We start from the raw sequence: 72,089 nt of genomic DNA, 5'->3' as shown, positions 1-72,089 counted from the left end.
CACACCAAGCTTCAAATGCTCTCCAAACCCATAAATAGGCTAAGGAAGTGGAGAACCTTTGTGCTTATAACAAGGTGGCAATCACCACAGAAGAATATCCACGCTTCAACAAGTGAGCCCTCTCAAGGACCATACCGTAAGACAAAACTGAGTCAGATCTTCATGAAGGTCAGGGCCCTGCTGCAAGATTCCTGTGCACTAGAAGACAGAGAGGGGGGGAGTCTACAAGGAGTCTTCGCAGATCTCCATGCCATGGTCTCCTGGGCCAATCCTGTGCCACCAAGAGCACCATCCCCCTGTGGCCTTCGACCCTCCAAACTATTTTGCCCAATCTAAGCCATGGGGGAAAACCACACAGCAGCTTATCCTCTGGCCAGACATGCATGAAACCATTGATACCCAAGGACTTCTGATCTCTCCTGCGACTGAAGAATCTAGGAACCTTTGATTTGTGAGAAGACGCTAGTAGGTCTAGAAACAGGCCCCAGCAATTCATTATCAGCTGAAATGTCTCTTCCGATAATACCCATTCTCCTGGGTCCAGACTCTCCCTGCTGAGAAAGTCTGCTCTTACATTGTCCTTTCCTGCAGTGTGCGAGCCCGAAATCTCCTGAAGATGGATTTTCACCCATTCCATTAGTTGGTCTATCTCCTGCGACACTCGCTGGCTCTTGATTCCTCCCTGCCACAGTGACATTATCCGGTCTGCTCGATCCTGCAGTCTGCCTTTGAACTGCAAACGTGTCAACCAGACCACCTTGGCCTCCAGTCAATTGATGTTCCAGAGAGACTCTTCTGGACTCCAGCGCTCTTACACTGTCAGTTTCTGACAGTGAGCTCCTCAACCATAGAAACTCGCATCTGTCGTGAGTACTAGCCAGTCCGGTGAAATTAAAAAAACTCCCCTTCTGAGATTTTCTGTTCATAGCCACCACTGTAGTTGGGAGGAGACTTCCATCAGCAGATGGAGCAAGACCAAATAATCCTGAGACTACGGATTCCATTGAGACAGCAAGAAATGCTGAAGAGGTTGCATATGTGCCCTTGCCCATGGTATCACTTCCAGAGTTGCCGCCATTAAACCAAGCATTTGTAGATACGACTACATGGTTGGTCGAATAGCGTCCATCAACAAATGTAGCTGCACCTTCTACTTCTAAATACAAACTCCCGGCAGGGAAACCTTGCCCTGCTTCATGTCAAATCAGACTCCAATATATTCCAGCAACTGGAGGCTGAAGACTGCTCTTGGCTAGATTCTTCACCCAACTGAGCTCCTGCAACTTGAAGATCACCTTGCTGGTCACCAAACGGCTATCTTCCAGACACTTGGCACGAATAAGCCAATTGTCCAGATACGGGTGTACTATGATCCCAAAGGATCCCATCCTTTCTCAACTTTGCCACCACCACCACCTCCATAACCTTGGAGAACTGTTCTGGGAGCAGTGGCCAGATCAAAAGGCAGCACCTGAAACTGATAATGGCATCCTAAAACCGCAAATCGTAGAAGATGTAGGTGCTCTATTTGGATGGGAATATGTACATATGCCTTGGATAGGTCTAGAGAGGTCAGAAATTCCTCCGACTGTACGTTCATTATCACTGAGCCTAATGTTTTCATGCAAAAATGAGTCACCCACAAATGACGGTTGACTTCCTCGAGATCCAGGATGGGACAAAAGGAACCCTCCTTCTAGGGCACAACAAAATAGATAGAATATCAACCCGTATCGTCTTGAGATGTGGGCACCGGACCCACAGCCCTCAGACTGAGGAGTCTTGACAATATATATTCCACTGCCTGTTTCTTCTGAGGAGAGTAGCAGGAAAACACTATGAAAACATCCTGAGGAACATTGCAAAACTTCAGCGCATATCCTTCTTGTATCACTTCCAGGGCCCACTGATCAGTTGTGATTTTGACCCACCTCTGGTAAAAGAGAGAGAGATGACCCTCTATCTCCTGTTCCTGGGGGTGGGTCAGCACACTTTCATTGTGAGGCTTGGGATATCCCACTACCTGAGCCTGTGCTCCTTCTGGGCTGTCTGGGATGAAAGGACTGAGACCTACTGAAAGGAACAGTCCTGTGGAAGGACGCTCCTCTATAAGAACAAAAACGCTTGGATCCCCTAGCACAACCTCTCATGGTAAATTAGCATTTTGTCTGCTTCTTGTCCTCCAGCAAACGAGCAACTGGGGATTCACCCCAGTTTCTGGCCAGTTTCTCTAACTTGTTTCCAAATAAGAGCGAGCCTTGATATGTGCCTGAACAGAAAACCAACATGGAGAAAGGAAAATATGTCCCAGAGTCCTTGGTTTTCTTAGCCTGCCTGGGCTGAATGAACTCTAAGTGACATGCTGAGAATGACCTGCAGAACTCAGCTGGACAGGCACAGTCAAGCTGGTTCCAAGATGATGCTTATTCATAAGGTCATACAAAGAAGAAACCAACGGCTGGAGTTTCAGGCATATTTTCACAATAAGAGGCACTCTTTCTCAGGAGTTTCTATAAACACAGCCACAGATGTGGTAATTACCTTGACCTGTAAGATTTTAACAGAACAAAGGACTATCTTGAGAGTGATGGTAAATGAGCCACACCTGGGGGGAAGTAATCAGGGCAGTTCAGAGATAGTCTTATGCTGTTGACATGACAACTTATGTAAATGATCCTTTGGGCAGTCACGCAAATCTCTAGAACCTTCTAACTGTGTTCAATATTGAATGTTATCTATAAAAGAAGGATCACTTCTTGTATACGATGAGATGCTGGTAGTCAGTGTGTCAGAGACATGGCATCAGCATCTCCCAAGAATCCTTATACTGAATGATAAAAATGTTGCGTCTTTCGGACTCAGACGGCTTCGTCTTTTGTGCCTCACCTCAATTCTCGCTTTCTCCATCAGCCTCGGGAAGATGGCAACCACCGTGTCTGCAAGCTGCACTCCCCGGTGTCCCCGGAATGGCTATTGCAAAGTATTCCGCCATGTTGCACCTAAGGGCCTCCTAGGATGCGTGCGCGTCACCCACGTCTTTATTCCAGCCATGGCGCGAACCTCGGGGGCGTCCTCCTCGAGTGACGTCACGCCATCCGGGTATTTAGCCTGCTCTATTTGCTGACTGCCTTTGAGTTAGCAAGGATTGAATTCGTCCGGTCTAAGCTGCTCTGCCGCTTCCTGCTGCCGCTGGAAGCTCTCTCTCTACCCTCCAGGTTTCTACTAACTTGAGTACCCGCTCCTCAGGGGCCCTATGCTATTTCCAGGTGCCTATCCAGTATCCATGTATTCGCTCCTCGAGGGCCTGCGCTGTCTACCTTGGTGCCTGCAAACCATCTACTTCTACCTGCTGGGAATTCCATCATTACAGCTACAAGAGTTGTGAGTAATCTAATATCTACCAGTCTGTCTCACCTAGAGCTCCATATTGGAAACCTGCATCAAAGCTCCCTACACCACCATTGTGGGACGGGTCTCCTTAGTCGAGGACCCCAGACTGTTGCTGCAAGAATCTACTCAATACTGCCACCTCTGGTGACTACTACAAGCTGTATAATAAAACCTCTGGTGACTACTACAAGCTGTATAATAAAACCTATCTCTGTGTTTGTGCATTCTGAGTCTAGCCTGGTACTGCAGTTCCTCACAGGGCTCCTCCCGGTAGGAGTGGCCATCACTGCAGCACTCAAGAATCCACCCAAACACCTCAAAACCATAACAAAAATATTATGCTTTCACTGGAAATCTAAGTGTTCTTGTCTCCCTGGCCATAAGCGTCATAAAGTATGGCGTGCTGCTTAACAGCCTTCAATAGGCAATTTCATAAGGTTAGCCTTAGAGGTCACATTGGCCGACCAATTTCTCAGCCAGAACTGATGCCTAGCCGCTATTATCGAAGCCACCCCTCTGGCTGAGGTGCGGACCAAATTGCATCTACCAAAAAGGTGGCGGCTGGTTCCATAACTGCTCTGGAATTCACTCCAGAGTCATCGACCTCCTGAGAGAGAAGTAAACAAGAACGAGCCACAAGGGAACAACAAGAAGCTATCTGCAAAGTCATTGCCACCACTTCAAATGCTTGTTTAAGGATAGATTCAATCCTTCTAACATGTACATTTTTCAGGGCAGTGCCTCCCTCCATGGGGATAGTCGTTCGCTTGGAGACTGCACAGATCAGCGTATCCATTTTCGGAAGACGCAGACACTCTCTCACCACTGGATCCAAAGGGTACAGGCCTTCCAAAACTTGACCTCCTTTGAAATTAGCCTCCCGGGCACCCCACTCAAGATCAATCAATTCTTGAATAGCTTCCATGACAGGGAAAAAACATGAGGCTTTACGCAAGGAAATCAAAATGTGATTCTTCTTTGGTGCAGACCTGGAAACCGCCCCAAGAACTCCCAGCATCTGCAAAGTCTGAGAAATCAATGCCAGCAGCTCATCTCTATGAAAGAATCGCAACCTCATTCTGTACGGTTCTAGTCCCGGAGGAATTTCCCCATCCTCCAGGGAATCGGGATCGGCCTTGTCATCTGTGTCATCCAGATCCTTATCGGGAAGGCCTTCTGCTGATCTAGGAGTACTTCAGCGCTTAACAGCAGCACTGGGCTGCGGCCCTGTCCTGGCAGGATTGGACGGGGCTGAGGACTGTGCCTGAAGCAAAGATTGCAATCCTTGAAAAAATTCTACCCAAGAAAAGGCAGAAGGATGTATGCCAAAACCAGGAGGGACTTGTGGTGCGGTCACTGAGCTACCGTCCCCTACTGACGAACCAGTTAAGGGAGTTCTAATATCAGGAGTAAAATCAGAGGAAGATAGTTCTCCCTGAGCCTCTAAACAGCGCTGGCACAAGTTAGAGGGCACACAAGGCTGAGATGCTGGAATATGACAGGTGGCACACAGGAAAAGGAACTCAGGTTTCTTAGCTATAAGCACCATTTTTTTATTTTTTATTTTTATATGTTCAAAATTTCGGCGTCCCAAGACTAAGCGCTGCAAGGTTAGGAGTCTCAGCTTGTAAGTGCACAACAAACATACACCCAATTTGTGCGCACAGGATAAGCACGAGTCTAAACTGGATGCCACTATAACCTGGACGCCCAACTAAGCATCCCCCGCCCTTGTTTTATTGTATTTCTTTAAGTTTTATGTAAACCGATATGATGTTCTCTCGAATATCGGTATAAAAAAGCCAATAAATAAATAAATAAAAACTGGAAGCCCAACCTAGACACACAGCTGTACGCACAAGCCGAATGCACAGGCAAAAGCACGTGAAAACGTTGTCGTGGCTTACCAGTCCGTGCACAGTGAAAAAAGCCTCGGAGTGGGGCCTAGCCAACAGAGGCTGCTGAACCCGCCAGGCTGCTCCCATCCCTGAAATTCCGTCGGGGTGGGACAACTGTCAGAATGACGCACAGGGACCGGGGAAGGGAAGCCCTTAAACAAACCCTCCTTCTCTGTCTCTATAATTTTGTATTAATTATTTTTTTTAACTTACCTGAGCTCAGTCCTCCCTGGCTGTGTTCAGAGACGGTCTCCAGCTGCGGTGGGGAAGGTATATGCATCACTGCTGCGCTCGGCTTCCTGCACTCGCTGCCTTTTAGCTGTACAATCAGCCACGCCGGCTGAAAAACCAACTACCAGACCAAAGAACTCAGCTGAGGGACCACAGAAATCACCTCAGGAATTCTCAACTGGGGGAGGGACCATTTGGTATCAACGCAGAAGAATTAAATTTCCTTCTTTCTCCTCCTAAAATTTAAAGCAATCCCCAGTAGGGTAATGCACATCCACCATTTGCTGGAGACTGAGAATACTGGCAGGCTGATGTCACTGCAGGGGCATATGTACTGTGATGTCAGTTTGTTCCTTCTCCATCTGCTGGTAGAGGTGCATAACCCACTGGTCCTGCATCCATATGTCTACATGCTAGGAAACAAACATATAATGCAGTTCACCTTAACTTCAGCTAATACACAGTCCTCAAACATACCAGGCCTTTGAGTAGACTGGGTCTTTGCCTGCTCCCCAGGGCCTTTCTAATCCTTCTGGGCCCTGCCTTCTTTTCCTAGGCTGAAGGGATCCTCCCTGGGCCCAGAATCCCTTGCTGGATTGGAGCTTTAAGGAAGACTGGACCAGATAGCTGTGGCTGGTCCCTTAAGGTGGTCTGAGGGCATTTCCTGTAGGCTCCCTCACAGGGTATTAATTGTATTAGTGTGGCTAGCTGGCCCGGGCTGGGGGGTGGACAGATTTCTTATCTTTTTTTTATGACAAACTGGTTGCTGGCTGGATGGGGGAAGGATTATTTTCACTGGATGGCTGCAAGGGAGAGAGGGAGGGAATTTCTTTCTTTTCTGAGGTCAGTGCTGTTGGCTGGTTGGTGAAAGGAAGAAGGGAACGAGAATGCATTTTTTATGAGAGTAATTTTCAATAGTCTGCATAAGTCAGCACATTTGAGTGTAAATCAGTGAATCTAAAGTTACAGCAATATATTATAAACTGTGTGGTGGGAGTTGCACTGTTTATAAAATACTGGGTATATTTGCCCCAAAGTCCATGCTTAGGTTTCAGTGCACTCACATATTTGTAATTTATTTATTTATTTATAATTCTTGTATTCTGCAACATCCAAATACATTTGATCAGTGCAGATAACAAAATAACTGATCATAAACATATAAAATCACAAATACATAACAAAAACATAAAAACAAATTTAAAACACATAATAAACCACATACTTTCTCTACCCATTTTATAAAACTAGGTGTATATAATTTAAACACATAATAATTGTAACTTGTATGTGTAATAACCCAGAGTTATATACAGAGGCATTTATTTTCCATAAGAACATAAGATATGCCTGGATCAGACCAAGGGTCCATCAAGCCCAGCATCCTGTCTCTGACAGTGACCAATCTGATGGGATCCTAAAGAAATAACCAGTCCTTGTTTATCCGTTCCACCCACTCAAGATTTGATTGACTTCTATCATTTCTCCCCTCAGTCGTCTCTTCTCCAGACTGAAGAGCGCTAACCTCTTTAGCCTTTCCTTATAGGGAAGTCGTTCCAACCTCTTTATTATTTTTATCACCTTCCTCTGCCCCTTTTCTAGCTCCGCTGGCATTATATGTTTTTTGAGATGAGGCAACCAGAATGTCACACAATACTCAAGGTGTGGTTGCCCATGGATCAATACAGAGGCATTATGATACCTCTTTTATTTTCCATTCTTTTCCTAATGATACTTAGCATTCTATTTCATTTTTTACTGCTGCACCCTGGTTGGAAAATGTCACCAGTTGTAGGTTCCTACCCCAGAGAGCCTGTGCTTTGATTTTTACTTGCCAGGCCTTGCCAAAATGGCTTCGGATGCAATATTGTGCCCAAGTCGGGAAGCACCGTGCCAAAGTATGTATTGTTCGGCTATAGGAGTCCATCCAAGAGAGCTTACACTTTGATTTTACTTCCCAGGCCTTACCAGAATAACTTTACTTGTAAGATTGGCGCTGTTTTTTAAAGCACTTTTTTGTTTTACTCATGTTTTAGCGTGGATTTTCAAGTTTACTCACTGTTCACCATGGGTTTTAGTTTCACTGTTTTATTTGATCTGTGTTTCATTTTCATGCTATTCGCTTACTGTATCCTGCCCTAGCACGGTTTCTTACCACGTGAGTAAACTATAACCCATGTTAAATATTTTCACATATTTTAACTCGTGTTTGAATACATTGGGCCCGTTGTGTGGAAACTGTTATTGTTTCATGTATGAGTAACATTTATACTTGTTATGAACACTGCCCGCGGGTTCCACCACGAGCAGGTTCGTCTTACCTTGCTGCCTTCCCGACGCGGCACAGAGCCGCCGCTGTTGGGCCTCCCACATGGCCGGAGCCGCAGACTTACGTTCCCCTTGCAGCCCGGAGGCCGCCCATCGGGTCTCCCTCCATCGCGGCACGGAACTGCCGAAGACGGGCCTTCACCGCGGCTGGAGCCGCAGACTTTTCCACGCTCTCTGCCTCCTCTGCGCGGCACGGAGCCGCCGCCACCGTCATCAACATCCTCGTGGCCAGAGGCCGCAAGCCCCAGCCTGGATTGGCAGCTGGAGCCGCCCCCGGGGCCTCCTGCAGCGGCTGGAGCCGCTGTTGTCATCGGGGCCTGCTTCCCAGGCCCAGCCCTGCTTCTGCGAGTCAACTTTGGGCAGGACCGCTGTCCATGGTCCTGCACAACCAGCTTCCTGCTCCCTCTAGGCGCGCGGCCGAGCCTCTCTACAATATTTAAAGGGCCCACAGCCGGCTATGCCCTGGGCCGCACCTAGTGACTGTTTCCTGTTGCAGCCCTATAAAAGGGCTGGTCTTGCAATTGCTCTTCACCTTGCATCGGAGTGTCTTCAGTCCTGGAGGCTCCTGCCTACCAGAACTCCATCAGGTCTTCTGTCTTCTTCGTGGAGCTCCTCGTCTCGTCTTGTCGTCTCTTCATGCCATGTCTTCATTGCCTGAGGTCTCCGTCCAGGTGTTCTGGTGTCTCATCTCCTGCTGTATCGCTTGGTGTTTGTGCTTGCTCCGGAGCCTTCTGTTCTGCCGGCCATGGATCTCCGGGTGATGGGTGGCCGTCATGGGAGATGCCGGCAGTGGACTGGTGAACTGTGCTCCTGAGCCGTCTTGTCCTGCCAGCCTTTGTGGAGCTCCGGATGACATCTGGCTCCGTCGTCGAAGTTCTGCCTCGGCTGGATTCTTCCCTGTGCTTGTCCCACTCTTCGCGTGGTCCATGACCAGCCTCCTTGGGCTGTGTAGGGCGCGCAGTGGGACAGGGCAGTCCGCAACCAGCCCATTGGGTCCGCCCGTGAAGGTGGGCTGTGTAGGGTGCCCTGAGAGACAGTGCCAATGTCTACCTGCCCAGCTTCTCGTCTCGTCTGAACTTCAAGTTCCTCGTCTCATCTCTGATGCCGTTGCATCTCTGATGCCGTTGCATCAGCCTTGGTGTCATGTCTTCAACAGCCCTGGTGTCATGTCTTCAATAGCCTTGGTGTCATGTCTTCGCTTCAACCCTTGTATGTGATGCCGTCGAATCAACCTTGGTGTCATGTCTTCGTGTCAAGGCCTCCGTCTGCCTTCATCCTCAGGCCGGCCTGCTGCTCCATGCCAATTCAAGTGGCAGGTCCGAAAGGGCTCGGAACAGTCAGAGGACGGTTCTCCTACCAACATCATCATGTTGTTGGCGCTGGGAGCTTGCAGGCCCGCCAGAGGGTTAGACCGTGTCTCTGCCATCCTGGGACATATCGCCAACCCTCGGTTCGATCCTGGGGCACACTAAAACACCCGTTTCAACAATACTGAGTTTTGCTGCACTGCTTCAGTAAAGTTTACTTGTAGCAAGTCTGTGTGACCTGTGAGCCTGATTGTTACTGAACACTAGAATCAGTGCATGGTTAAAAGCAGCATTTGCACAGGAGTGCATGGAGAATTTGACTCTTGTGTATTGCTGGAGGAATTGACCCTTCCATCTGTAGCAAAGGATCAAGCCTCAGGTAAAAGCATTACATGTGCTAATTCTACCATTTTTTGTGTCTTTTATTTGTATGATTCTGCATAAGTGAAGTATAATTTATTTCTGTTCACCCCGGGACACAAAGCTGAGTGTGTGCTAGACAAGATGCCATCATACTGAAAATAGACTAGAGACAAATGTCTTGACTGGCGAATAAACAAGATCAAAATGGTAGCTAGATCTAAAGGTAGTGACCGGACCTATGTGGATGTCTATAAACACAGGTACAAAGGCCATGAAAATGGGAGCCTCCAGTTATCCATCCTAAGCAGAGAGGATTCCAGATATTACAGTGTTGAGTTTACTGATGCCTCCGTAGCAAAATTTCAGTTTCCATTGGAAGTACAAGGGAAGACTCAGCACTTACTTTTTGTAGGTTCCCTGGCTCCTGCAGAAGGAGGAAATGTGACAGTGTACGCTGCTCTGGGAGGCCAAGCTGAGTTTATCTTGGACATGACATCACCATACCTATGCCTTCAGTCTGAGTGCTTTATTGACTGGCAGAAGAATATCAGCACAAGGGTAGCTGGTGCGGCCCCGGTCGCGGCACTCGCGCCCGGGACCTTACCTTGTTCCCTCAGGGTTCAGGGCCGGAAGCCCCGCGATAGTCTGCCAGGTCTCGGGCCGGGGTTCTGTTCTGTTCTGCGGCGGCGTCTCCATGAGGAAGACGCCGCCGGTTTGCTGAAGGCAGCTCCTCTCCCCTTAGACGCGCGCGCGCATGAAGGGGCTGAATTTAAAGGGCCTTTCCCGCCTCTCGGCGGCCCAGCCCTTTCCCTGACGTCAGACGCCAGCAGATATTTAAGGCCGGCGTCTGCCCCTTCTAGATGCCTTGCAACAAGGTTTCCTCAGGGTGCTTAGTTGCTGTGTGCCCTGGATAGCCGCTTGGCTCTCTGCTGTTCGCTGTCTTCAGTTCCTGCTTCAGTTCCAGCCCTGGTTCCTGGATTCTTGACTTCAGTTCCTGCTTCCGTTCCAGCCCTGATTCCTGGATTCCGCAGTCCGGTTCCGCCCTTGTTCCAGTTCAGGTCTTTCCTGCCTGTCCAGGTATTGCTCCTCCGGTCCTGACTTTTGCCTGTTCTTGATGCCTCTTGCTTGCTGCCTGCCTCGACCCCTCATCACCTCTACTGGCATCACCGTTCGCCTAAGTCCCAGCGGCCCAGGCTCCTACGGGCTCCTTCTTTCTGTCCTTTCGTGGATTACAAACTGGTTAAAAGGCAGGAAACAGAGAGTAGGATTAAATGGTCAATTTTCTCAGTGGAAAAGTGTAAACAGTGGAGTGCCTCAGGGATCTGTTCTTGGACCGGTGCTTTTCAATATATATATAAAATGATCTGGAAAGGAATACGACGAGTGAGGTTATCAAATTTGCGGATGAAACAAAATTATTCAGAGTAGTTAAATCACAAGCAGACTGTGATACATTACAGGAGGACCTTGCAAGACTGGAAGATTGGGCATCCAAATGGCAGATGAAATTTAATGTGGACAAGTGCAAGGTGATGCATATAGGAAAAATAACCCTTGCTGTAGTTACACGATGTTAGATTCCATATTAGGAGCTACCACCCAGGAAAAAGATCTAGGCATCATAATGGATAATACTTTAAAATCATCGGCTCAGTGTGCTGCAGCAGTCAAAAAAACAAACAGAATGTTAGGAATTATTAGAAAGGGAATGGTTAATAAAACGGAAAATGTTATAATGCCTCTATATCGCTCCATGGTGAGACCTCACCTTGAATACTGTGTACAATTCTGGTCTCCGCATCTCAAAAAAGATATAATTGCAATGGAGAAGGTACAGAGAAGGGCAACCAAAATGATAAAGGGGATGGAACAGCTCCCCTATGAGGAAAGGCTGAAGAGGTTAGGACTTTTCAGCTTGGAGAAGAGACGGCTGAGGGGGAATATGATAGAGATCTTTAAGATCATGAGAGGTCTTGAATGAGTAGATGTGACTCGGTTATTTCCACTTTCGAATAATAGAAGGACTAGGGGGCATTCCATGAAGTTAGCAAGTAGAACATTTAAGACTAATCGGAGAAAATTCTTTTTCACTCAACGCACAATAAAGCTCTGGAATTTGTTGCCAGAGGATGTGGTTAGTGCAGTTAGTGTAGCTGTGTTTAAAAAAGGATTGGATAAGTTCTTGGAGGAGAAGTCCATTAATGGCTATTATACTTAGGGAATAGCCACTGCTATTAATTGCATCAGTAGCATGGGTTCTTCTTAGTCTTTGGGTAATTGCCAGGTTCTTGTGGCCTGGTTTTGGCCTCTGTTGGAAACAGGATGCTGGGCTTGATGGACCCTTGATCTGACCCAGCATGGCAATTTCTTATGTTCTTATGTTCTTAATTTTCATAGGGAAATTGAAAGGGAAAAATGAGAACTACAGCTCCTCGCAATAGGGCAAAACCAGGATTGGATCAGCCAGTTCAGCCTATGTGGGGTAACCCGCATACCACAAACTCTTTGCATGCTACACTGGTTACCACTCTGGTTCAGAATTCAATATAAAATTGTAACAATTTTACACAAAATCATTTCAAACAACCATTCCACATGGCTGGGCGCTGCTCTTCATGTATATTAACCCACAACCAACTCTGCAATCAGCAAACCAAGGCCCAACTCGCAGTACCCACCAAACATCAAGCAGAGGGGCATGAGCATGTCATTTTGGTGGCTGATCCCATAATGAGGAGCTCCATGCCAGAACATCTTCGGCTCATAGCTGACACTAAACAGTTTAAAAAGGATCTAAAGACATTTTTATGCAAACAAGCTTTCTCTAGTTGACAGTGCAGTGTTTTAAAATTGCATGTTCTTCTGTTCCGTTTTGAAATCTGATGAGCACTTTTCTGGCTGTATGAGCTAGTCTTTATATTTGCTATGTCCTTTGTTCAGTCTCTTGAGTGTATGATTTTTTATTTTTTGTGTTGCACCTGTATCTCGCCATGATTGTTGGAGTGGTGGGTGTTAAATATGTTTTAAATAAATATCTTAAGCGTGGGTGGTGTATGTTCTGAGTCCACTTCCTGACTCCCATCCATCATGAACGCTTCCAGACAGTCCCAACCCCAAGCATTCTGGGTGTTGTAGTCCTAAATTCTGCCTCAATAAATCAGGCAGACAACTCCCAGAATGCTCATGAATGGAGATTAAAAACCTGGTCTGAATCCCTGTATGAATACACCTGGGAAGTTTTGATTTCCACTCATCCTGAGACTGTCGCGGCTTGGTAGCAGTGGTGGGTGTCTAATGTACAGACTTGAAGAGGCAATAATTTATGAGCGAAAATGTGTGGATTGGCCACATATTTTACTCTTTGAATCAGGGGTGACTGACTAATAGCCTCATCAATGTGTATTTGCATGTGATGAGCGCTATTAGTTTTCAGGGGGTTTGGCCGTGTGTTTTTGAGGCGCTAAACCCCTTCCAGTATAAGGGGTAATAGACACCCCTCAAAAACACGCGGCCAAACCCTTGTTAAACAGTGCGCCCGGCCCAGCAAATTTAAAGAGTCGGCCTGAAGGGTAGCTAATTCCAGAGGTAGTGACTGGACCTTGTGGATGTCTATAAACACAGATGCAAAGGCCATGAAAATGGGAGCCTCCAGGTATCCATCCTAAGCAGAGAGGTTTCAGATATTACAACGAGGAGTTTACTGATGCCTCCGTAGCAAAATTTCGGTTTCCATTGAAAGTACAAGGGAAGACTCAGCACTTATTTTTTTGCAGGTTCCCCGGCTCCTACAGAAGGAGGAAATGTGACAGTGTACGCTGCTCTGGGAGGCCAAGTTGAGTTTATCTTGGACATGACATCACCGTACCTATGCCTTCCGTCTGAGTGCTTTATTGACTGGCGGAAGAATATCAGCACAAGGGTAGCTAAATTCAAAGGAAGTGTTCGGATCTGTTCGAATGTCTATAAGCACAGGTGCAAAGGCTACGAAAACGGGAGCCTCCAGTTATCCAACATAAGCAGAGAGGATTCTGGATATTACAGTGCTGAATTGTACAACTACCAGGGGCGTTTTGTGGCTAAATTTTGGTTTCTATTGGAAGTACAAGGTAAGACTCAGCACTATTATGTTTAAGCTTCATATATTTATCATTTAATTTCACCGAGTGTCTCTTTAGCTTTATTTAAAATATATGAATTGCCTATACATATATATTAAGCAATGTACAAATAAATCATAAAAGTGTGAGACTCACAGAACATAAAAGACATATAAATGGAACAGCAATTCTTATATACTGCTCATGCTCTGCCTCAGCCCCTGTGACAGATTTGTCCCTCCTGTTGAATTTAATAACGCTGAAAGGATCATTCTGCTTCTGCATCTACAAAGACACACACGAGACACTTTGTATTGCATAGGTCAGAACTTTCTGAGGTTGATAGTTAAATGCACGAGAGCTTGTAAGTATCCAAAAACCGTGTGCTGCATCTGCATATCACTCCCGGATTTCTCACTAATGCAGTAAGCAAAGATTACAGTTTTTGTGAAAAAATGACATTTAATAATGATATTTTATAAGCAGTTATTGAAATTAAAGACTATGTTATCTTTCTCCTGCATAGTTTTCAACACTAAAATATCTAGGATTTTTTTGTTTTTAGTATAGCTGTTAAATGTAGTATGTGATATGACACGTATGTGAGCATCGTCTGTCAGGTGTCTCATGACAGAAAAAAGGTTGAGAACCACTGCTTTAATGTATAATTCCACTGTGATGCCAATACTATTAATAACTTGTCTTTGTCTGCTCTTTTTTGTTTTTTGGATTTTTTTTAGAAGAAACCTTTTCAGCACAGAATCATCTGCAGGCCCTGCCTGTGAGGGGAGCTTTGTATCTCTCTGCTCTCTCCGTGCCATGGATAGTTTATTGCATTTTGATCAGACGAGAGAAGAGTAAGTGTGTGTGTGTAGTTCATGTATTTATGCAAACTTGATTGTCTGCCTTTCGCTAATCACCATAAGGTGGTTTACAATAAAAAATGTAATCCATACAATCACGTTATCCCTGTTGTATTAGTTATGTTGTATCATTGTGCAGCATTTATCTGTCCCAGAAGGCCTCTCTACTCGTTCCTCTGTCAGGAAGTCACCTCAGCCTATCCTATAATTTATGAATCACTGCAAATACTACAATGGTTTCTTGTGGCTGAGAAAGCACGATGCTGCTTTTTACAGGGCCAGCCTTACATGCCACTCTGGGAGTGGTCACTAGATGTCACAAAAGAGCAGTAACTGGGACAAATCCTAGAAAGGGAGAAATGTGAGGGCAGAATAAACCCATTTTGCCTATCAAGTCTGCTTGTTCATACCAAATATTCAGCTTTACAATCCCTACCACCCCCTCAGAGATCCCCTGTGCTGCCCCATGCCTTCTTGAATTCAGATACCATCTTTGTGTCTACCACCTCCACTGGGAGCCTGTTCCATGCATCTACCACCCTCTCGATAAAGAAATATTTCCTTAGATGACTCCTGAGTCTACCCCTTCCCCCCTCATCAAATGACCTCTCGTTCTAGAGCCTCCTTTCCATTGATAAAAGCTCACCTCCTGTGCATGAAAGTCTTGGAGGTATTTCAATATCTCTTTATCATATATCGCCCATCCTGCCTTTCCTCTCTAGGGTGTGCATGTTTAGATCTTTGTCCTCCTATGCTTTACAATGAAGTTCATAGATCATTTCAGTAGCCACACTCTGGACTGACTCCATCCTGTTTAATCTTCCCTCCCAGGGGCTATGAGGGCTACTTAAGCAGCAGCAGCATGATATGTATTTGATGTAAAGGAATAAACCTGCATTAAAACTACCTTCTGCCTATGCTCACTCACTCAGGGTGAAGACAACACGCTGCCAGCCCCAAGACCAGTTAATAGTAAATGGTAATCACACCCTTTCCCATTTAGAGTATATTATCGAACTATGTTACCGTATAATAATGGCACCCTTTGGATAAATTAGAAACCACATATTTGTGCCTAACTGTAAACCGTTGTGATGGTGCTCCACTATACAACGGTATAGAAAAGTTTTAAATAAAAAAAATAATAAATAAATAAAAAAGAGCAGGGCACTGAGGCAGGAATCATTGTGAGGACTCTCTGGTGTCAGGCCATCACCTAGGACTCCTCTCGACCTCTGGGGCATCCCTTTAGGAAATGAATGCTCAGACTGTATAAATCACACCAGGCACCTCTCTAATACACTTTTATCTAACAAGAGAAATTCTCTCTCTCTAGATTAAGAGCATCAGCAAAAAGGCGTCAAGAGAACATTAGAAAAGGATCTGAAGACCAAAGCATACAATGTTGAACCCAAAAGTGGCTCCCACCGGTGCCTGCGTGTGAGAGGAAAAAATGACACCAGCAGCTGTAATTGCAAAGGAGACGAGACCTCGGGGACAATAACATTGTGATCGCTTGTCACAGTTTTTTCACAACATGCAGTATTACAGCACTATTGCACACCTCAGGAATTGCAATCCCCTCCCCCTTCCCTCACAGCGCTCCCAGGCACTATAGGCAGAGTCTCTGATTCATAGCACAATGTGCGCAGAAAACGGGTGCTCAGTGTTGAGTGCCCGTCTTCCTAACGCGCACCCAGCCACCTCTTCTGGGCGCGCAATCCAATATTATTTAAATGAGAGCTCACGCTAAAAAGGAGGCGCTAGGGACAAATGTTCGTGCCCAGGAGAGATGGCTGTCAATCTACGAGCATCTGCTGCTGGCATAGACACGCAGGATGCGCTGCCTGGACCTTGTATCTTGTTCTCTTGGCGCCTTTTTGGCATCAAGACTTTTTTTTTCTAAAGACTTTTTTTTTTTTTATTCTGCTTTATTTGGTTCCTCCTACTTAGTATCACTACAATGCTATTAGGAGGAATCACAGAAAGCAGGATTTTTCTTTTTTTTTCAATGGCACAAAATTTGCCATGTTGCAATGGGGCATTGGCCGCTTGGCAAATGTAATGGATCACGGGGATTAGCTAATAGCTCATCTACATGAATTTACAAGTGATGGGCGCTATTGGCTACATGGTAATTTGGATGCACATTTTGGACGCGCCTCCAAAATATGTATCCAGTCATGTGTTAAACTGTGCGCAGCGGCTAGCGCACAGTATTGCATCGGCCCCATAATGTACTGAAGCTCATTCTAAAGCCAGGCACTCTTGTTATGGTTAATTGAAATAATAATACTTAAAACCAACAGCTGTAGACAAAAGATTTTTATTAAATGCTGTAAAATATAAATAATAAATAAGGTACAGTATGGAGAGGCAGGGTGCCACACAAGGTACCAGGATAAACTCCTTTTCCAATGATTTTACTGATAACAAAGAATTATATAGGATTTACACTTGTATATATTTACACTTGTATATTTACACTGGTATATATTTACACTGGATTGCAAACTGGTTGACGGACAGAAGACAATGTGTGATGGTAAATGGAACTTTCTCTGAAGAGAGAGCGGTTTTAAGTGGTGTACCGCAAGGATCGGTGTTGGGACCGGTCCTGTTCAATATCTTTGTGAGCGACATTGCGGACGGGATAGAAGGTAAGATTTGTCTTTTTGCGGTCGACACTAAGATCTGCAACAGAGTGGACACGCCGGAAGGAGTGGAGAGAATGAGAGGGATTTAAGGAAACTGGAAGAGTGGTCGAAGATATGGCAGCTGAGATTCAATGCCAAGAAGTGCAAAGTCATGCATATGGGGAGTGGAAATCCGAATGAACTGTATTCGATGGGGGGGGAAAGGCTGATGTGCACGGAGCAGGAGAGAGACCTTGGGGTTATAGTGTCTAATGATATGAAGTCTGCGAAACAATGCGACAAGGCGATAGCAAAAGCCAGAAGAATGCTGGGCTGCATAGAGAGAGGAATATCGAGTAAGAAAAGGGAAGTGATTATCCCCTTGTACAGGCCCTTGGTGAGGCCTCACCTGGAGTACTGTGTTCAGTTCTGGAGGCCGTATCTACAAAGAGACAGAGACAAGATTGAAGCGGTACAGAGAAGGGCGACCAGAAAGGTGGAGGGTCTTCATCGGATGTCATACGAGGAGAGATTGAAGAATCTAAATATGTACACCCTGGAGGAAAGGAGGAGCAGGGGTGATATGATTCAGACTTTCAGATACTTGAAAAACTTTAACGATCCAAAGACAATGACAAACCTTTTCCGTCAGAAAAAAATCAGCAGAACCAGAGGTCACGAGCTGAGCCTCCAAGGAGGAAGACTAAGAACCAATGTCAGGAAGTATTTCTTCACGGAGAGGGTGGTGGACGCCTGGAATGCCCTTCTGGAGGAAGTGGTGAAGTCCAAAACTGTGAAGCACTTCAAAGGGGCATGGGATAAACACTGTGGATCCATCAGGTCTAGAGGACACGTATAAAGAGCAGGCAGCAAAACACTGCACGGAGCGGCAGTAGCCACAGAGGCATTCATGGAGCGGGATGCCAGTGGCCAGTGGTTGGTGTTCCACCTTCACGGAGCGGAAGGATGGAGGGCTGCCATCTCCCAATTAAAAAAAGAAAAAAAACAACAACAAAAAAAAACCAAAACAGGGATGGGTTCATGGGCTATAGGTATTACCAATTATTAGGCTTATTCAATTACCAATTATTAGGCTTTTCAATATTTGATGATAGTTAATGTGACTTTCAAGGCATACTTCACTTTCAATGCATATCCAGCATAGCTCCCTGCTTCAACGGCAGGGGAGAAGAAAAACTAATACTTCACGCATATCCAGCATTGCTCTCTGCTTCAACAGCAGAGAGCTATGCTGCCGCTTACCCAACTAATCAAACTTAATATTTCACTTGGAAGCAGCTCCATCACTGCTCTCTACATTAATAGAGGGGGTGAAAGGGAAATAGGACCTAAGGTTACTAAGAGCCAAGAGAAACAGATAAGTATGAGAAAAGAGAAGTGTGAAGCTTGCTGGGCAGACTGGATGGACCGATTTGGTCTTCTTCTGCCGTCATTTCTATGTTTTCTATATTTCCAACTCCTAAACCAGGGTACATAATTGTCAAAATTTCTAGGATTGGCTATCTATTATAAACAAATCTGTATTGCTGTATGGTAGCTTGCTGTCTTTCTTCATGTTAATTAATCCTCGTCTCATATGTAAATATTTCCTTGGAATTTGCCAGGTTAGCAATCTTGTGTCTGTTCTAAAAATGTTTTCTATAATTTTAGATGGAATGTCAACCAGTCTTGTCATTGTTCTAGATATGTTTCTAGGACCCTGTGGGCCAGTTCTTTCTCCATTTTATCTAGCTTATAGTGTCTGACTGTCCAGATAAACAAGTACAAAGTTGGAACACAAATGTCATGTAACATTGTAATGTTATACTTGTTAAAGGCTTCCTATGATCAAAAATCAAAAGTTTAGGAGAGCAGGAATAACGACTTCCTGTCACATGACAGTGTTTCACTGCAGCTAAGAGCCTATGAGCACCCACATCACTAAAGGGAGAGGAAGGTTTTTACTGCTTACTATTAATAGGGACACTTAGAAACCAATGTAATAAGGAGCGCTTGGCAGAGTGCAGTTTTATCCTCAGTTGTAGGCACATTTTTTGTGTGCAAAATTTACCGCCAATACAGCAAGGAAGATTGCACACAACAATGTGTATTTAAGATAGCGCCTCGCATGGTCTATATCAGTCTGGCTTGTTCTGTTTTCCTAATAGGAGGTGTATTGGTGTTTTAGGGCCTCTTGTAATATTTGAAATTTTGGTTTTTCATAGTAAGCCATCCATATCATCCATATCATAATTGCCAGCACTCAACCTATGAAAAAGCCATACTGCAAATATTACATCAGACCCTAAACACCAATACACTTCCTATTAGGAAAACAGATTAAAGCCAGGTTGTTATAAATCCCTACATAGAAACTACATGCTAGCAGAATACCTAAAGCCTCAGTCACACAAGCAGAACACAGATAGACTCTCACCAAAAACTGAACTGGGAATCACAAGACGACAAACTGTAAGCAAAGCAAACACAATTAAGAAATATAAAACATTAATACAATAAAAAGAATGTCAAATCTGCTGATAAATTTAGCCAATTAAAAACACATATAAAAATGTTTAAAATATTTCTAAACACTAATTAAATATTTCAAAACAGAAGATGCATCACATCCAATAATTAAAACTAACAAGGATAAAAAAAATCTCCCACTCTCCGTACCTGGGAACTTTAGATTTCCAGTCCTCCTGAGATTGTCATAGATTGAAGGAAGGTGCACAAGCTCTAACCTCGCTCACACAGATATACAGGTACTCTCACACACGTGCACACATGTACACAGGCACTCTCCATCGTAGACACACACATACACATATTCACACAAAAACACCCTCTCATATATACACATATACACACACAAACATACAGACAGACATAAACACCCTTTTATTATATATATACACACACACACACATCACCATCACCCTCTCATATATACACATATACACACATACATACAATAAAAATACCAAATCAAAGGGATTCACCTTTTCCAATGAGTAGACTGTAACAGTGCCTGAAAGGAGCAGGCTTGCTTTATAAAATTTTGGTTAATTTTACATAAACAAACTAGTCCAGCAGAGCTGATTATTAGGCGCATATTAATCAAAACCATTTATTGCCATGATCTTCAAAGGGTGGGGGACGCAGAGTGATTATTTTTAGTTGTTTCCTGTCATTTCTTGGGTTGTGGTTCCAAGTGCAAATCAGCCCACTTCTTGTAGTGTCTGTGTTTCTAGGTTATTCTAATTAAAGTATTAAATACTACCAAACAATTTCGCTATTACAAACTTCTCTTCAGGCCCCTGAATCAAAATCTGAGATAGCCCCATGCAGTCTCAACTAATACATGGGAAAAAGATCAAATTAATCACGCCATTTATTAAAAGCTATTTTCTTTTTCTGGAAATGTATTATACTAGAATTTAGTGCTAAAGACCGCTGGAGGGATATCTTTCTACTTAGCTGACGTTTGTGTTGGCTACCTGGAAATGGCTGTACAAGTCCACGAAGCTTATGTGCTTTTCACAGCTGTGCTATCTCGCCAAGGAAATGTTGCAATCAGATAGGGTTATTCTCGTCATCTCACCCATCCTCTCTTCCTTCCTCTTTTCTTTTTCCTGCTTCTCAGCGTTTTCTCTCTTGCAGTTCAGTGTGTGATGGGGATTCAGATACGATGCCTGCACTGCTTCATCTCTGCCTCCTCCTCCTCTTCTCAGCCCAGGGTAAGCCGCTCTCAGTCCCATTCCTCTCCAGTCCTTTCCTGATTTTGGAGTTCAGTGCTCGCGTGAGGTGAGATGTAGGTGCGGGGTATATTGTAACAAGGGCTAGGTTTAGTGGGACCCGGTTACACTTTGGAATCGCTGTGCTTTGGCCAGGGAGCTGCAGGATGAAGTTCTCTGCACAGAAGGCGCATGCTGATGAGAACAACACCGAGTCGGGTGGCACCTTGAGCCAGCAGGATCAGTGTGAGAGGGTTCAGGCTCCGAGTAATCTTCCCCTCCAGCCATCTGACGGCGAGGGGACCTGTGTCACCCAAGCAGTCATCCTGTGGGGCACAGAAGGAGAACCGTTAAAAAGATATAACCCCCAACCTGGAAGGGGGCGCATAAAATGTGAGAGGGTCTGGCACTTGGGGGAGCCGAGTGGTAATCTCTCAGGAAAAGGGGTTCAGAGGGAATGCGGGTCAAGCCGATGGTGTAGTGGACCCAGGCCCAGAGGCAAGGAGGGTGAACATCAGGCCTGAGCTTGATAGGGATCTCAAGCTTAGCAGAATCCCCTCTATGATCCCCCCTAACATTGCTATGACCCTTACCTAAACCACACCACACCAGAAAGATGGAGCTCACGCCAAAACCATAATCAAACAACAAATGTTTATTTCCTGGTGGGTACCGGCCTTTAGAGGGTAAAGATAGTGATTAGAGCAGGGTGCATAGGTTTGCTCAGCCAGGGAGAGGTGGTGACAGAAAAATGGAGAAAATGGAAAAGTTGTAAGTCACAACAACAGCAGCAGTTACACCCTAAAGGTCACCGTTCCTTATATTCCTTTTAAGTCGCCAATTCTCTTAAGGCCGAGTTTTAAAAGGCCTTCATGCGCAGAATTGGGGAGACGTGCATGTGCCAGGCAGATGTTCGGACGCCCACAGGCACGAGCGTATAACCCGATACCTGCATTGGAAGGGCTAAAAGAAAAAGGGCTGGGCCGGGACAGTGCCATTAGGCCTGGACCCGCTGAAACGCGTGCCGGGAGCTGACCGGACCATGTAAACTGTTGCTGCTCCGGACTGCGGGTAAGAAACAAACAAAAAAAAAAAACCAAGGGTAGTCAGCAGCAGAGGTGTAGCCACAGGTGGACCTGGGTGGGCCATGGCCTACCCGCTATGGGCTCAGGCCCACCCAAACAGAGCTGCCCGACTCCACAGCAGCAAGGTGCTGACCTGCCCGCAAGCACAGGATCAGACCCTTGATGGTGCAATAAGGACCTGCCCACGGGGATCCCACCCGCCTGCAGGCACATGAGCAGACCCCCCGCGGCGCACTGAACATCTGCCTGCGAGGGATCCACAACCCCCCTCCTCCCCCCCCCCCGCAGGCTGAAAAGGACGACGGCGGCCTAGCAAAGAACAGCCCACAAGGGTATCACTTCCAGTGGGCCGAAGATGAGCACAGGAGGTGAGGGAGGCAGGCTGTGAAAGGTAAGGGAGAGGTGAGAATGTCTTACTCCCTCACCTTCCCATCTACCTCACTCACTCAGCTTCCTTTACCTCCACTTTCTTCTTATTGAGAAGGGAGAAGAGGTAAAAGGAACTGAGCAAAATAAGTGGAAGGGAAGAGAAGGGAGAGGGTTGTGATTGAGGGGAGGGGTGAGTGAGAGGCAAGGGAAGGAAAGGGAATGGAAGAGGAGTGACAGAGGAAAGGTGGTGAGAGGGGAGGGAAGTAATTGAAGGGAAGGAGGAGAAAGTGGAAAGAAGGAAGGAAAGGAAGGAGTAGTGAGAAGAAAGAAAAGGAGTGAATGAGGGGGAAGGGGATGAGTGAGAGGGAAGGAAAGAGGGTGGATGTGAGAGGGAAGGGAAGGAGTGAGAGGCAAGGGGAAAAAGGAAGGGTTGACTGAGAGGGAAGGGGAAGGGAAGAAATGAGTGAGAGGGAAGGGGGAAGAGAAGGAATGAGAGGGAAGGGAAGGACTGAGTTAGAGGGAAGGGGGAAGTGAAGAAATGAATGAAAGGGAAGGGGAAAGGAAAGGGGTGAGTGAGAGGGAAGGGGGAAAGGGGAAAGGGAAGGAGCAAGAACAAGGTAGGCAGAGAGAGAATGATGTGAGAGTCATTTCTCGCATGTGTGTGTGTATGAGAGTAAAGGTGGATGAGTGTGAGAGAGGATGGGGGTTTGTGTTTGCATATGGAAGCCTGAGAGTGAGAGCCTGTGTGTATGTGTCTATGTGTGTGAGAGAGAGAGATGTTAGATTCCATATTAGGAGTTACCACTCATGAAAAGGATCTGGGCATCATAGTGGAAAATACTGTGAAAGGATCTGTTCATGCGTGGCGTTGGTCAAAAAAACAAACAGAATGTTAGGAATTATTAGGAGAGTGGGAGCCTGTTTGTGAGAATAGAGAGAGCATGTGAGAGCGAGAGTCTGTGTGTGTGTGTGTGTGTAAAGGAGGAAGGGAAGAATATAGGAGGAGAGAGAAGAAATAGAAGAGTAACACTGTAGGAAGAATTACGAAAAGACTGACAAGGGAAAAGTGGAAAAAGAGACCAGGACCAACTGATTAGAAAAACAAAAATATCAGACAAAGGTTAAAAAAAAAAATTAAAATGTGATTTTTTTTAGCAATTGGAGTCTGCCATCTTTGGGTCGGTGCATTTCTTATGTATTTGCTTTAGAGTTCCACTTTTCAGAGTCGAGTTTCTCACGATTTCTGTTTTGGTTTGTCTGCATGTTTTGGTTTCTAATTTGCAGTCCCTTATTTCTCTGTTAGATAAGGGTGGGTCTGTGTTCTGCTAGCGTGGATTTTCTCTGTAGGGATCTGTACCAGCCCAGCTTGTTCGCTTTGTCCATAGGTGGTGTATTAATGTTCTGGGGCCTGATGCAATATTTGTATTGCTGCCTTTTATAAATAAGAGTGCTGTTTGATGCTTAAGAGTTAGTGCTGTGATTGTATGGAATGACAAGGTTCTAGGGGTCTTTATTATTTTTTGCAGGGGTTTGTTCACTTCACAAAGTGTTTAGCAGTGGAAGGATTTTGTTTTGCTGAGGTGATACCAGAATTTGAATTCGTTTTTCTTTTGCATGTTGGATTGATCACTATTTGTACAGCTCAAAGACCAATCCCAAAGTCCTTTGTCAACACGGTCTCAAACCTAATCCCAACCCTACTAGCCTTGTAACATAGTTTTTGAGTTATACCCTTGGTTTGTTCACCAGTTTCATGATCCTAGTTCTGTATGCCCTTGTTCAATGTAATTGCACTCTATGAGGCCCTGTTTCTGTTACATTGTAAACCGAATTGATTTGTATACTCTTACAAGAAATTCGGTATATGAAACTGTTAAATAAATAAATAAATAAATTGTAAAGTGATCTGTCCTAATTCTGCTCTGCACTTGTTCTTATGATTATGATTAGTGCTATTTTATTGTAGTTGTGATGATTTCTGCCTTTCTAGAAAAAATCCATTGATATTTGTTTTATTACACGTTTGGATCTGAATGTTATGGTTTTTTGCTTTTTACATGAAATTCTTATGTATTTAAAACTACAATAACATTAATACAGATGAATAAGACAATGTTAATGTTGGTAAGTGCTTGAAATAATTAATGTAAAATATTTGAAAGTTGCCCTCATGATGCGTAACAGCTGTTGTAGGCCACTTAGAAATTCTTTGTCGGTGCACTCTAAGGCATTATTTATGGATAAGAGCACAACTAGCAGGGCTCAGGCCTGTATGCCTACTGCCCAGCCATGTTAACCGTGGGCCCCCCCCCAGTTTGGGCTACACCATTGGTCAGTGGGGTTTTAGGGGTCGTGGCGGATAGGGTAAAAGGGAGGCAGGTTAGGTAGGAGGTTTAGGACTCCAAGCTCACCTTCAAAGGTCAGGTCCAGGCTGAGCCAAGGCTGCCTTCCTTAAGAACCTAAGAACATGCCTATACTGGGTCAGACCAAGGGTCCATCAAGCCCAGCATCCTGTTTCCAACAGTGGCCAATCCAGGCCATAAGAACCTGGCAAGTACCCAAAAACTAAGTCTATTCCATGTTACCGATGCTAGTAATAGCAGTGGCTATTTTCTAAATCAACTTAATTAATAGCAGGTAATGGACTTCTCCAAGAACTTATCCAATCCTTTTTTAAACACAGCGACATCAACCATCTCCACCCCCTTCTTAGAGGTCCTGGCCTTTGCTGCAATCCTCCAAACCTGCAGGATCTCCCACCTTGATGAACAAAACTCGCTTTCCATCAGGACTCCAAAAACCCCAGCTGGCCCCTTACATCTCATACAGAACATGGCAGCACGTATCCTGCTGAATGCAAAACAGTTTGAAAAGGTCACACAAATCTTAAACTCCCTGCTCTGGCTAACGTTACGTCCCCGAACCCTAAGTGGCTGTGCCCCCCCTCCCCCTTTACCTAAGCCAACAACTAAAACATGATACGGCCTCTCGCCCTCTGCAGTCACTGCCACAAATGCATCCAATGGAGTCATCACTACCTGGTCGATTTTAAAAGCCCTCCACACGCCAAGGCCAAGAGATATGCATGCGACTAGGCCCAGCTCGCACCCTACTGCATAATTTTACTTCTGTTATGGATGGTGTGTAAGTTATAAAATGTATAAAACCAGGCGAGACAGCGGGGTTTGAAGGCTCAGGGCTAATAGGGTAAATGTTAGCTGGGAGGGGGGTTAGGAAATCCTTTCCTTTCCTGGGGTGAACTGGGAATGAACTGGGGAAACGGATAATTGCATTGGCGCACGCATCTACTAAACCCCCCTCCCCCACACTCATGCGATAGATGCAGCATTTGTAATGTCATATATAGTGTCTCTTGTATGTACTAGTTAAAGATAATGTATATTATTGTATATAATCCTTTTGTTCTTATTGTATATAATACTTTTTGGAGTATATAATTTATATAAGGTTATCCAGGGTGTATAAGGTTCCCTTATTGAGTGTATAATTTGCAATGCTACTTATTATGTTCTTCTGTTGTTTTCCATCAGGTACTGTTCCTTTTTCTCCTCTTCCTGTTTTTCCCTCTCTTCTCTCGACCCTTCTCTCTTCCTATCTGCTCCCTCTCCCCCCACCCTGGTTTTTGTAATTTCCTCCTTCACTTATATTGTAAACCGGCATGATGTACCCATGAATGTCGATATATAAAAGCTAATAAGTAAATAAATAAATAAACATGTACGTGCGTATAGCCGGTTCTATAACAGGCGCACGTATAAGCGCATGCGTTATAAAATCGCTGCGTCCATGCGTGCACATGTGCACTCACACGCTGGTCTTAAAAATTCACCTCTAAGAGCGTAAAGCCTCACTAGGACCAGAGAGAGGATCTACTCAGGACTGGCTCCCGCACTCAACACCAGACTGGCAACTCATCTACTGTTCGTCTGGACACACCTCAAAACATGGCTAATCAAAACCGCCTTCTGTGTCCGACAGCCCATCCCCTTGCTAGTGAGTCTGAGTTTAAAACACTCGCACAGTGTCACTATCATAAAACCTGCATCTGAACACATCTTCACTTCCCATCCTTTATTACATAATTTGTGTTATTAATTTATTCTTTTCATTTTATTTCATTGTATTCTATTATTTATGTGCCTTACTCAGTACTGTCCCTGTAATGTTATACCCTTTCTCAATATATATTTTGATCTGCTGTAACATGTTTTGGGCTCTCCTGCTGGAAAAGTATGAAACAAATAAATTGTGATGATGGGAGACGGTGTGGTGCTTTATGTCCGGGATGGCATAGAGTCCAACATGAGGCCTGCATGAGGCTAAATGCACAACTGAATCTTTATGGGTAGAAATCCCTTGTGTGTCAGGGAAGACTACAGTGATAGGAGTATACTACCATCCACCTGGTCAAGATGGCGAGACTGACAATGAAATGCTAAGAGAAATTAGGGAAGCTAACCAAATTGGTAGTGCGGTAATAATGGGAGACTTCAATTACCTCACAAATTAAACGTCGCATAGGTTATAATTTTTTAGATTTTTTTATGTGCATAGAATTTATCTGGAACAGTGGACCATCATAACACCCTTGGTTTTTTAGGCAGTAAGCCACACTTTCAACCTTACAGGGTCATGTTTAATCAACGGTCCATTAAATGTCTTTTGTCTTCTTTATTCAAATGTTCTCTTACTCCTTCTTTTTTATCTTTTTTATAATTAGTAAAATCCTTTGTAATAAATTCAAAGACGGAATTGCCTTACTTGTGCGGAGCGCCGCTGCGCTTCCGACCTTTATCTCCTGTGCCGCCGCGCTATTATCTCCAGCGCTGTCGTGCTTTACTTTGCAATAAATTTAAGACGGAATTGCCTTACTTGTGCGGAGCGCCGCTGCGCTTCCGACCTTTATCTCCTGTGCCGCCGCGCTATTATCTCCAGCGCTGTCGTGCTTTGTAGGCGAAAAATACTTCTGGGTTTTTTGTTGAACTTCCGATTGAATGTGCTCACACACTTTAGAGCTCCTGCAGTCCGACGTACGTTTCGCGATTTGCGCTGCTTCAGGGACTGATCGGGAAGTTGTAGAGTCTAGGCTTGAAAAAATGCAAGGTTAATTCCCGCCAAGATAGCTTCGATATTTAAATGCTACTATCCAGTTCATATGGTATTTAATACCTATGGAGATAAAAATAGAACTAGTACCACACATATATTACTTTTGCACAAGTACTGCTTAGCAAAAAAAGGCACTTTTCCCCATGGATTACATTTCCTTCTTACCGCATTCAGCCGCCTAATCCTCTTGTCGGCGTTGTACTGAATTGCCGCGAGATCTGGCATGATTTTATAGGATCACCATACTGCACCTGTGTGTGTTGATTTGACAGGTGTGGATTCACATAAAGTGAATCCACTCGATTTCTTTATTAAGACCACCAGGGGTCACTGTGCGCAGTTGAAAAATCCAACGTTGTTCACATTGGCGTAGTTTCTTGATTCGACCTCCCTTTCTCCAGTGTGGGTGAATTACTTCTAAAATTGTCCATTTAATGTCTAGAAAATTGTGATGGTATTCTTTGAAATGTGCAACTAAAGGTTCCTCCAACCGGTCAGTGTTGAGACAACATTTATGTTCCATTAGTCTAATTCTAAACGGACGTTTAGTCATGCCCACATAAATCAGTGGGCATGGACAAATGATAGCATATACCACAAAGGAAGATCTACATGATGTTTGAGGCAACCCCACTATCTGACCTGAAGGTAGTGTGATAGTGGTCTGTGGAGATTTTAAAGTGCAATGAGCACAATTTACACAATCTATGATGGGGTCCAGTATGTTCACCGGTTCATTGAAACTCGAATGGACCACCTGATCTTTTATATTTCTGCCTCGAGAATATGCTATCCGAATGGGTTCCTTAAATGTTGGGTGGATTTCTTGGAGGATTGACCAGTGTCTCCGAATGGCTCTACTAATCATTGGGGTGGCCAATGTATGTCTTATCACCAAGGTCTGCTGGTTCGAATCCTCACGCTATCTTGGCAAGAACATAAAATCCCGGTTTGAATAGAGGGCTCGGCGATAAGCTTTTTTAACACTGGATAAAGGGTATCCTCGCTGCAAGAATCTATCTGCCAATGCTTGGGCCTGTTTTTTGAATTCAAAGTTGTCCGTACATATTCGTCTTATTCGCATGAATTGTCCTACGGGTAAATTCAACTTAAATGTGGCAGGGTGAAAACTGTCAAATCTTAAGAGATTGTTGCGGTCACTTGGTTTTCGATACAGAGTGGTGGTCACAGAATCTTCGTTTTTAGTTATAAGGATATCTAAGTATGATATATTTTGATGGTGAAAATTTATAGTAAATTTTAGGCATGAATTCTGCGAGTTAAGCCAAGCGTGAAATTCCAATAAGGAGGTTTGCGATCCTTCCCATATGATGAACACGTCATCTATATATCTTTTCCAATGTTTCAAAGATGATGACCATGGGTTTTGTTGTATATATTGGTCTTCAAAGGCTGATACAAATAGATTCGCTACATCTGGTGCCATGGCGGCTCCCATAGCCGTTCCCCGAATTTGTAGATAAAATTTATCTTGAAATGAGAAGTAATTATGACTCAACGTTAGATGCAATAACTCAATGATGTAAGATGTAGGTATCCGTTGAGGATATGGGCGTTTTTTTAAGACCATTGATATTACAGTGAGCAATTCCTCTTGCGGGATTACTGTATATAGCGACTCAATATCCATGGTGACCAACAGACTTTGATTGGATAAGGTGACTGTAGACAAGAATTGGAGCATGTGAGATGTATCTTTAATGTATGAAAATGATTGTGACACAAATGGCTGTAATAGTTTATCCAAAAAAATAGAGATAGGTTCCAGAACGGATTCTTTCGCCGAGACGATGGGTCTTCCAGGTGGGGTTTGCAGATTTTTGTGAATCTTTGGTACTATATATAATACTGGGATTCTTGGGTATTTATTAATGAGGAAATCACATTCACTCTTTGTGAGGAACTTCTGTTGGAAACCAAGCTCTACTATACGTAATACCTCCGCTTGTATACTATCCGTGGGATCTGCTTCCAGTACTTGATAAAATGCTCTGTCTGAAAGTTGGCGTAGTGCTTCTTGTGTGTATGCCTCAGTACTCATTACTACAACCGCACCTCCCTTATCAGCTGGTTTTATTACTATATCACGTCTGTCTTGTAATTGATGTAGTGCCTGTGATTCTTCTCTAGTGAGATTAAAGTAGGAATGATGTTGTGATTTTTCTATATTTTCAACTTCATGCAACACCAATGTGGAAAAAGTATTGATGGCTGCATCTCCTGGTGGAGGTGGACTCCATTTCGATTTCAGTTTCACAATGGGAGTAATGGCTAGTGATGGACTTACTGTAGGAGATTGAGATAAGTAAATTTTTCTTTGGAGCTGTCGAATAAATTTGTGAAAGTCACAGCGGAACTGAAATGGATCATGTCTTTGAGTTGGCACAAAATTTAAACCTTTATTTAGTACCTTTTCTTCAAGTGCAGACAGAGGATTCCCCGATATATTAATCACTGCTGATGCAGTGGCCAATCCGTTTGTCCCGGGGTTTGTTTGGTGGAAGGGTACTGCGACCTGGTTCTCGGTCGGTTCCACTCGGTATGTTGGTAATTTCGGGACCCTCTCCTTCTGCCTCTGTATGTTTGTCCTCGTTGTCCTCTCTGATATGTGGGTTTTGAAGCATCTCCTAAAGGGTGTTCTTCATCACTTCCTGATGAGTTATCTGAGGTGTTGAAGGTGACTTTCCTGGGTTTCTGATTTAACCAAGGGTAAATTACTCCTTGTTTGTAATCCCCTTCATCCCTGTGGAATTTTTCAATCTTAGATATCTTAATTTCTTCCTTGAACTTTTCCATTGACTGCTTAAACTCCTGCAAGGTGGTGTCAAATAGATCTAATGCTATCTTGCTTTTTAAGGACTCCAACATGGTGTCTGATTGTTGTCTTATTTCTTGGGAAATTTTACGTGTCTGACTCACAATTAGTAACATTAGGTCCATTGAGCATTTATTAAGTACATGGGACCATTGTTCTAAGAATTCCGGATATTCAGTATAGATTTTAGGTTCTTTCACCATTCTGAGCCCTCGTGGGATACGCTGATGTTTTAGATATTCAACCATGGTGACTCCATGTAATTCTGTGCGTATCCACCGTTTATGTAGCATTGTTAGTTCAGTCCAACTTGAGGATGTACTGATGGTTGTATCTGAGCCATCAGAAAACAAAGATTCACTCTGTAACGCATCATTCAGCTGATCATCTGAAAAGCTGAGAATGTTACTCCATTTGGGGTGTGCCATTATCTTTCGATTACTGTATATACGTGAACACCACTATATAAGAACAGTTAATTATTAAGTGCAACGAACTACACTTATCTCACAAATTAAACGTCGTATAGGTTATAATTTTTTAGATTTTTTTATGTGCATAGAATTTATCTGGAACAGTGGACCATCATAACACCCTTGGTTTTTTAGGCAGTAAGCCACACTTTCAACCTTACAGGGTCATGTTTAATCATCGGTCCATTAAATGTCTTTTGTCTTCTTTATTCAAATGTTCTCTTACTCCTTCTTTTTTATCTTTTTATAATTAGTAAAATCCTTTGTAATAAATTCAAAGACGGAATTGCCTTACTTGTGCGGAGCGCCGCTGCGCTTCCGACCTTTATCTCCTGTGCCGCCGCGCTATTATCTCCAGCGCTGTCGTGCTTTACTTTGCAATAAATTTAAGACGGAATTGCCTTACTTGTGCGGAGTGCCGCTGCGCTTCCGACCTTTATCTCCTGTGCCGCCGCGCTATTATCTCCAGCGCTGTCGTGCTTTGTAGGCGAAAAATACTTCTGGGTTTTTTGTTGAACTTCCGATTGAATGTGCTCACACACTTTAGAGCTCCTGCAGTCCGACGTACGTTTCGCGATTTGCGCTGCTTCAGGGACTGATCGGGAAGTTGTAGAGTCTAGGCTTGAAAAAATGCAAGGTTAATTCCCGCCAAGATAGCTTCGATATTTAAATGCTACTATCCAGTTCATATGGTATTTAATACCTATGGAGATAAAAATAGAACTAGTACCACACATATATTACTTTTGCACAAGTACTGCTTAGCAAAAAAAGGCACTTTTCCCCATGGATTACATTTCCTTCTTACCGCATTCAGCCGCCTAATCCTCTTGTCGGCGTTGTACTGAATTGCCGCGAGATCTGGCATGATTTTATAGGATCACCATACTGCACCTGTGTGTGTTGATTTGACAGGTGTGGATTCACATAAAGTGAATCCACTCGATTTCTTTATTAAGACCACCAGGGGTCACTGTGCGCAGTTGAAAAATCCAACGTTGTTCACATTGGCGTAGTTTCTTGATTCGAAAGTGTGGCTTACTGCCTAAAAAACCAAGGGTGTTATGATGGTCCACTGTTCCAGATAAATTCTATGCACATAAAAAAATCTAAAAAATTATAACCTATGCGACGTTTAATTTGTGAGATAAGTGTAGTTCGTTGCACTTAATAATTAACTGTTCTTATATAGTAGACTTCAATTACCCCAATATAGACTGGGTAAATGTATCATCGGGACACGCTAGAGAGATAAAGTTCCTGGATGGAATAAATGATAGCTTTATGGAGCAATTGGTTCAGGAACCGACGAGAGAAGGAGCAATTTTAGATCTAATTCTCAGTGGAGCACAGGATTTGGTGAGAGAGGTAATGATGGTGGGGCCGCTTGGCAATAGTGATCATAATATGATCAAATTTGAATTAATGACTGGAAGGGGGACAGTAAGCAAATCCATGGCTCTCGTGCTAAACTTTCAAAAGGGAAACTTTGATAAAATGAGAAAAATTGTTAGAAAAAAACTGAAAGGAGCAGCTACAAAAGTAAAAAATGTGCAAGAGGCGTGGTCATTGTTAAAAAATACCATTGTAGAAGCACAGTCCACATGTATTCCACACATTAAGAAAGGTGGAAAGAAGGCAAAACGAGTACCAGCATGGTTAAAAGGGCAAGTGAAAGAAGCTATTTTAGCCAAAAGATCTTCATTCAAAAATTGGAAGAAGGATCCAACAGAAGAAAATAGGATAATGCATAAGCATTGGCAAGTTAAATGTAAGACATTGATAAGACAGGCTAAGAGAGAATTTGAAAAGAAGTTGGCCATAGAGGCAAAAACTCACAGTAAAAACTTTTAAAAATATATCCGAAGCAGAAAGCCTGTGAGGGAGTCAGTTGGACCATTAGATGATTGAGGGGTTAAAGGGGCACTTAGAGAGGATAAGGCCATCGCGGAAAGATTAAATGATTTCTTTGCTTCAGTGTTTACTGAAGAGGATGTTGGGGAGGTACCCGTACTGGAAAAGGTTTTCATGGGTAATGATTCAGATGGACTGAACCAAATCACAGTGAACCTAGAAGATGTGGTAGGCCTGATTGACAAACTGAAGAGTAGTAAATCACCTGGACCCGATGGTATACACCCCAGAGTTCTGAAGGAACTAAATAATGAAATTTCAGACCTAATAGTAAAAATTTGTAACCTATCATTAAAATCATCCATTGTACCTGAAGACTGGAGGATAGCTAATGTAACCCCAATATTTAAAAAGGGCTCCAGGAGTGATCCGGGAAACTACAGACCGGATAGCCTGACTTCAGTACCAGGAAAAATAGTGGAAAGTGTTCTAAACATCAAAATCACAGAACATATAGAAAGACATGGTTTAATGGAACAAAGTCAGCATGGCGTTACCCAAGGCAAGTCTTGCCTCACAAATCTGCTTCACCTTTTTGAAGGAGTTAATAAACATGTGGATAAAGGTGAACCGGTAGATGTTGTGTACTTGGATTTTCAGAAGGCGTTTGACAAAGTTCCTCATGAGAGGCTTCTAGGAAAAGTAAAAAGTCATGGGATAGATGGCGATGTCCTTTCGTGGATTACAAACTGGCTAAAAGACAGGAAACAGAGGGTAGGATTAAATGGACAATTTTCTCAGTGGAAGGGAGTGGACAGTGGAGTGCCTCAGGGATCTGTATTGGGACCCTTACTTTTCAATATATTTATAAATGATCTGGAAAGAAATACGATGAGTGAGATAATCAAATTTGCAGATGATACAAAATTGTTCAGAGTAGTTAAATCACAAGCAGATTGTGATAAATTGCAGGAAGACCTTGTGAGACTGGAAAATTGGGTATCAAAATGGCAGATAAAATTTAATGTGGATAAGTGCAAGGTGATGCATATAGGGAAAAATAACCCATGCTATAGTTACACAATGTTAGGTTCCATATTAGGTGCTACTACCCAAGAAAGAGATCTAGGCGTCATAGTGGATAACACATTGAAATCTTTGGTTCAGTGTGCTGCGGCAGTCAAAAAAGCAAACAGAATGTTGGGAATTATTAGAAAGGGAATGGTGAATAAAACGGAAAATGTCATAATGCCTCTATATTGCTCCATGGTGAGACCGCACTTTGAATACTGTATATAATTCTGGTCGCCGCTTCTCAAAAAAGATATAGTTGCGATGGAGAAGGTACAGAGAAGGGCTACCAAAATGATAAGGGGAATGGAACAGCTCCCCTATGAGGAAAGACTAAAGAGGTTAGGACTTTTCAGCTTGGAGAAGAGACGGCTGAGGGGGGATATGATAGAGGTGTTTAAAATCATGAGAGGTCTAGAATGGGTAGATGTGAATTGGTTATTTACTCTTTCGGATAATAGAAAGACTAGGGAGCACTCCATGAAGTTAGCATGTGGCACATTTAAAACTAATCGTAGAAAGTTCTTTTTCACTCAACGCACAATTAAACTCTGGAATTTGTTGCCAGAGGATATGGTTAGTACAGTTAGTATAGCTGTGTTTAAAAAAGGATTGGATAAGTTCTTGGAGGAGAAGTCCATTACCTGATATTAATTAAGTTGACTTAGAAAATAGCCACTGCTATTACTAGCAATGGTAATATGGAATAGACTTAGTGTTTGGGTACTTGCCAGGTTCTTATGGCCTGGATTGGCCATTGTTGGAAACAGGATGCTGGGCTTGATGGACCCTTGGTCTGACCCAGTATGGCATGTTCTTATGTTCTTAACACTGGGAGCCATTGTTAACCCCCATAGCTATACCGTGCTTTTGCAAGTAGAAAGTGTCCTTAAAATGAAAATAGTTATTAAACAAGACAATTCTAGCTAGCTGAATAATAAAAAAACAGTTGGGATTCAATGAGGTCTTGGTCTGTTATTCAAAACAATCTCTACAATAGTTAAAGCCTCTTCTTGTGGTACATTTGTGTATAAAGATTGAATGTCCAAAGGGACAAGATAGCAGGAAGAAATATCAAAATGAATGTCTCCAAGTTAATCAACATATGTGTGGTATCTCGGATATAAGATTTAGCAGATTGCACAGCTTCATGCAAAAAAGAATCAACAAAGATAGAGAAAGGTTCCAGAAGGGACTGAACAGACGAGATGACTGGATGTCCAGGTGGATGGAACAGATTCTTATGTATTTTGGGTATTGTATAAAAAACTGGGATTTTTGGATATTTTTGTAAAAGGAAATTCTCACACGATTAGTCTAAAAATCAAGTTCTTTCTTTTCATCCAAAAGAGCAGAAATCTGTTGCATTATTTCAAGTGAAGGATCTGCTTCTAATTTTTCATAAAACGTTTGATCAGATAATTGCCGATTAGCCTCAGCTTCCTGTTGAAGGCTACTTTGTATAACCAGCAGGTTTGATCACTGAAGAGTGGTCTTTAGACAATTGCTGGATAGCTTCCCATTCAATTTTAGAAAGATTATAAAAGACACCGCGCTTTCTTTTATCACAGAAATATCAATTTTAGCCGAAGGATGACAAAAGAAAAACAGTTTAATTTGAAGTAACCGAAACAATTTAAACAAGTTAATCTGACAGCAGAAAGGATCATATCTATATGAAGGAATGAAAGAAAGTCTTTCTCCGAAGCAGACAATTAAACTGAGACACCGTCTTACCAGAAATATTTAATACGGTAGATCTGAATTTTGACTAAATTGAGATCTCGTATTGGGTCTTCACCACTGCTGCTCTGATTGCCATTGACTGCCCTGATATGTGCGGCGGGGGAGCCGGGAAGTCATGATTTGAATCTAAAATAAGGAGGCTGAGGATCAATGTTGTTAGTATTACTTTCTTCATCCAATCCCGATGAGTCTGAGGAGTTTGCAAATGAAACATGTTTCGCTACAAAGCGTTGTTTTTTATTTTCCTGCCAGGTGTACATAGTCCCTGATTTATAATCAGACTCACCTCCACGAAGCTTACATACCTTGTCAGACCTTAGTGTGGCTCTAAATCGATCTATCAATAGGTTATGTTCACCTAGATTTTTCTCAAAGGTATCAATAGTTAAAGTCTGGAGGCTTATTTAACATTCTTCAACCATAGTTCTTAGTACTTCTGAATGTTTTTTGCTCTTTTCAACTATCAATACCATAAGATCTAAGAAACATTAATTTAAAGTGAATTGCTATCCTTAATAAAAGCCCCTGTCATCCACAGAGAGTTTTGGTTCCTTTTGCATCCGTAACTCCCAAGGAACATTGGTTTCTTAATCTACTGTAATAACGTGGCACTATGCAGCTCTGATCTTATAAGCTGCTTGTGGGTATTCAGACCGAGGGTGCATCAGCATCCTTTCTCCAACAGTGGCCAATCCAGGTTACAACATTAAACAGATCCCAAGCTACTCATGCCAGTAATAGCAGAGGTCCTGAGCACAGGGGCTCATGGACAGGTTCATGGCCTAGGGTGGGCCCCATAACCTCCCAGGAGATCCCACATGAGGGGGGAATTTGTTTTTTCAAGATGCTTAGGGGCTGTCTGCTCTGGGCTCTAGCACATCAGTTCAGTAAATACTCAAACACCAAGCAGACTGTAAGACTGTCGTTCAAAAAATACTGAAGATGGGCAACAATAAAAAAAGCGTCCAAAACAAACTCAGTCTGTTTCTGCAAATCTACCCTCCCTCTGACAGGTCTTCCTCCCTGGGTCTTCCCCAGCATCTGTTCTGTAGGGCAGCGCCTTGTGATCTGAGCTATCTCAGACAGGACCTTCCGCCATTGGGTTTCTGTTAGGATTCCGGGCCGCGCTCCAGTCCCCCCTCCTACCTCCGGGCCCCTCCGATCCGTGGCAGCGTTCTTGAGGCCTGCTCCGGCCTGGCTGGCTCCTACTCGTGACGCTCCCTTGCGAGGGAGATGCCGCCAATGCTCTCCGGCAGGCCCCGCCCCTCTAGGCGCGTGCGTGCGCAGGGTCCTCAAGTTTAAAGGGACCAGTGCGGGAAAGATGGCACTGCCCCCAAGAACACGTCAGACGCCGGCAGGGATTTAAACCCTGCAGCCGAACTACGCCTTGCCTTGCAACGAGGTTCCCTCCTTGAGGTTAGCAGTTGCAGTCTTCGTTCTTGTTCCTGTGTTCCTCCTGGCTCCTGACTTGGCTTGTCCTTGTCCTCTGATATCCTGCTTGCTGCCTGTCCCGACTCTGGTTCGTCTTCGGTTTCTGCTCTCTGCCGCCTGCCCCAACTCCTGGCTTGTTCCACTTCCTGCTTGTTTGATGCCTGATTTGTTCAGGACTGCTCCGTCCAGGAGACCTTGCCTAAGTCCAAGCGGCTCGGATCCTCATGGGCTCCTCCTGGGGGGATCTCGGGCTTCCAGTGGTGAAGATTCGGTGCGTCTCCTGACTTGATCTGTCTCCCGGTTACGACCTCCGCTGTGGGCTTCCCCACGGTGCGCTTTCATCATCTCTAGCCGGCTCAAGGGTCCACGAACTCAACAGTTTCCTTTTCCCCCAAGAACTCCCTCTGGAATGAGTTCGGTATCCTCCTTCACCCCTCCTCCCAAGATTTCTTCTTAGATAAGCAGATTTTTGCACCTAAGTCCACTTAAAATATTTGCGGGTTACTCAGGTATGTACGGGGACACAAAAATCACAAGCTCACGCAGGCTCCCAAGCAGCTGGAAATCGTGCGTGTAGATCTACGCGCATCCGTTCGAAAATCAACATAAATCCTTGAACGTCTGCTTTGAGTGTGGAAGGTCTGTATGTATCAGATCCCAGATGTTCACTCCTTCCTCCCTATAAGGCCTGGCCAAGCTGGTCCCTGGCCCACAGCCACCTCCCCTGAGCAGGAATAACTCTTGTTTCTCCTCACTCCTGGAACCTTTCCTGTGAAGGGGTTGGACCCTCTGAGCACCACTCAGACCCCCACTCCTGGAGTCCTAACACATGGCTCCCCCTGCATGACAGGGTGCAGGAGTTTGATTGAGACTAAGACCCTCCCCCTTTACACTGACATCACCACAGAAAGGCGGGGTCTGTTGAGAGCTCCTCCTCTAACTTCCTGGCACCCCAGGTCTGCTGACCCACCTACTGGCTCTGACAGTCACGGGGCAGAATTGGGGGTCCCCTCACACCCAAGCTTTTGTTTGGCCAACTTGAGTTTTCCCCACTTCCGCATTAGGTGCTCCTCTCTGTACATTCAGGGGATTATTTTCCAAGCCTTTTATGTGCTTAAACAATGCTTTGAAAATCAACCCCTGGTGGGGAGGGGGGTTCCACAGACCCTATTCCTCACATACTGGAAGCAGGAATTCTGGGGGAATGGCATTGGGGCGGGGAAAGGATTTATGTGCATAGCACTGATTTTCAAAAGTATGCAGGTAAATCTGTTCACAGTGTTATACCTGGCTCGGGAGCCTGCCTAAGCTTGTGATTGAAAGTCCCTGTGTGTACTCGACAAACCCGCAATTTTTTAAGTGGACTGAGGTGCAAAAATCTGCTTTGAAACTTTGGGTTCAAGTCTATGGGTAATAAGTAGCTGCAGATCTCAGCCCTATGTGGCCTGTCTGACGATGACCCTCTTAAGTACCGGCTGCTCGGTCATGCTCACGACTCTGGGTTTTGGTTTTTTGCGGGGGGGGGGGTCACTGTAATTTCTATTCCGTTCAGAACCCCCTGATCACATACAAAAGTGGCTTCTCTTAATCGTGATTGCAGGATTAGATTCTCACATCTCACAAGCATTCGCAGAGCAGTCTGATCAGATTAGTTCTTTGAATTTTGATAAAAGTGGAACAGTAATAACGTTTGGCTTATTGCTACCCGTCCCTCTCTCGCTTATTGTTTGCAGGTTCCCCGGCTCCTGCAGAAGGAGGAAATGTGACAGTGTACGCTCCTCTGGGAGGCCAAGCTGAGTTTATCTTGTACAGGGCATCGCTATGCTACGATCAGAATGCATGTAAAAGTATGGAGTGGCGGAAGGATATCACCACAAGGGTCGCTAAATTCATAGGAAGTGATCGGACCTGTACGGTCAGCTATAAGCACAGGTGCAAAGGCTACGAAAACGGGAGCCTCCAGTTATCCAACCTAAGCAGAGAGGATTCTGGATATTACAATGTGGACTTTCACAATTACAGTGGGAGGTTGGAAGCTAAATTTTGGTTTCTGTTGGAAGTACAAGGTAAGACTCAGCACTATTATATTTAAGCTTCATATATTTATCATTTAATTTCAGTGAGGCCCGGGTGTCTCTCACAGTGCTATGTCAGCCCATATGGCAGGTCTGACCTTTCATTGCATGAACAGGACTCATCATGACCTTGCCAGGTTCTTGTGGCCTGGATTGGCCACTGTTGGAAACAGGATGCTGGGCTTGATGGACCCTTGGTCTGACCCAGCATGGCAAGTTCTTATGTTCTTATAGTCTTTAAAAAAAAACATTCTGAATGTTGCTATATTTTAATGTATGATGCTAAGTAAAATGCCTGTCACAAATGCAGGGCAGCAATTTATTCATAAAACTGTGAATTTCTATTTTTCTTTTCTAATTCCGACTGTTTGACTGTTGGCAGGTCTCGCAGTAGCGTGCTCGGAGGCTTGCACAATGGTCATTAGCTCAGTGTCCTTGTTGCTGCCAGCTCAGGGCCTGCCACAGGTCAGGGGCCACCAGCCAAGTGTTGGGCTTTTTCTTGGATGCAGAAGGACAGCTGACTGCCCAAAGGGGCTGTTATAATTACCCCACACCCCTCTCACAGGGGGAGGAGCCTTTACCTTTGAGCATTATTTATTTATTTATTTCATTACTGACAGAAAACAGCTTCTATTATAAATGAAATAAGCCAGATTTACAGAAAATGTATTTTTATTTTATTTATTTTATTTATTTAAAATTTTTATATACCGGCATTCATGTTGCAAACACATCATGCCGGTTTACATATAACAGGGGTGTACAGTAAACAATTCAATAACCTATTTGTGTAGAAGGAAGCAGTTACAAATAACAAGGTAATAGAACTGGGAGGAGAGAAGAAAAGAAAGAGAATAACATTAGGTATAGGTATTTACATTAGTAATAACATTTTTACATGTGGAAGTGGTAGAATCTGGCTGAATAGAATTAATCGGTGTCCGGGAAAGCTTTTTTAAACAGCCAGGTCTTAAGTCTCTTCCTGAAGGTTGGGAGGCTGGGCTCCTGTCTAAGGTCCGGTGGGATGGAGTTCCATAGAAGGTATTTTAGGTATTGCTGCACTAATGTTCTTGCACAGGGTAAACAGTGGTTATTCGTTACTGTGTGCTAAAATGCAGTTTGCAAGCTCCATGTATCATTTCCCAGCCCCTAAACCTGGCACAATGCAGATATGCAAATGAGCTTAAGGAGGCAGGAACAATCCCCGGTCACTCATCTGCCCCACACAGGTGGAGGTCCATATTCAGAAGCATTTAGCTGGCTAACTCAGAAGTGAATATTTCTGTATTTATCCAGCTAAACTCCAGCCAGATAAAATTTGGCCGGATATGTTACGGTTCTGGCCGCGAGCAGCGCGACCAGACCCTTACCTCCGTGTTCCTGGACCTGTTCCCACTTCTGCTGGCATGGTTTGTGGCCTGTTCGGTGGCGTCCCCGCGGGGGTCATGCCGCCGGGAAGCCTCCCGTGGACGCCCTGCCTCCAGGCACGCACACGTGCTACTTGGGCGCTTATCTAGGCCGTTTCCCGCCAATCGTGGCTCCGCCCAACTCCTGACATCAGACTCCGCGGCCTTGATAAGCCGGCTGCGGACCTTCAGTCCTTACTATCCAGTTCCCAGTTGCTCCATGCCCCGGAGTGGGTCGCTTGGAACTCGCTCCGTTCCTGCCTGCTTGCTACAGTTCCTGCCTGGTTCCAGTACCCGTTCCTTGCTACAGCGTTGTTCGCTGTTCTTGTCTGGTTCCAGTTCCCGTCCAGCTCTCCAGTCTACTCGCCTAAGTCCCAGTGGCTGGGCCCCTACGGGCTCCTCCCGGGGGAGCACCAGCTTCCAGGGTGAAGAGCACCATCCATGTACTGCCTGACATCTGCCTCCCGACCTGTGGATTACTAGACACACTGAACACCTTCTCCCAGTCTCTGACAAGTTGGCCCAAGGGTCCACTAAACTGAGACACCACAACAGGATAAGTTAGGGCCATTCTAGGGTGTAACTGGGAGGAGCTGAGTTAGTCGGATGAAGTTATCCAGCTGAATCCCGTCAGCCCGTACACCTGTCCTAAACTTCTCCAGCTAACTTTAAGATAGTCGGATATATTCCCTGGGGATCCCTCCTGCCCCCAGGGATATTTCAGTAAGCCTGGCGTGTGCAGGGGGTGGGCGATGGGAAGGTGGGGGCACGGCTTAACTGCAGGTGGTTACTCTATTTTTTAAATTTAGGGCTCAAGTCAGAATGCAGCAACTAGACCCCCAGGGATCTTTGATGAGGGCTTTGGGGAACTTTTCATTAATCTTGTGGCCTCTCTTAAAGATGGTGACCCCAGGATGCCACTGTGCATTGCTGCAGTGGGGCATGCAAGGGAAAAAAATTGTGACATTTATTAAACTGATACTTGGGGACTGCAGTTTAGCAAATCTTGCAAAATGTTTCCCCGCAGTAAAACTGCATGTCTATAGTAGCTCTGTTTCACCTCGACTTAGTAAACTGACCCCTAAAACAGCTGATAAGAACATGTTATGCTGGGTCAGACCAAGGGTCCATCAAGCCCAGCATCCTGTTTCCAACAGTGTCCAATCCAGGCCACAAGAACCTGGCAATTACCCAAACACTAAGTCTATTCCATGTTACCGTTGCTAGTAATAGCAGTGGCTATTCTCTAAGTCAACTTAATTAATAGCAGGTAATGGACTTCTCTCCAAGAACTTATCCAATCCTTTTTTTAAACCCAGCTACACTAACTGCACTAACCACATCCTCTGGCAACAAATTCCAGAGTTTAATTGTGCGTTGAGTGAAAAAGAATTTTCTCCGATTAGTCTTAAATGTGCTACTTTCTAATTTCATGAAGTGCATCCAAATGGCAGATGAAATTTAATGTGGCTAAGTGCAAGGTGAATAAGTTATTTACTCTTTCGGATAATAGAAAGACTAGGGGGCACTCCATGAAGTTAGCATGTGGCACATTTAAAACTAATCGGAGAAAGTTCTTTTTTACTCAACGCACAATTAAACTCTGAAATTTGTTGCCAGAGGATGTGGTTAGTGCATTTAGTATAGCTGTGTTTAAAAAAAGGATTGCATAAGTTCTTGGAGGAGAGGTCCGTTACCTGCTATTAAGTTCACCTGGAGAATAGCCATTGCCATTAGCAACAGTAACATGGAATAGACTTAGTTTTGGGGTACTTGCCAGGTTCTTCTGGCCTGGATTGGCCACTATTGGAAACAGGATGCTGGGCTTGATGGACCCTTGGTCTGACCCAGTATGGCATATTCTTATGTTTTTATGTTCTTATTATCTGAAAGAGTAAATAACCGATTCACATCTACCCATTCTAGACCTCTCATGATTTTAAACACCTCTATCATATTCCCCCTCAGCCATCTCTTCTCCAAGCTGAAAAGTCCTAACCTCTTTAGTCTTTCCTCATAGGGGAGCTGTTCCATCCCCTTTATCATTTTGGTTGCCCTTCTCTGTACCTTCTCCATCGCAACTAAATCTTTTTTGAGATGCGGTGACCAGAATTGTACACAGTATTCAAGGTGCGGTCTCACCATGGAGCGATACAGAGGCATTATGACATTTTCCGTTTTATTCACCATTCCCTTCCTAATAATTCCCAACATTCTGTTTGCTTTTTTGACTGCCGCAGGACACTGCACCGACGATTTCAATGTGTTATCCACATCTCTTTCTTGGGTGGTAGCACGGCACCTAATATGGAACCTAACATTGTGTAACTATAGCATGGGTTATTTTTCTCTATATGCATCACCTTGCACTTATCCACATTAAATTTCATCTGCCATTTCGATGACCAATTTTCCAGTCTCACAAGGTCTTCCTGCAATTTATCACAATCTGCTTGTGATTTAACTACTCTGAACAATTTTGTATCATATGCAAAATTGATTTCGTCACTCGTCGTATTTCTTTCCAGATCATTTATAAATATTTTGAAAAGTAAGAGTCCCAATACAGATCCCTGAGGCACTCCACTGCCCACTCCCTACCACTGAGAAAATTGTCCATTTAATCCTACTCTCTGTTTCCTGTCTTTTAGCCAGTTTGTAATCCACGAAAGGACATTGCCACCTATCCCATGACTTTTTACTTTTCCTAGAAGTCTCTCATGAGGAACTTTGTCAAATGCCTTCTGAAAATCCAAGTACACTACATCTACCAGTTCACCTTTATCTACATGTTTATTAACTCCTTCAAAAATGTGAAGCAGATTTGTGAGGCAAGGCTTGCCTTGGGTAAAGCCATGCTGACTTTGTTCCATTAAACCATGTTTTTCTATATGTTCTGTGGTTTGATATTTAGAACACTTTCCACTATTTTTCCTGGCACTGAAGTCAGGCTCACTGCTCTGTAGTTTCCCAGATTGCCCCTGGAGCCCTTTTTAAATATTGGGGTTACATTAGCTATCCTCTAGTCTTCAGGTACAATGGATAATTTTAATGATGGGTTACAAATTTTTACTAATAAAAATGAAATTTCAGACCTGAGTTCCTTCAGAACCCTGGGGTGTACACCATCCGGTCCAGGTGATTTACTACTCTTCAGTTTGTCAATCAGGCCTACCACATCTCCTAGGTTCACCGTGATTTGGTTCAGTCCATCTGAATCATTACCCATGAAAACCTTCTCCAGTACGGGTACCTCCCCAACATCTTCTTCAGCAAACACTGAAGTAAAGAAATCATTTAATCTTTCTGCAATTGCCTTATCTTCTCTAATTGCCCCTTTAACCCCTCGATCATCTAACGGTCCAACTGACTCCTTCACAGGCTTTCTGCTTCGGATATATTTTAAAAAGTTTTTGCAAATCCAAGGCTCTCGTGCTAAACTTTCAAAAGGGAAACTTTGATAAAATGAGAAAAATTGTTAGAAAAAAACTGAAAGGAGCAGGTACAAAAGTAGAAAATGTCCAAGAGGCGTGGTCATTGTTAAAAAATACCATTCTAGAAGCACAGTCTAGATGTATTCCACAAATTAAGAAAGGTGGAAAGAAGGCAAAATGATTACCGGCATGGTTAAAAGGGGAGGTGAAAGAAGCTATTTTAGCCAAAAGATCTTCATTCAAAAATTGGAAGAACGATCCAACAGAAGAAAATAGGATAAAGCATAAACATTGGCAAGTTAAATGTAAGACATTGATAAGACAGGCTAAGAGAGAATTTGAAAAGAAGTTGGCTGTAGAGGCAAAAACTCACAGTAAAAACTTTTTAAAATATATCCAAAGCAGAAAGCCTGTGAGGGAGTCAGTTGGACCGTTAGATGATCGAGGGGTTAAAGGGGCACTTAGAGAAGATAAGGCCATCGCGGAAAGATTAAATGATTTCTTTGCTTCGGTGTTTACTGAAGAGGATGTTGGGGAGGTACCCATAATGGAGAAGGTTTTCATGGGTAATGATTCAGATGGACTGAATCAAATCACGGTGAACCTAGAAGATGTGGTAGGCCTGATTGACAAACTGAAGAGTAGTAAATCACCTGGACCGGATGGTATACACCCCAGAGTTCTGAAGGAACTAAAAAATGAAATTTCAGACCTATTAGTAAGAATTTGTAACTTATCATTAAAATCATCCATTGTACCTGAAGACTGGAGGATAGCAAATGTAACCCCAATATTTAAAAAGGGCTCCAGGGGCGATCCGGGAAACTACAGACCGGTTAGCCTGACTTCAGTGCCAGGAAAAATAGTGGAAAGTGTTCTAAACATCAAATCACAGAACATATAGAAAGACATGGTTTAATGGAACAAAGTCAGCATGGCTTTACCCAGGGCAAGTCTTGCCTCACAAATCTGTTTCACTTTTTTGAAGGAGTTAATAAACATGTGGATAAAGGTGAACCGGTAGATATAGTATACTTGGATTTTCAGAAGGCGTTTGACAAAGTTCCTCATGAGAGGCTTCTAGGAAAAGTAAAAAGTCATGGGATAGATGGCGATGTCCTTTCGTGGATTGCAAACTGGCTAAAAGACAGGAAACAGAGAGTAGGATTAAATAGGCAATTTTCTCAGTGGAAGGGAGTGGACAGTGGAGTGCCTCAGGGATCTGTATTGGGACCCTTACTGTTCAATATATTTATAAATGATCTGGAAAGAAATACGACGAGTGAGATAATCAAATTTGCAGATGACACAAAATTGTTCAGAGTAGTTAAATCACAAGCAGATTGTGATAAATTGCAGGAAGACCTTGTGAGACTGGAAAATTGGGCATCCAAATGGCAGATGAAATTTAATGTGGATAAGTGCAAGGTGATGCATATAGGGAAAAATAACCTATGCTATAATTACACAATGTTGGGTTCCATATTAGGTGCTACAACCCAAGAAAGAGATCTAGGTGTCATAGTGGTAACACACTGAAATCGTCGGTGCAGTGTGCTGCGGCAGTCAAAAAAGCAAACAGAATGTTGGGAATTATTAGAAAAGGAATGATGAATAAAACGGAAAATGTCATAATGCCTCTGTATCGCTCCATGGTGAGACCGCACCTTGAATACTGTGTACAATTCTGGTCGCCTCATCTCAAAAAAGATATAATTGCATGGAGAAGGTACAGAGAAGGGCTACCAAAATGATAAGGGGAATGGAACAACTCCCCTATGAGGTAAGACTAAAGAGGTTAGGACTTTTCAGCTTGGAGAAGAGACGACTGAGGGGGGATATGATAGAGGTGTTTAAAATCATGAGAGGTCTAGAACGGGTAGATGTGAATCGGTTATTTACTCTTTCGGATAGTAGAAAGACTAGGGGGCACTCCATGAAGTTAGCATGGGGCACATTTAAAACTAATCGGAGAAAGTTCTTTTTCACTCAACGCACAATTAAACTCTGGAATTTGTTGCCAGAGGATGTGGTTAGTGCAGTTAGTGTAGCTGTGTTTAAAAAAGGATTGGACAAGTTCTTGGAGGAGAAGTCCATTACCTGCTATTAAGTTCACTTAGAGAATAGCCACTGCCATTAGCAATGGTTACATGGAATAGACTTAGTTTTTGGGTACTTGCCAGGTTCTTATGGCCTGGATTGGCCACTGTAGGAAACAGGATGCTGGGGCTTGATGGACCCTTGGTCTGACCCAGTATGGCATTTTCTTATGTTCTTATGTTACTGTGAGTTTTAGCCTCTACAGCCAACTTCTTTTCAAATTCTCTCTTAGCCTGTCTTATCAATGTCTTACATTTAACTTGCCAATGTTTATGCTTTATCCTATTTTCTTCTGTTGGATCCTTCTTCCAATTTTTGAATGAAGGTCTTTTGGCTAAAATAGCTTCTTTCACCTCCCCTTTTAACCATGCCGGTAATCGTTTTGCCTTCTTTCCACCTTTCTTAGGGGTAGATTTTATAAATCTATGCCCGTGCGTACTTTTGTTCACACACCAGGCGAGAACAAAAGTACGCGGGATTTTATAACATACATGCATAGCCGCGCGTATCTTATAAAATCCAGGGTCGGCGCACGCAAGGTGCACATTTGTGCACCTTGCGTGCGCCGAGCCCTGCACGCGCTGCCCGTTTCCTCTGAGGCCGTTCCGCAATCGGAGCGGCCTCGGAGGGAACTTTCCTTCCACCCCCCCCCACCCCCCCCCCCACACCTTGCCCTCCCTTCCCCAGCAGCAGGCGCAACTCGCGCACGCCAGTGGGCTGCTGGCACGCGATTCCCCGGCCCGGGACCCATTTTGGAGGCTTTGGCCACGCCCCCAAAATGCCCCCAGGCCGGCACCACGCCCCGATATGCCACCGGAACGCCCCGAATGATGCGTCGGCCCCGACACGCTCCCCTAGCGAAGCCCCGGGAGTTACGCGCGTCCCAGGGATTGCACGCACCGCCAAGCCTATGCAAAATAGGCTCGGTGCTCACAGGGGGGTTTTAAAATCCGGCCGTTAATGTGTGGAATACATCTGGACTGTGCTTCTAGGATGGTATTTTTTAACAATGACCACGCCTCTTGCACACTTTTTACCTTTGTAGCTGCTCCTTTCAGTTTTTTTCTAACAGTTTTTCTTGGCTGGTCCGTTATTTCTATTGCCATATTGTGTGCTGCTACACGGAGGCTGGTCCGGTATCTCCATGGCCATACTGCTTGCTGCCACACAGAGGACCTGGGTTCAGTTCCAGGGTAAGTTCTTCTGCTCCCCGGATCAGCCAGTGGGTGCTGCAGAGGCAGAGTTCACAGCCTTGGTGGGTAAAGGGGAGGAGGCCTCAGCCATTGTGCAATGGTGACACCTAGTGGCCAGGTTTAGGACTCCTGATTGCAGGGTTCTGGAAGGAGCCCGGGTGCAAGGTCTCCAGCCGAGGGCTTTTTGTGCAAAGATTGGTCTGAGTGAATTTGGAAGGGGCTGCCTGGTCCTGGTTCCAAACACCTGCCACTTGGTCCTGAGGCTGGCACAGTTTTCTTGTATGGCTGCAGGTGTATGATGCACAACAAAATGGAACCAGCTGGGCACCATTTTTGAACTGGGACTGTAGCTTCAAACAGAGGGAGGTTAAGTGATTTACTGAAGGTCACAGAGTGAGTGATTGCATATAAGGGAGCAGAAGCAGGGTCTCCAGCTTCACAGCTGTGGGCTCTGACCACTATCCAGCACTGCTGGCCCCAGAGATGTACTGCCAGTTTATGCAGTGCCTCATAGCTCATGCCATAGCACTGCACACTGTGGTGCAGGGGGTCAGGTCTGAAACCCCTTTTCATCAGATCTGGTCAGGCCTGGGCTTGCTGCAGAGGGGATGCACTCAGACCAAGGGAGGAAGGGTGGTTGCTGCTAGCATAGCCATGCCTGCCAGCTAACAAGTGGTGCTGAGAGCGTGCCCTGGAGGAGGTGCCCCACTAGCCATCAGGCCAGCGAGGTTTCTTTAAGCCACTTGGGCATTCTGTCTGGGAAGTGGCAGAAACTGGTAAAGGAAAAAACCCCACTTTGTTTTCTTAAAATAATCTAACAAGAGGATGCTGGGAGCCCCCTCCAGCACCTTGCTGACTAGCCTGAATATTTATAAGTGAAGCTATGTCTGTGTAAACCCACCTCCAGACAAAAATGTAAACTTTTTTACATTTAAAAATAGTCCTTCCTCCCTATTGGGGAAGCAGCAGAAAATGCAGCTTCCTGGTGATTTGGCTAAATTCGTGCATGTGCAGATGGTTCATGTCTTGCCCACATAACGCCTCCTCTTGGATAAGATGCACAGTTCCTGTCGTGCAGTTCTAACCTGAGACTCTATTTACGTCTCAGGGCTGCAGACTCTTAGATCCTCAAATGACTGTACGCCCTCCTGAAAATTCTGACCAATGACGTTACAATCTATTTGTGACATCACATCATCTTTCCTTTTTAATTCTTTATGATTACAAAGAATATACTTTGTACAGAAAAATGGAAAAAAAGGTAAAAAAGGTAAAAATTATGTAAATACAAAGGCAATAAACCATGATGTCACCAGCGGCGGATTGTGACATCACTGACTCCAGTAGTGGTGCTGAACCTTATTTAGAAAATATTGTTATAGCCACAGAATGGAAAAACCCATGGTACAGTTGAGCTGGATCTACAGAGTTATCTTTGATTTTAAAGAGAACAGGATTGACGTTTGGCTGCAGGTAAAACTCTGCTATAAAATTCAGGAAGAACAACTAAAAGTAGTCCAGAATAGCTCCGGTTTGAAAAAAATAACCTGATTACTTGCTTAGATCATGTTTGCATAGGGTGTGTGCCCCAGCACCTCCAAGCTTTCTGAAAAGCACAAGCTCTTAGTTATTGTAACTGTTATGGTTAGTGGTGTTTGGGTGGATCCTTAGGCACTGTGGCAGCTGACCACGCCCACGGGGGGGGGGGGGGGCAGACCCGTGAGGGACAGACCCGTGAGGGACCACAGTGCTAGGCTAGACTCAGGATGCACAAACACAGAGTTGAATCTTTTATTAAACAGTTTATGGAACCACCAGAGGTGGCAGTAGTGAGTAGGAGATGTAGAAGACTCGTAGTAGAGCCCGGCAGGGCGCGTCTCTCACGATAGTACTGGCAGGAAGGGTCTCCTGATGAACAGTGCTGTAGTGGAAATAAGACTGTAGAGAGATGAGTACACATTCAGTGATATTAGCATTCAGAGTCCAAGCGTTGGTAATGGTAGAAAGCACTGAAGCAGGAAGAGCAGGCCCTCGAGGAGCGAGTACCTGATTCCAGTGAAGCAGTACTGTGGAGAAAGGTGGAGTCTGTACTCACTGATAGTAACTGTTGGTAAAGCGATTCCACAAAGTAGAAGTTAAGGAGTGCAGGCACCGAGGCAGGGAACATGGGCCCTCGAGGAGACAGAGGCAGAAGGTCCAAAACTCGTGAAACCCCTGGGCTAGTGTCCCTCTCAGGACACCAAAGAGCTCACCTCAAATAAGAGTTAAGCTGGTAAAATCCTTTCCTGATGTTAATCCTCTCTGAAAGTCCAGAATTCCCTGTCGGGGTGGAGATTATTTCTTAGGCCCTGGGCAATGGTTAATAGTCTATTCAGAATCAAAGTATCTTGCAAACAGCAGTAATAATCACGCTGGAAGCATTTAGTGGGTTTCCAACTTTACTTGTTAATGATGGAAAATTAATAAAAATGTTCCTGTTATTTACAATCCATTATACAGCTTCGGATCTTCTAATAAATTTGAGCCCCAGCTTCCAGTTACTGTTCTCTATTACTGATATCAGCTGATATGTCTTGCCCCTGTGCATTCCAGCTAACCATGAAAACCGATACTTTTGATGCAACTCAAACATTGCTCTCTGCTTCAATAGCAAGGCATAACGGGGAATTGGATTCCACAGCAATCAACGAGGGCCCTGACTCTTATGGTTGGAGTAACCTACACTGCACAGCACAAACTACCATAAACTTACTGGGTTGACTGGATGGACCATTTGGTTCTACTGTCATTTCCATGCTTCTAGATTGTTCTCATTTATGGCTCATTTATGGTGGAACAGTACTACAAGATCTTAGGGAAGCAAAGGGAAATGTTAAGGTTTCAAAAGAAATTAAAAACATGGCTCACGTCAATGTGATTAACTAAAGGAGAAAATTGTCTTGTAATATTTGTCTGTTGAGTGATTTATTTTATTTTATATTGTTTGAGTGTAATGATTATGTTGTAAATTGCTTTGAGAGATTTCATCAGGAAGGTGATTAAGAAATACTTTTTTAAATAAATAAAGATGGCGGGAGCAGGGGAAGAGAGAGCTTGAGGTTAGAGAGGGGGAAAGGATGGGGGGCAGGAGAGTAGTGCTGACGCGGGGTGAGTGAAGGGTGCTGGAGGCTGGTGAGGGAGGTGGTGAGGTGGAAGCTGGAAGCAGGGTGGAGACAGAAAGAGGCTGAGCCTGAGAAAGGGGTGCGAGGTGGAGAGCAGGAAATGGAAGGGATGGTGAGAGGCAGAGCAGACGGGAAGAAAATGTTGAGATAGGAAAAAAAGCTTAGGTATAAGGGAGACAGAGAGAGAAGGAAAGAAATCCGACAACAGGCGAGAGTGAGAACACTACAGTGAGAAAACAAAATACCAACGCAGACTTTGGTTTTGGTAAGGACAAGGGGCTGAGCTGTAACTTTTCCTGTCTCTTCCCTCCCTCCTTTAATTCAACAGCTCAAACTTGGGCTGTCTGGGAGGAGGGGTGGGATAGGGAGGGAGTACAGGTGATGGAGGGGTGAGAATGGGCAATGGGGAGATAGGACAACAGAAGATGATGGTGGGGAGCACGCACAGGGCCCTGCGAAGAGACGGTGAGGCAGAAGGCAGCTGGGTGGGGAAGCAGGACCAGAAGAAGTGCGATAAGGGGAGGAGAGGAGCTAAAGAAATGTTAAAGCCGGCAGGAGTAAGTTTCCGGTGCTGGACTGAGAAGGTTCAATCAATGCACAATTAAGCTGTGGAATTTGTTGCCAGAGAATGTGGTCAAAGTTAATAGCACAGCTGGGTTTAAAAAAAAAGGTTTGGGCAAATGTAACCCCCTCTTTGGGGACCTCCCAGAATGCAGGGGCTCACCGTTGTCCCCGGGAACTCTTCCATTCCCAGCTCTCTCACACAAACACAGTCCACTTGCCCCTGGGGACGAGGATTACCCTCCAGGCCCCAGGCTCACGGGGGTGGGGACCCACACAGTCTCCTGTCTCTCCTCAGGTGGCCTCTCTCTTCCGATGTCCATGCCTGAGGGCTCGTTTGATTTTGAAGAAAAAGACGCTGCACGCTCAGGTGGAGGCATTCAGCAAAAATTTACTGCAACCAAAAATACTTCAAGTCCCATTCACAACACAGAAATTCTCCAATTTATCTTCCCACACAAATAAACCTTGCAAAGGCACTCAGTTCCTCAGATTCATCAAGTGAGTCAGTGTCCTTTGGGATGACAGCACCAGGGAGAGACCCAACGCTCCTGAGCGACGGAGCGAGCTTGTACAGGCCGACACAGAAAGAATCGCGGGAGAGCCGGCGCGCCGTGTTGAGCGCTCCCTCTCCTGGGGGATGCGATTCTTTATTTAAATGAGGGGTCGCGATAACAAGGAGATGCTAAGGACAATATCGCGTCCCTAGTGCCTCCTTAGTGAAGAGGTGGCTGTCAGCAAGTCCCGAGAACCGACGCTCTATTTACCGGAGTCGGTTTCCAAACCCGCTGACAGCCACGGGTTAGGAAAATGGACGCTGGCAAAACTGAGCAACTGTAACTGCTGACCGGCGGGCAGATTTTTTAAAATTGTATTTTATTTATTTTTTTTTTAAATGTTTGGTTCCTCCAACTTAATATCGCTAGGATATTAAGTCGGAGGGGTTCAGAAAAGCAAGTGAACCTCATAGCCTTGCCCAGTGCTTCCCCCCCTCAGCCCGCTCCACACACAATTAAAGATTCTGCATTTATAACAACATTTTACATGAAAAGTATTAAAGTACCATACTGTGAAGTAAAACTATCACTTATATTATATTTATTTATTTTATATACCGACCTTAAGAACATAAGAACATAAGAAAATGCCATACTGGGTCAGACCAAGGGTCCATCAAGCCCAGCATCCTGTTTCCAACAGTGGCCAAACCAGGCTACAAGTACCTGGCAAGTACCCAAACACTAAGTCTATTCCATGTTACCATTGCTAATGGCAGTGGCTATTCTCTAAGTGAACTTAATAGCAGGTAATGGACTTCTCCTCCAAAAACTTATCCAATCCTTTTTTAAACCCAGCTATACTAACTGCACTAACCACATCCTCTGGCAACAAATTCCAGAGTTTAATTGTGCGTTGAGTAAAAAAGAACTTTCTCTGATTAATTTTAAATGTGCCCCATGCTAACTTCATGGAGTGCCCCCTAGTCTTTCTACTATCCGAAAGAGTAAATAACCGATTCACATCTACCCGTTCTAGACCTCTCATGATTTTAAACACCTCTATCATATCCCCCCTCAGTCGTCTCTTCTCCAAGCTGAAAAGTCCTAACCTCTTTAGTCTTTCCTCATAGGGGAGTTATTCCATTCCCTTTATCATTTTGGTAGCCCTTCTCTGTACCTTCTCTGTACCTTCGTGAAAGATATCATATCAAAGCAGTTTACACAGAACAGGGGTATTAAAACATTTTCAATAAACGAGAAGCACAAAGTTATAAAAAACAAGGTGTTATGGAACTTGGGACTGAGAGAGCATAAAACAAAAGGATTAAATAATATACATGCACTGTTGTGTTGCTAACCAGAAATCCCGTGAACACACACTTGGAATCTAAATGGTATTAGGCCTATTGTATCGTGTGATGTGTGTGAGCTTGATGCTCCAAAAGCCCTAAAACACTAATACACTTCCTATTAGGAGAATATCTCACCTCAGTCACACATGCAGAACATAAATAGACCCTCACCAAATACAGAATAGCGCAACCATAAAATAGAAATATAAACGTGGCAAAACCTGAACTGGAAACCACAAGAAGCCAGACTCTATGCAGTGCAACGATTAAAAAACTAGAACCATCACCATTCCTCAAACATCAAACAATCAAGAAATAATATAAATACATAATCATAATAGTAAAGTCATGCTAATAATAATAATCCCAAGACAGATGACAAATAAAAGATAAAATAATTAAAAACTCGTACACGGGGAGCCTTAGAGGAGGTGAGAAGTATGCCTGAACACAGAACCGCACCTGAAAGGGAGCGAGGGCAAACGGGACTGTGCTGGTGAGCTACGAGAGCTGTCTCCCGCCCCACCCGACGTCATCATTACCCGACGCCAGCTGACTGCATTTAAACTGCAGAGCAGCAGCAGTATTTGGGAGCCTTAGAGGAGGAGAACCGCACCTGAAAGGGAGCGAGGGCAAACGGGATTGTGCTGGTGAGCTACGAGAGCTGTCTCCCGCCCCACCCGACGTCATCATTACCCGATGCCAGCTGACTGCATTTAAACTGCAGAGCAGCAGCAGTATTTGGGAGCCTTAGAGGAGGAGAACCGCACCTGAAAGGGAGCGAGGGCAAACGGGACTGTGCTGGTGAGCTACGAGAGCTGTCTCCCGCCCCACCCGACGTCATCATTACCCGACGCCAGCTGACTGCATTTAAACTGCAGAGCAGCGGCGCGCAGCCGAAGCCGCGTGCCAAAGGGGCGCGCCCCTGGAGAAAATTTTGAGGAGGAAGAATCCTTCATTTAAATGGGGAAGAAGCGGAAAATGAAGGTATTAACATCTACACCGGTGGCAAAAGAACAAAGAGGACCGATGGACTTACACTTGGTGCGAAGGGTGAGTCATACCTCTGTGGAGGCTCCTCAAAATGTATCTTCATCGTCTGGGGCTACAGCTAGTCCTGCCCACCACCAGATATCCATAAGCACCTCAGGAAGTGTTGGGGTAAATGTTTTAGATACCCCTAATACAGGTGAGGTGGTAATAACTAAAGACAGAGATAAAGATCCCCTGGAACAGGTTGCAGACAGTATTGAAGGAGTGGAGGAGGGAATGTCTGCACCAGATCCAGAGAATATATCTCTAGTAGACATCTGGAAAGCAATTACAAACATGGAAAGGAGGCTATCCCAATCCATGGCCCAAGCTACTGTTTTTTCTAGTGAGATAAAAGGGGAACTGAATGACCACAGGAAAAGAATAGAACAGATTGAAATCGCTAATACTGCTATGAACTCTCAGGTAACAGCTTTACAGACAACTGGGACCACTTTCATCAAAGATACTTTGGTTATATATAAAAATTTGGAAGGGTTAGAAAACGATATGCGGAGGAAAAATTTACGTTTTTTAAACTTTCCTGTTACCAGATTGTTATCGCCGCAAGAAATATTTAAAAAATATGTCAAAGAGATATTGAGTATTACATCTGAAATTCTTATTTCTAAGATATATTATTTATCCAATTTCAGGAGAGAAGGTATAGCCCCAGAAGGTGGGATAGATGTGTTAGTTGATAATAGCCCTAATCTAACATCATTCTTAGAGACTTCTGAAGATAATATTCCAACAAGGGCAACCTTGATAGTTACCTTCGTTGCTGAACAGGACAAAAATCTAGTCCTGCAAAAATATTTTAAAAATAAAAGTTTCTTGTTCTGCGGTAAGATAGTTCAGGTTTTCCCTGATGTATCAAGAAGTACTCAGATGAGAAGGAAACAATTTCTTTCGATGAGACAGCGAGTGTTGGCTATTGGAGCCACCTTCTTTCTCAAATTTCCGTGCAAGTGTATTATAACACTACACAAAAACAAGTTTGTTTTCCTTGATCCTTCCCATCTAGAACTTTTTCTTAAGGATAAAATTAGTTGAGGAGTTGTAATCGTGAATATGGATATATTGTATACTGGTTAGAAAAGTGTATACTCTCCTGAGATGTTCATAAATGTATGATTATTTTCTTATGTATTTTTTCTTTTTTGTGTAAGCTCCTTATAAAGTGGACTTAGTTATTGGAAATGAGGTATAGATATTGTTTTCTTAGTTTTGAACGATGTATTAGAAGCCAACTTTGCTTATTTTCTTTTCATTGTTAAAATGTATGAGAAATCAAATAAAGTATAAATTAAAAAAAAAAAAACTCATACACAATTTTTTAAAATGTCCTAAACACCAATAAAACATTTGAAAACAGCAGACACTTTAAATAACACCCAAAAAATAAAACTAAAAAGGATTTTAAAAATGTATGCTCTCCATACCTGGGAACTTTTGATTTCCAGTCATCCTGAGACTGTCATGAATTAGTAGGAGGGGTGCACAAACTTTCTCCTCTCTTTCTTATATTTACACACAAGCAGCCCCGGGTCCTCCTCTTCATTTCAGCTGCTGGCAGGTTAGTATCCACCTGGTATCTCTCACACACACACACACACAAGCCAGGCAAATGCCATTCTTTCTCACACATACAACCCAGACAAGCTCCCATTCACATCCACTCAAATGCCAGGCAGGCTCCCATTCTCACACACACATACACCCTGCCCATCCCAGGAAGTTTCCCATGCATGCATGTGAACATACATACACATACAAATACACTCATCCCAGGTAGGCTCCCATTCACACTCACACATACACCATCCCAAGCAGGCTCCCATTCACACACACACACACACACACATCCCTAGCAGGCTCCCATTCACAAAAACATACACCCATCCCAAGCAGGCTCCCATTCACACACACACGCACACATACACATACTCCCATCCCAGGTAGGCTCCCATTCACTCACACACACACACACACACACACACTCCCATCCCAGGTAGGCTCCCATTCACACACACACATACTCCCATCCCAGGTAGACTCCCATTCACACACACACACACACACACACACCCATCCCAGGCAGGCTCCCATACACACACACACACACACACACAGCCCCTATCCCAGACCGGTTCCCATTCACACACACAGACCAGGCAGGCAGGGACTATGGGTCATTCCTTCTCCACTGTTGCTACCACCAGCCTGAAACTTCTTCATTGGAGAGAGCAGCTGTTCTGCACATCCTACTGCATGCTGGCCCCGTGGTAATTCAACACTCAAGATCCTGAGGGGCGGATTTTCAAAGGCCCGCGCGCGCCGGCGCACCTATTGGGGTAGATTTTCAGAGCCCTGCTCGCCTAAATCCGCCCAAAACCGGGCGGATTTAGGCGAGCAGGGCCCTGCGCGCCGGTAAGCCTATTTTACATAGGCCTACCGGCGCGCGCAGACCCCGGGACTCGCGTACGTCCAGGGGTTTTCGGAGGGGGGCGAGTCGGGGGCGTGTCGGGGGGCGGGCCCGGTCGTCGCGGCGTTTCGGGGGCGTGTCGGCAGCGTTTTGGGGGCGGGGACGGGGCGTGGCTACGGCCCGGGGGCGTGGCCGCGCCCTCCGTACCCGCCCCCAGGTCGCGGCCCGGCGCGCAGCAGGCCCGCTGGCGCGCGGGGATTTACGTCTCCCTCCGGGAGGCGTAAATCCCCCGACAAAGGTAAGGGGGGGTGTAGACAGGGCCGGGTGGGTGGATTAGGTAGGGGAAGGGAGGGTAAGGTGAGGGGAGGGCAAAGGAAAGTTCCCTCCGAGGCCGCTCCGATTTCGGAGCGGCCTTGGAGGGAACGGGGGGAGGCAGCGCGGCTCGGCGCGCGCAGGCTATACAAAATCGATAGCCTTGCGCGCGCCGATCCAGGATTTTAGTGGATACGCGCGGCTCCGCGCGTATCTACTAAAATCCAGCGTACTTTTGCTTGAGTCTGATGCGCAAGCAAAAGTAGGCTGATCGCGCTTCTTTTAAAATCTACCCCATTTTGCATAGGCCGCCGGCGCGCGTAAAGCCCCGGGACACGTGTAAGTCCCGGGGCTTTTGTAAGGGGGCGTGTCGGGGCATGTCGGGGGCGGGGCCTACTGACGCGGCATTTCGGGGGCGGGCTGTGGCGTTTCGGGGGCAGGCACGGGGGCGTGGCGCCGGCCCAGGGGCGTGGTCGAGGCCTCTGGACCACGCCCCCGGGACCGGAGGACGGAGCGGGGCTGCCGGCGACGCGCACAAAGTTATGCCTGCTGATAGGGCCAGGGGGGTGGGTTAGGTAGGGGAAGGGAGGGGAAGGTGCGGGGAGGGCGAAGGAAAGTTCCCTCCGAGGCCGCTCCGAAATCGGAGTGGCCTTGGAGGGAACGGAGGCAGGCTGCGCGGCTCGGCGCGCGCAGGCTGCCGATTTTGCGCAGCCTTGCGCGCGCCGACCCCAGATTTTATAAGATATGCGCGGCTACGCGCGTATCTTATAAAATCAGGCGTACTTTTGTTCGCGCCTGCTGTGCGAACAAAAGTACGCGCTCGCGCAACTTTTTAAAATCTGCCCCATAAGCTTTATATGTATGTAGCAACTTATTTTCTGCAACAAATTCTTCTTTATGATCTGATTTTTATTGCTCTATCCTCTCATTGCTCGAATAAACTTATTTTCCTAAATACCCAGAGCAGTGATGTACTAAATCAGTGTGTGTGACTATTTGTGTGGGGTTCAGGCCCCTGGGTAAAATCCAAGTAATTGTGTATTTACATTGGGTAAGCCCCCGAGGCAGTCCTGTGTGCATGCAGGTGACAAGCCCCTCAGGTAGCCCCCGAGGCAGTCGTGTGTGCATGCAAGTGACAAGCCCCTCAGGTAGCCCCGGGCAGAATACCAGTGTGCAGGGTCTGAACCCAGAACCCATGCACATCCTACTTTCATAGTGCACTGCTGGCCAATCCAGACAAGCCTCTGTGGTGGTGCCTGCAGGGATGGTCTGAAAACTACTAAATCCTAGCCAGAGCTTAAGCTAGAGACCAACTGAACAATGAAGACCTAGGGGTCTCCACACAAGTTTCTGGAGCACAGGTCCATTAATACATTAGCTAGGCAGGCACAGGGATCGCCACCTCCTACATCTGGGAATGAGCAACAGCGGAGGTGATCTTCTGGATCATTCGGAACTTACTGGATTGCCCACTGGTCTGACCCGGCAGGGGCACCTTTTATGTTCTTAAGGTACTACAAACCTGACTTTAGTGAGAGAGCATCAGTGAATTAATAATTCTCTGTCCTGCAGATCCAATGTCAGAGCCTGTGGTCACCTATGCCTGCCATGCAAATGAGACGGCTGAGCTCTCCTGCAGAGCGGAGAAAGGAACACGTCCCGAGTATTCCTGGACTATAGAAGGGAATCCTCTGACAGCCAACTTCAATTATTCACAGAATGGTACAGGAATATTAATAAAACCTCAACTTGTACTGAGGGCTGTGATCTGTACTGTGAAAAACCAGATCAGTGAGAGGTCCAGTCACCCCCTCAATGTCACATGTGCAGGTAAGAAATGCTGGTTTCACCAGGAATTGGTTTCTATTCTTGTACTGCTGACAGGGTCTCCTCCCAGTGTGCATTGCCCTATAGACTGAATCTCACATGAAATCAGCAGATCATCAGCAAAATTCATCAAAGACTCCCACAGAGAGGGCTGGCAAAAACCTGGGAGCCAGGTCACTTACAGGCCGATACAGTACAGTGGGTTAACAGTGTGCTCCAGCGGAGCGCACTGTTAACCCACGTTTGGATGCGCGTTTTCGACACGCTAGCTTTACCCCTTATTCAGTAAGGGGTAATAGCGCGTCGAAAATGCACGTCCAACCCCCCAAAACTAATAGCGCCGCAACATGCAAATACATGTTGATGGCCCTATTAGTTATTCCCATGCGATTCAGAAAGTAAAATGTGCAGCCAAGCCGCACATTTTACTTTCAGAAATTAGCACCTATCCAAAGGTAGGCGTTAATTTTTCTCCGAATTAATATCATGGCGATATTAAGTCGGAGGTCCCAAAAGTTAAAAATAATCAAAAATAAAAAAAAAATTTTTAAATCGGCCCATGGCTTGCGAGTTGAAAACCGGACGCTCAATTTTGCTGGCTTCCGGTTTCCGAACCCGTGGCTGTCAGCGGGTTTGAGAACCGATGCCAGCAAAATTGAGCGTCAGCTGTCAAACCCGCTGACAGCCACCGCTCCTGTCCAAAAAGAGGCACTAGGGCCCTAATTTGAATAATTTTTTTTTCTGAATCGTGCGCACAGGAGAGTGGACTCTGCGCTCACCCGTTTTCCCGCCTTAAATTTGGCACATGGAGCCTGCCAATGAGGTTGGATCATACCAGGAGGAGGAGCCACTGCCCTGGCCATGTCTGGGTAAAAAAGCATAACAACAACTGACATGTACTATAACCAATCCATGATTAATCAATAGACATGTCGCATGAGAGAGATGTACATTCTAAAATTAGAAAAACAAATCTAAAAAATATTTATTACAAAAAATGTGTATATGTATATATGTATTTTTTCATTAACACTTAATATAGCCTTTATGCTGGTATATATATACAAGTAAATCTTCTGAAACACTATATATCCCCAAAGGGCCTCTTGTCGGATTTGGGCATAGCAATTAATAAGCTTTTGCTGAGTTTGTCGTGACGACAAGGTTTTGGGAACAGCTGTGTACCATCAACGTTGGATTTGTTAAGATGATATTTGACATTGCACACATTTTTGTGATATTCTAGATTTTATAGTGTTTCAGAAGATTTATTTGTATATATACCAGCATAAATGCTATATTGTTAATGCAAAAATACATATACACATTTTTTTTAATTCTTCATATGCTGATATTTGGGATATCATTGTTAACTAAGGGGAATAATGTGTAGCGTGAATATTTTTTTCTTTAGTATGAATGAATATTTGAGCGGTGTGAATGTGTAGATGTACGGTATATTTTTAATTAAGGGTATATGAGGGGAGAGCATATTATATAACAATACAAGTTGATATAAATTTATGGGTATACTGTGTTTTGTGATTTTTGTATGCTGTAAACAGTGGATATTTTGTACATTATGTAGTTTTTGTGTTATGTAAATTGTTTGATATTGTATTGTATTTTGTAATAAACACTTTTGAGATTCTTTCTAATTTTATAATGTACATCTCTCTCATGTGATATGGGTAAAGAAGGGTGCCATCCAGGTCTGGGCCCAGTACCTTCTGTTGACCTCAGAAGGTCAAAACAAAAATAAACAAAAAAAGTAAAATAAAAAGACAGAAATGTTTTCCCCTTGACTCCTAAAGATTTTGTCTGGTTCCCAAGTTTTCTGAACCTTTGTCCACCCCTGCACATAACTCAAGGCAGCCCTTAGAGAAATTATATATCAGGCAATATTTTTATATTGGCCTGGCAGTTTCATCCTCCTCTGGGCTTCCAGTTCACTCTGAGCTGGAACTGGCGATAGCAGCATGAACTTTACCTAATGGTTACCTGGGGTTTTTCTCCATTTCTCATGCTCGTCCCCTTCCCTTTAGCTCAGCTACTGCAGGAGCCGCAGACCGCGGCTTCCTCTGGAATCTGTATTTTATGTTATACGGAAGGGGTCCTGTAGCGATGAGAGGCTCTGGCTGCTGATTAGGGGCCAGAGTGGCAAAGCCCGGATCTCAGAAACCCCATGTTTGCCCTTCCCGTAGATCCAGTGTCAGAGCCCGTGGTTAACTATTCCTGCCGTGCAGACGGGACGGCCGAGCTCTCCTGCAGTGCACAGAACGGAACACGTCCCGAGTATTCCTGGACCGTAGAGGGGAATCCTCTGGGGAGCGGTTTCAATTATTCACAGAATGATACCAGGATAATATTAATAAAACCCCAACCTGTGCTGAGAGATGTGATCTGCACCGTGAAAAACCAGCTCAGTGAGAGGTCCAGTCACCCCATTAAAGTCACGTGTCCAGGTAAGAGAGGAAGGATTTATTCAGCGCAGAAATGATGGAGAATTACTGTGGTGCTGAAAGAGCATTTTTCTGTATTTCTGTATCATATTTTCCATTCCGAAAACAACAAACAGCATCGGCTAATCCCATCCCCTCCCCCCACCCCATGAAGAATGAAGTGTTGCAATAGTGATGACATCACTGCATGCCACGAGGGAAGCATAACTGTGATGTCATTGGTGTAGGTCTAGCAAGTCGATGCCATTGTGTAGGTGCTCAGGAGCAGGGAAAGGTGAGGACAGAAGATGAGAAACTCTCAGGCTGCAGGGCTGATCCAGACAGAGGAAGTAACATTGTCATACCGTGGCATTATTACAACAGGAAACATGTATCACACATGTAACAGCAGTTACTGTAACTGGATTTAAAAAAGGTTTGGATAAGTTCCTAGAGGAAAAATCCATAAACTGCTATTAATTAATAAGCAATAGAATATTGTGATTTATGTAATGTTTGGGTACTTGTAGCCTGGATTGGCCACTGTTGGAAACAGGATACTGGGCTTGATGGACCCTCGGTCTGACCCAGTCTGGCATGTTCTTATGTTCTTATGAAATGATAATCCATTCGATTTATCCATGCACTTCAGGAGTAACCATCTTGACTCTCACCTTTAAGGTGATGTCACTTTTTGGGGGCACTGTCCATGCTTGAAGGGGTGTCACATATGACATCACACGCACAAATAGCTGATTGGGCAGGCATATTTTTGATGTCCTTAATGGTGCTTGTATTCAGACTTCCTCTAGAGCAATCAAATCTGAAGTTTCTGGCTCCTCTTTAGGGAGTCACAGAATCGCAGAGGAGCAGCAATAGGTTGAAGCCTTCAAAAACATCAGCTTGGCTCTGTTGCTTCTTCGTTGGGTTTTTGCTTCTTAGGATACTGGTTTTTGGTCCTGATATTTAAATGTGACATTCAGATATCCCAGGGGCATAAGGGATTCAGAAGTGGTAAGCATGCTTCGGGGGGAGGGGACTCTAAAACCAGGAGTCCTGGCATGAGCTTGACAGAGTAGATAACAGCACATAAAGACCAAACTGGCCCATTCCCAGCTCATTATTTAAGGCAGACCTTTTTTGGATTCTCTGCCTTCTGAGTAAATGGCCATACAAGATCCCATATTTAATCCAACACCCAGTCCCTTCCACCCACTAAGCCTTACTACCAAGCTTTAGAATAATCTAAACAAACCACCCAAACTAGCGGGGCTGTTGTGCTAATATGCGGAGGCCTAGGTCCCCCATGGCCATGCTGAATGGCACCTGGCTGACAGCATCGGCCTGTTGTGGTCTGCTGCTTCCCATCTGGCTAACTTGAGGCCTGCAGTGTCGCTAGCTCAGGCTTCCTTTCTCTCCCCTGCACCTCCTTGTCTCCTGATCAGAATCAAGGGGAGAGGGGCTTTTGAATGCGTGAAGGGCGGGTTGTTTGCAACACTACACCTTCCTGACCTTGTTCCTATCTGCCCCATGTGTGCTTGGGTTCTATCATGGTTTCGGTTCCTATGACCTCTGCTGGTAGACGTCTAGGACAATCTCCCTCATAGCACAGAAACATTTTCACGTTTCCTCTGAGTCTTATTCCCTGCAACTTCAGATGATGACCTCATGTCCTGGAAATGCCTTTTCTATTGAAAATGGCGTCTTTCCTTATTTAGATGATGTTTCTCTCTTATCCCCCATGGTGCACATTTTGAGTATCGCAGGGCTTGTCTTACTGCCTTGTATCACTGTCAGTGGCCCTCTTTCTGACCACTTCCATCCTCTCAACGCCCTGATGAAGGTCCGGCCTCCAGAACTGAACACAGTACTCAAGGTGGGGGTCTCACTAATAACCTACACAAGAGCAATGACCTCCTTTTTCCTGCTTCTGGCACGACAGGAAGCTACGCCTTCTTGGACTTTTAAGTGCAAAATGAAAAACATTTTCTGAAAAAAAGTGTAGCATTCAGCCTATTATTCACAACATGAAAATTCATTGTGGAGAACGGAGCCCACGAGATGATGCACGACCCGCAGCACTGAAGGCTGCCTTGCACGGGTCTTACCATCGTTCTATGCCACCATTTTTATCTTAAGTACTGCTGAGTTAGCGCCAGCGTTGCATGCAATAGGAATCCTGATAGCAAATGCTAGAAGCAAGGGACTTTCAGTTAAGTGCATGTGACTTTCTTTGCTATTTGGTGATTGAGGTGTAGGAGTAGGCAAGAAAGTTGAACGTTGGGAGGGAACTGGTTGGGTTAGGTGGCAGAATGCAGAGAGTGCTGGTAAATGGAGTCCACTCTGCTGAAAACAAAGCGGCCAGGGGGTATCCAGCTCACTCTTGAGGATCTCGGGTTGGTTGGACACCGTCCCCTCCCACTGCCTTATCCACTCTCACTTGTCAGGAGCCTCCTCCTCTGCGATCTGCTTGGGAATCCTTTCACGTGCATCAGGTCCATCACCTTCCCCTTCTTTAAGCATCGGGCAAAAGAACTGCTTTCAGATTTCTGCCTTCTGTGGTCTGCAGCCTCTCCTTCTGCACTGAAGGAAGGTTTTTCTCTCTCTGACTTTCCTCTTCTAACCATCCTTGCTTTGCTGCGGAGGAGAACAGGCAGAATCGGGAGGTGCAAGAGTGACATCAGAGAGAGGACGGTGGATACAGGATCCATCCTCTCAGTGCACCTGCTCTGGGCAAATACAGTAACGGAGATCAGGAAAGTCTGCAGCAGCAGCAGCATTAGGAGGGGGAAGTGAAGGTAAAGCTGTTAACTTGGGATGGGAAACTGAACCCTCTAGAATAGCCTTACACTTATCTGCTGTCATATTCTCTTCCTATATTTTTATGCATTAGATTTCTCCTCTTTTTAAATAAAAGCTGTGCATTTGTAATTATGATCACTTCCCTTTTTTGCACTTCTCCTTCCCTCAGCCCCACTCTACAGCGGTCCGTGCTGTTTGTGCTTTGCATGCATGGGGCTCTGATGAAGATCCACTCTACAGCGGTCCGTGCTGTGTTTGTGCTTTGCACGCATGGGGCTCTGATGAAGATCCACTCTTCAGCGGTCCGTGCTGTGTTTGTGCTTTGCATGCATGGGGCTCTGATGAAGATCCACTCTTCAGCTGTCTGTGCTGTATTCATACTTTATATGTATCCAATGAACTGCCAACTGAATTAACTTTTTTTTGCTAGTATTGCTGCTTTAATTAGCAGCATGGTACAAACAACAGTTTTTAGAAGTGCAGTCTTCTGCCCAGTACAGATTCCTCCTGGTGTATATATATTTCTTGCAGATTTATTTTTTTTCTAATGAATTCAAACGTAGGAGCTTATTTACTAACTTGTTTTAAATATGTGCCATTTGAACACGAGTTATTGCCCACAGGATTTGCTAATCTGTGGTAACCGAGTACCGCCGTTTAGTAAATCCCACATTCGCACTGGGAACTCACCAGGCCACAAGTTTAAGGGAGCAGCAAGCCTCTCTCTGCCAGCATATCAACCTCTCTCCACCCTGCCACTCTCGTCCCTCCCAGGAATCTCCACCCTGGCTCACAATCCTTCACCTGCAAGAGCCCTCAGCTGGTAATGGGGCTGGAGCGGGCCCATCGGCGCTGTAATCCAACACGGCGCCAGCTGCCCCGAGGCTCGCTTGGGCTCTGCATGGGAGGGGGAGGAGCTTTAAGTCACTGGAGGCTTCAGCACAAGCAGGGGTACGCTAACCTGCTGATAATATTGGGACAGTTGAAATGTGGTTAACTTTCCAAGAATGAATGCCTATCACAAGGTTTATTGCAATACATATTACTCCATTTTAATGTTCATTAACTGGTTTGCAGATATTTGCATGCAACACAGCTCATTAATGTTTTCCTCTCATTAGACCAATTATTTTTCTGATATTGGAGGTGCTCACTGAATTTGACATTTAATGTGTGTTACAGCAGCTTAGTAAATAGGCCCCCTAATTTGCCTCTGCCTACTCATCAGTGCTACAGAGTAGAGTTTCTCAGCCCTGTTCTGGTGACCCCACAGCCAGTTGGGTTGTCAGGATATTTATAGAGTTGCCAACTTTTCCAACAGACCAGGAGGATTGGGGGATACCCCTCATTTGCATACATTTTAGATCCTGCCAGTGAACTGCCTAATTAGTGTATCCTTCAGGGCCAGGGCATCCCAGTAGGTGAACAAGGCGGTCGCTTAAGGCACCAGCCATTAGGGGGCGGCAAAGAGCAGCCATGTGGGGCTGCAAGCAGAGCCTATCCCGCTCATGGCCAAGAGGAGTAGAGACTTGGCGGGCTGTGAAGCAGCGCCCATCCTGCTCGCAGCTGAGAAATGCAGACACTTGGTGGGCCCCGAGAGGCGCCCATCCTGCTCGTGGCTGAGAGAAGAGAGACTCGGTGGGCCAAAAGCGGTACCTCTGTCTGTGTGTGTGTGAGTGAGAGGGATTGTGTGTGTGTACGAGAGTGTAATGGTGTTAGTGAGAGAGAGGGAGGGAGCCTGTGTAAGGGTGAGTGTGTGAATGAGACAAGGAACCTAAGTGTGTGTAAGAGAGGGGGCCCTGTCTGAGTGAATGAGGTCGGGGCTGGAGCTGGGACCTGGTAGAAGCTCCACCTAGGGTGCCTAATACCCTTGCACCAGCCCTGGTATCCTTGTATGCATTAAAGGGCAATAATGAGCTGGCAAACTGCACACAGGTAACAGTTTCAAGGCAAAGAAAGGGGCCCCCTGCCACTCAGCTGCTTCTCATTTCTTATCTCGTGGAGAGGAGCACAGATTTTCTCCTTTGTTTCTCTCTCTCTCACCTTATGCCATCCAATCACCACACACAGTGAGAGAGGAGTCGGGACCCAGGGAATCATTGCTGTGGTCAGGGCCGGAGAGAGCAGGAATCAGGCCCGTGCCAGCTAAGAAAAGTAGGCCCCTATGTAAGGTTCTGATGTGATGCTTAATAAGAGAAGTCGTTTTCTAAATTTCCCAAATCATTTTTATTTATTTAAGAAGGCTTTACGAGCTTTTTTTGTTAGCAAATTATTCAATTACAATTGAAATTTTTATTTATACATGTTAGAAATAGATATATTTAGCTTTTCTTAAAATTTTGCCCACCATAAGTAGGCCCCTTGAACATTGTAGGCCCTGGCCAAATGGCCATGCTGGCACCCCCTTCTCCTGGAGTGGCTGTGGAGCTGAGGGCTGTGCTATACCCAACCTCCTCTCCCTATGCTGTCCAATCACAGCATGGAAAAGGGGGCAGGGATACAGCACAGCTCTCCTCCAATAGAGGAAGAAAAAGGCAGGGACAGAGCCTAACACACAGGCCGATACAGTAACGTGCGCTCCGGGAGAGCGCACTGTTAGCCCGCGTTTGGCTGCGCGTTTTCCGTACTCTATTTTTACCCCTTATACAGTAAGGGGTAATAGCGCGTCAAAAACACATAGCCAAACCCCCCCCCCCCCCCCAAACTAATAGCGCTCGCAACATGCAAATGCATGTTGATGGGCCTATTAGTCAATCCCACGGGATACAGAAAGTAAAATGTGCAGCCAAGCCAATGGCTGGCGTTAATTTTGGCCGGCACCGGGAAAGTATACAGAAAAGCAGAAAAAACTGCTTTTCTGTACACCCTCTGACTTAATATCATAGCAATATTAAGTCGGAGGCCCCAAAATTAAAAAAAAAATCAAAAATTTTAAAAAAAAAATTTAAAAATCTGCCCGCGGCCAGGAAGACGGACGCTCAATTTAGCCGGCGTCCATTTTCCGAACCCATGGCTTTCAGCGGGTTCGAGAACCGATGCCGGTAAAATTGAGCGTCGGCTGTCAAACCCACTGACAGCTGCCGCTCTTGTCAAAAAGGAGGCGCTAGGGACGCGCTAGTGTCCCTAGCGCCTCCTTTTACCGCGGGCCCTAATTTACATACCTGGGTTTTCTGAATCGCGCCCAGAAGAGTGGCCTGTGCGCTCGCCGGCTCTCCCGCACTTTTTTCTGTATCAGCCTGAAAGAGACAGTGGGAGACAAGAGGAGCCACCTGCAAAACTGGACTTTTAGTGCTTGGTCAGTACTGCTGAGTGGACGCTGCACAGAATGCCTGAAAACCTGGCTGACCAGTCCAAAACTGGACAGTTGGCAACTCTAGATATTCATGACTGATATCCCGTGAAACTCAACTGACTGTGGGGTCACCAGGCCAGGGCTGAGAAGCCCTGCAGTATATGCACGCTGGTAGAGTCTGCTAGCTGGGACAATATTCCCACTAAGAAGACCTTAACCCTTCAGTACATCACCTTTGTCTGCTGACGCTGCATGCTCCAATCACCAGAACATGCATGGCTGATGCTCCCCAGCACCATCTGCAGATGCCAAAATGAATGGTCATTCACTGGTAATTCTTAATACTGCTTTATTAATAAGACTAATATCTGAATTTGAGTACTGGCTGTCCAAGCAGAATCCCAGCTAATGGTACAGTTTGAAATCTTTGGATGTATGCATGCAGCCACCTCTTGGATGTAAAGCCTGGCTCCCAATTTTGCTATCTGATACAGTTGATTCCAAAGAAGATTGAGGTGGGGGTGGGGGGAGGGAGGAGAGCGAGCTCCGGGGTTAGTTTCACTTGGCAGCTGTTTGCAAGCCTAAGGCCCACGGAGGATCTGAGCTCCCCTGCTCTTGTCAGCACACCCTCCCCTCCTGCCTTAATAAAATGCTCCTTGACGGTTGGGCCTCAGTGGCGGAGATGAAACAAGTCATTGCAATTCTCATCAGAATTAATCTGTTTTTAGTGCCAGCGTCGACCTCTGGCCTTACACCCATGCTGAGCAGCACCGAGCCCCACACTGTTAATAGCACTGTGGAAGGAAAGGCTTCGGATATCACAACCAGGCCTAGTAAGAATACAAACACCTCCAAGACAGGTAAATACGAGCAAAAAAAATGATACATTTTCTGATGTCTAGTTTAGTTAGTTCATGCACCATGGGACTGCTCCCTGCTGCGGATCACGGCATGTATGAACGTCAGGGGCAGCTGAGGGCAGCAGAGCCCCCTACCAAGGAGACGACTGCTTTCGTACAAAACTAAACTGTGACTAACAAATACTAGATTTTTACTGACCACCCTTTCAGCGGTACAGTTCCAATGGTTTTTCATGTAAGACATAATCCAAAACTATACCAGGTGTGTGTGTGTGTGTGCGTCGGAAGAACTTCTTACATGAAGAAGAAAAGCACCGATGTACGATGTGAGCAAACGAGCTTGCAAAGTTAAAACAAACTTTTATTAGTACATATAAATCATTAAAGTGTGAGCAGGTACTTACTACACAATACATTTCTTAAACAAAATGTAAGGTAAATACTAATGGCTTCACAACAAGACAGGACAACTTATGGCTTTGTATCAATGGCATTAACAAGATACGCATGAATAAATATAAAGAATCTACATCGTTATATTATTCGCGGAATGTATCCCTTTACGCAGTACAGCAACAAATGGCCGACAACCATCCAGTGACTGAATTATAGGTTGAAAACAACAATACACGCACTACCAGCATTTCTGTATGCAGACAGAATAAATGCTCAGATATCCACATAAAGTAGCCTCACATTCTTATCACTCTTCACTCGTTCCTGTTTTACAGAACCCCTGCAGATATTGTAAAAAAGAACCTTTGATTGAAAAGCTGTATGGAGCATTCTGGGTCAGATAAGAGTTCCCTTAACTAGAAAAGAGTTTTCTGATGTAAAGTCCTCAACAGGGCGTCTTCAGAGGGATCCCCTGGGAAAAACAAAAAGAGGATGACTCCCCACTCGGAGTGCCACGTGCCTAATTACTTGTCAACATGAGAATGAGCAACGCTACCGTGTGACCTCGAGGATCAGGTGAATGTCTGGAGCCGAGGTCTGTAGAAGCGAGAACTTGGATGGAAAATCCGTGAGCCGGGCACGAGTCACCCCGTGGATCCGGATGAAAAGTGAAACACCGGACTGGTGAAACAAAAATGCTTTACGGTAGGATGGGTGTGGATGCCGTCCCTGCAAATGGCGCTGCCCGCGTCTTCACACGAAACCAACGTGGGGCAGACTAGAAGGATCTTCTTGGTGTTGTGCAAAGCGATATCGTAGCCAGAACTTGATCTTCCCTCCTGCTGCTTTAATAACAGGAACCAAAATGAGCCATCCTCGCTGCACAGCATAACTGATGTAGTTCATCTGAGGTCCGTACATTTTGTTTGAGAATTGTATTGTTAGTAAGTACCTGCTCATACTTTAATGATTTATATGTACTCATAAAAAGTTTGTCTTATCTTTGCAAGCTCGTTTGCTCATATTTGTACATCGGTGCTTTTCTTCCTACATAGGAGGTTCTTCTGCTATTATTATTGAGCACATCACAACTACATATTCACTGCCTAATTTCTATTAGGAACCAGTATATATAGGCACACACATATCCATATGACTTTATCCATATAGAATATGTTACATTAAATGTAATTGTAATAGAACATTAATTGTCTCTATTGTTATATATATTAAATAGGAGAATCTAGAAGTACTGTTGTTTTGGTTGACAGTTTTCACCAATTGCATTGTCAATGGACCTGTGTTTCTTGTCCAGAGCTCCTCCCTGCTCCTCGCCGGGGGAGGGAGATTCCCTTTTATCTGATCCACGTTTTCATGCTTAAACGTCCCCCGATCCCAGCACATTTGTACAGGCAGAAGACGATGTGTCCCTCTCACCCCTTCCCTTATATATATAAACCTCTCCTTAAGAGACATTGAACGCACGTCCGCCCGCAAGCCATACCTGTCTTCCAACGCAGACCCTTTGGCAGCGATCCCTTCTCAGAGCCCCGATAACACTTGATCCGCTCTGTAAGCGCACAACAGAGGGGTCCCGTTGCCTTGGCATTGCTAACTGTTTTTCTCCCCTTGGTGTTTAGCAGACACATGTTCGAACCACCAGTGTTCGTGGTTTCAGCGATCTGGGGGGGCGCAGTCCCTGCTGGTGACCGGCCTGGCTCTGATCCTCGGCTTCCTCTGCACCATGCCAAAAGAATAACGGTACGGTAAGCAGAATCGCACATTTCTTTCATTGTTAAGTGGGACACGGACCTGTCAAACAGTGAAAGGCTTTCAAGATGGGAGCACAGCCTCAACAAAAAAGATGCCAAGCTTTTGTATTTATAGTGAAAGGACCTTGTCCAGCCAGCACCACCACAGACGCATGTCTTCACTTGGGTTTTTAGTTCAGCACTTGGTAGGAATCAGGAAGTGAGACTGGAAAAGGGGAATATTGCGCTCCATTCACTGTGGTTTCCAAATGAGTACAAGACGAGAAAACAAATATTGTAAAAGATAAAAAAATAAAAAATAGAATAACTTAAATGAAAAAAAAGAACAAATATACCAGATTACTAAACCCCCCACTTGAGTCAATGGTTTTAATATAGGTATAAAACATGGAATGAGAGATGGCGGGACACCTGTGCTTATTACAGCAGTACAAACATATTTCATCTTGTACTAAAACCTTTAGGAGGGAATTATCAAAGCGTTACGGTGTGTGGTGCACATAAAAATATACGCGTGCACGAGTAGCTTGCACTCGCGATTGATATTTTAGAAACATTGCGAGTACACATGTACCTGCTATATCTCATATACATTTTAACAGGGGGAAAAGGGGAGGTCTTGGGGTATTCTAGAGTGGGTTTCTGAAGTCCCCGCTTAAGTTGATAGCGTAAGAGGTATAGGCACAAACATTATTGGACTTGTCCGAATGCTTGATAAGTCCAGTAATGTTTGTGCCTATACCTCTTATTAACATAGAAACATAGAAATGACGGCAGAAGAAGACCAAATGGCCATCGAGTCTGCCCAGCAAGCTATGCACTTTATCCATTTTTTTTCCCTTTTTCTCTCTCCCACCTGTTACTATTGGCTTCCAGTACCCTCCAGCCCTAATTCCCCTCCACCCAATTTAGAGAGCAGCTTTGAATCTGCATCCAAGTGACATCCAGCTCAATTGGGGGTAGCAACCTCTGCAACAAGCAGGCCACCCCCTTGCCCCATACTCTTACCCACCCCTGTTTTTATTTGTTTTTTTTTTTGGAAATAGCAGCCCTCCATCCTACCGCTCCGTGAAGGTGGAACACCAACTACTGGCCACTGGCATCCCGCTCCGTGTGCCTCTGTGGCTACTGCCGCTCCGTGCAGTGTTTGAATGCCGCTGTGGCTACTGCCGCTCCGTGCAGTGTTTGAATGTCTCCACTTATTCACGCCCTCTAGACTTATTGACCCGTGCAAGTGAAATCACACTTGGTTTTTTGTCTGCAGTTTTGGGTGGAGGTCCAAATGAACTGCTGGATCAGGGGTAGCCAGCTCCAGACCTTGAGAGCCACAAGGTTTTCAGGATATCCACCATGAATATGCATGAGATAAATTTGCATACAATGGGAGGTAATGCAAATCTCTCTCGTGCATATTCATTGTGGATATCCTGAAAGCCGGCCCATTTGTGGCTCTTGAGGACTGGTATTGGCCACCCCTGTGCTAGAGGGTCTGGGTGAAGTGGTGAATGTTTCGACAAACCAGTGATTCTGAGTAGTTTCAGAACAGTGAACGCACATACTTTAAAATATACCTGCCCCCGCCTTTAATTCTGTTATTACATGTGAATTATTACAATTATTTTGCATGTAAAATATACATGTGCCTTTTTTTTTTAATTCGATAGCAAAAACATACATACTCCTGTATTACAAACTATGGGACTCCTACTACCCAGTTTATAAAATACTAGCATAAAACCGTAGGCATCTCCTTCCACACGCAAATGGTTTACGGCACATTGTTTGGTAAATTGGGCTCCCTGTGTAATTCCAACACCTGACAGACTGTAATTTTGGTAAATGTAACTTTGATAACAAGAGTTTTCATTTTTCAGATCAAGAACTGGTTGCAAGATTTAAGAGAGAGGAGATTTGTAAGGGGAAGCAGGAAGATGGGAACGCTTGTGAAACTGGCAGATAACTTGAGCAGAAAGGCATGAGAAGGATCCCTCGGGCTGTGAACTCTGGAACCAGTCAAGATCATAAGCCATGTGATCTACCTGCCAAGAAATGTTGCTTTATTGTTTTAATGTTTTACTGTAGTGTACAAAACTCTTCTAGTGAGCACTACGTTCAAATTATTTTATGTCTTTGGTGCTCTAGCAGCTGTATATAGTTCATGCCAATTTAGCTAATATCTATAAACAGACACATTATTACTAGTATTTATCATTTCTATAGCACTTGTGCATGTTCACAGCACTGTAAAAATACATAGAGATAGTCCCTACCCCAGAGAGCTTACCAAATGGTCAAGA

At 44.8% G+C, this 72,089-nt stretch overlaps 1 protein-coding gene across 1 annotated transcript; it reads left to right on the top strand.

Annotated features, from left to right (window-relative positions):
* The first annotated feature begins 20,638 nt into the window (after positions 1 to 20,638).
* Positions 20,639 to 69,779, top strand: LOC115076489. Its single transcript, XM_029578032.1, has 6 exons — positions 20,639 to 20,856; positions 38,582 to 38,914; positions 57,975 to 58,232; positions 60,434 to 60,694; positions 67,493 to 67,624; positions 69,661 to 69,779. The coding sequence occupies exons 1-6, from the start codon at positions 20,808 to 20,810 to the stop codon at positions 69,777 to 69,779; spliced, it is 1,152 nt and encodes a 383-aa protein (XP_029433892.1). The 5' UTR covers positions 20,639 to 20,807.
* Positions 69,780 to 72,089: the final 2,310 nt, after the last annotated feature.

This window comes from Rhinatrema bivittatum, chromosome 15 (assembly GCF_901001135.1).
Source record: "Rhinatrema bivittatum chromosome 15, aRhiBiv1.1, whole genome shotgun sequence".
Lineage (NCBI taxonomy): Eukaryota > Metazoa > Chordata > Amphibia > Gymnophiona > Rhinatrematidae > Rhinatrema > Rhinatrema bivittatum.
The sequence above is the reverse complement of the archived record's forward strand: the minus strand, read 5'-3'. Positions and strand labels throughout refer to the sequence as shown.

Bases quoted from the DNA above. Each gene is read 5' to 3' on its own strand.
- LOC115076489 (XM_029578032.1), top strand. From the start codon at position 20,808: ATGCCTGCACTGCTTCATCTCTGCCTCCTCCTCCTCTTCTCAGCCCAG. The intron at 20,857-38,581 runs GTAAGCCGCTCT...TATTGTTTGCAG, and splicing joins CCTCCTCTTCTCAGCCCAGG to GTTCCCCGGCTCCTGCAGAA. The intron at 38,915-57,974 runs GTAAGACTCAGC...TCTGTCCTGCAG, and splicing joins GTTTCTGTTGGAAGTACAAG to ATCCAATGTCAGAGCCTGTG.